The sequence below is a fragment of the Pinus tabuliformis genome, chromosome 6 (assembly GCF_031772625.1).
Source record: "Pinus tabuliformis cultivar Carrire ecotype Pingquan chromosome 6, CPIR1, whole genome shotgun sequence".
NCBI lineage: Eukaryota > Viridiplantae > Streptophyta > Pinopsida > Pinales > Pinaceae > Pinus > Pinus tabuliformis.
In genome coordinates, this window is record NC_142292.1 from 796,995,992 (window position 1) to 797,068,080 (window position 72,089).

General features: G+C 38.4%; 3 pseudogenes; all 3 read right to left on the bottom strand.

The window, feature by feature from the left end:
- Nucleotides 1-11,418: 11,418 nt before the first annotated feature.
- On the bottom strand, nucleotides 11,419-14,629 carry LOC149261208 (rab GTPase-activating protein 22-like; annotated as a pseudogene).
- A 1,958-nt stretch (nucleotides 14,630-16,587) lies between these two features.
- LOC149261209 (rab GTPase-activating protein 22-like) lies at nucleotides 16,588-18,333 on the bottom strand (annotated as a pseudogene).
- A 3,390-nt stretch (nucleotides 18,334-21,723) lies between these two features.
- LOC149261210 (uncharacterized) lies at nucleotides 21,724-23,040 on the bottom strand (annotated as a pseudogene).
- Between the last annotated feature and the right edge of the window lie 49,049 nt (nucleotides 23,041-72,089).

The following is a 72,089-nucleotide window of genomic DNA, read 5'->3' on the forward strand; positions in this document are numbered from 1 at the left end:
AAAAACATTGTATTTTATGAATTTATCAAAATATATGGAATGTATATTTTATTATCTTATTGTATACTCATTTCAAAAAATTATATTTTTTATTTTTCAAAATTACAAAATAATTAACCATGTTGTAAGTTGTAATTCTAAACAAATTTAGATTTGGATTTTATATAATTAAAAAAAACTATAAATATTTTTTATTAATGTTTAATTATCTAGTAATAATATTATGGGTTTCCATGTTATTTAAAGAAATGAGATTTGGTTTTATAATGATTAAGTCAAACTTTAAAGCTAAAAATTAACTTTTAACAATGCAATCTTTTATAACCAAATTGGATGTAGTTCATTGTTATGGCAGTAAAAAATGAATCTCATAAGTCAATTTGGTTGTAGTTCATTGTGATGGTAGTAAAAAATGAATCTCATGAGCCTGGTCCCACCCACACATTGGTATAGTTCCATCCAAGGAACCATTGATCTTTCTCCATGAATCGGTAATTTTGTACCAAGAAGCACCATAAGGTATGGCATTTCTATTTCCCACAATTGAAAAAGCACCATAAATCCTTCTACATGAGCATTTCGCTTTCGTATTGTTGAACTAAACATGGCAAGACTTTCCTGTGGCAACAAGAATTTCCGAAACCCTCATCCCCCCATCACAATATATCTTAGAATCTGTCATGTTGGAGTGTAGTATCCCTAGTAAGCATATAGGAGTGTAGGAGAACACAACCTCAAAGTCAATGGGAAGCCAAGGGGAAAGTTTTGTGAATCTAAGAGGGATACCTCGATTACATAGATGTGGTTTTATAAGCTTTTTCATTAATCAAATGTATATTTGAGGGGGAATTCAGCCATAAAAAAATGCTTCACTGAACTTTCATACACAAGGGTTGATTCTACTTCAAATTTTGATACTTTGTGTTTACTCACTTTAATTTGATTACATATAACTAATAATTTGCAAGTCCTTGTCTCGTTTGATCTCATTTTATTTCAATTGTGAAGTGACTAAACCCTAAACCCCAAATCCTCATAGCTAAGATTTACAAAGTATGCATTGCCTCATTTCCTCTTAGTTTACTTCAGTTAAATGGAGCAACCATTCCTTAGCCCCAAACCCACACAACTAAGCTTTGCACACTACATAATCCTCTCTCTCCCTAGTATTGCACTTGGTTTAGATATACTTTTTTTAGAAGAGAAGCAATGTCTCACTAAATACCTTACATGTTAACTTATCATCTGATCCCATTACATTTTCCAAGCATTGAGGACATTAATAAAATTTCAAAATTCAATTTCACACTCATTTGATGTAATCACCATGTTCCATCAATTTCAGGTAAACTCTACAAATAAATGTAAGTAATCATTTTGTTTTTTTCGTTGATTCTAAATTAGCAAGTGATAAAACTGCAGATGCATCTTTATTTTCAAAGTACAATCATCCAAAAAAACTCATCAAAGACTAAAGATAGGTTAAAACCTTTGTGGAGTGAAAAATATTGTTGGTATCCTCCATAATAACACTACTTTCAGAAGCTGGGTTCATATTTTACCACAAATGCAAGAACCAAAGTGAAAAGCTTATTTTAAAGTTTTTATAACATGATATATTATTAAAAAATTTGAAGAAGCACACAATTCAAAAAAGTTTTGTATCTAGGATCATTCTAGATAGAGAAAAGTACTCGTTAGGCTGTCTATGACATGAGTAAGAATTTCTACCCACCTACTTTCAAAATCATCATGGACATTTAAATATTAAAAAATGAATTGATTAGGCTACCTATGACTAAATAAGAGTTATTCCCCACCTTTCCAAACTATCATGTACATTTAAGATATCATATTTTATCAACATCCTTTCTATGATGCAACATGTTACAACTTTCCATTATATTTATGAATTATATGAGTTGATGTACTTGTAAGGTGCATAAATTCCAAAATAATTGTACAAGTACCCATGTTTCCACTAAATTAATTGTTTAAGTAAGAGACACATTTTATTGTAGGAAGCATGCATCAATCAAACACTGCTTTACTCATAGTTTACAAACCCAACCAATTTTTCATACACAAACACATTCAAGACTAATCCACAATAACAAGCAATTCTCAAAACAATATTCTTCATCAAACATCTACCAATGCATAAACAATGAGGAGACAAGAGACACATATAATATGCGATCAACCAGGGCCAAAACCTCTCCAACATGAGAGGAAAACCCAAATGAGATCTTCTTCTTATATAGACTTCAATTGACGAATACCAAGACCATGGCCTAGACCCTTGATTCAATGACCTCTCCAAGACCAAGTCACAAGCCTCCTTGATTCAACTTCCTTATTTTTCCTTGAGTCAACAATGATCAAGCTTCTTCCTTCAATAACTCGACTATCCTCCAAATTCCAGTTCCATGGATCAGATTTGTAGTTCTTGGCCCTCTTGCATAAACCCTAGAATGTGTGGTTGACCAACCTTTTGAACCTTGATCTTCTTTGCTTGGATGGTATGAAATCTTATCATAATTCGACATGTAACCTTGCTTATCTTCTTCCTTTATTTGACTTCTTGGACAACAACAAAATCTTCGACCTTTTCTGTAGTAGATAGTTCTTCCTTCCTTCACACGTGTGGATCTATTAGCCCTAAAACAGACCCATAAACAACACCAAAATCTTCTCTCTTTGTTTACTTATCTTGGTTGGAGGATGAGTTTCCCTATATATAGTGTTTTGTCCATCAAAAACACGTGCTAGGAAGTGTTAAGGAGTGCTAGGGGAACACAAGGGAGTAATAGGTGAAAATAATGCATGCAAATGAACGATTAATATTTTGTGATAGGAAGTGTTAGTGAGTTCTAGGTGTGTTAAGGAGGGAGTGATAAGGTATGCTAGGTAGTGTTAAGGCATATTAGAAGCAAGGGAAACATGCCAAGATGTGTCAGGTGCTAGGGTGTGCCAATGCATGCCGCGGAGTGTTATGGAGTGCCAGAGAAACATAAGGGAGCACTAGTTTCAAATGCATGGAAATGAATGACTAAGAGTGTGTGACAAGGAGTGTCAGTGGGTTCTAGGTGTGCTAAGGAGGGGATGACAAGCTATGTTAGGTGGTGCCAAGAAATTCTAAAGTATTAGGGTGACATGCTAGGGTATGCCAATGCGTGTCAGGGTGTGCCAATCCATGTCAGGATGTGCCAATGCATGTTAGGGAGTGTTAAGGAGTGCAACATAAACACAAAGGAAAACTAGTTCAAAATGCATGGAAATGAACGAATAAGAGTGTATGATAGGGAGTGTCAGTGAATTCTAAGTGTGCTCAGGAGGGAGTGACAAATATATATGCTAGGTAGTTCCAAGGCATGCAAGAGTTCCATGACATGTCAAGGAGTGGTACGGTATGATAGGGAGTGCTAAAGCATGCCATGGCATGCAGGGAATGCCAAAATGTGCCACATAGTGCCAAGGGATTGTTAGACATGCCAGGTGCTATGACATGTCAAGATGTAAACTATGTTGCGTAGTTGTTTTATGGCCATGGTTAGATGTGAGCCTTGACTTGGTAGCTTCTTAAGTGAGATGAGCTAAGATTGGCATGAGTATCCTAAGATGAGTTATAGGCCATTCTTAGGTGAACAAGGGATAGTATAGTTGTAGTAACTGTAACTTGGTCAAGATGTTGTAGTCGAGGTAGGACTTGGTTGGTTCCCAAGTCTTAAAACCAATAAGGGTAGTTATGAGGGCATGATAGCTAAGGAGTGTCAGGGCATGCCAAGGAATGAAAAGTTGTGATAACACATGCTAGACAATGTCAATGCATTTCAAGGAGTGTTGGGGAGTGTGAGGGCATCACAAGGGAGAACTAGGTCAAAGTGCATGGAAACAAACGAATAAGAGTGTCTTCTAGGTGTCCCAAGGACGAAGTGTATTAGGATAATTTCATAATAAGACTTGCAATTGGTAAGCCTACGATTACGATAAGGAGATGGAAAAATCAATTTTAGACAAAGGGAAACTTTTGTCTAGGGACAACACTATTTTTTCAATGACTTGGTTGGGTTCCAAAGTCACAAAAAACGTAAGGCTATCTGTGAGGGCATGACAACTAGGGTGTGCCAAGGTGTGCAAGGAATGCCAAGAAGTGATAACACATGCTAGAAAATTCCAAGGCATGTTAGTCATTCCAAGACATGCCATGTGCTAAGACATGCCAAGAGGTGTCAGGTGCTAGGTTGTGGTGGCAACGCATGCTAGGGAGACATAAGGGAGGACTAGTTTTAATTGCATGTAAATGAATGAATAAGAGTGTGTAATAGGGAGTGTTAGCAAGTTCTGGGTGTGCGAAGGAGGCATTGATAAGGTATGTTAGATAGTGTCAAGGAAACACAAGGAAGGACTAGTTTCAATTGCATGGAAATGAATGAATAATAGTGTATGATAGGGAGTGTTAACAAGTTCTAGGTGTGATAAGGAGGCATCTCTAGACAAATTTTGGGAGGGTTTTGAGAAAATTTTGTGTTTTGGTGCAAACTTGCAATTTTTTGGCAATTTTTTCTCGAGCAACACAACAAGCTCATGCTTTACTTCTTCCTCAAAGCTCCAAATGATGTAAAATCAGCATTTTTGGAAAGATTATGACCCCATATCAAACCCAATTTTCCCACTTTCCTAATCTGGGGCTCATGTTTTTAGAAATTTTCAAAAACGAGGCCAAAAATCACCTTTCTGCCCCTCTTTCCATTTCATTGCACATCTGGAGACACCTTGGGAGAATGGCCATATCTCAGCCAAAAATTGGTCATTTTGAGTGTAACAATACTCTAAAGTCATCTACACTCTCCCAGATTTCCAAAAAAATCTTTCGATATAGATTTGGACTTCAGAAAGACACTAAAAAATGGCCTCCAACAGCTCACTCTACACCTAGAAAATTCTGAGATTTTTGTAAAATTTTCACTGTGCAATTTTTTGTAATTCCTAGTTTGACTCGAGTAAAAGTCAAAAGGGTGAAGTAGATGAATGTGAAGGGTAAAAGTAAATGTAAATAATGGGTATTTAGTATTTATAAGTTGTTTTGATGTAAATTTGAGAGCATTTATAAGAGAGGTTGGAGTCAAAGTTAATTGTAGAATTCGTTTTTAACTTTCCTAGACATTAGGGTTTGGTTAGAACACCTCATGGAACAATTCCTAGAGTCATTGATTCAAACCCTAAGAGTGGGGAGATGTTTTTTTGGTATTTATGTTTCATTTTCTCAGTGATAGAATGGGTTGGATTTTAGAGGAGAAACTATTGTAGCTTGTACTTGGACATTTTCTAGAAATCAAAGGAGACAATTTGCAACTATTATCTAGGAATTCATGCGCAGTAAGTTTGTGATATTATTTTTTCTTTGGTATATCTTTATATGAAAGATATTAATCTTCTCTTTCCATTCATCAATTATTAAATGGTTTTCCTTACATTTGATAAACAAAATTCTTTGCATAAAGCTCTATTTTGATGGAAAAATCATTATGTGTTACTTTATTTCTTGTTTAATGAATTCATGTTTCATGCTCATTAATACCTTTCGCTTCTTCTAAACCATACATTACACTGAAAAAAACCTAAGATCGATCACCAAAGTAATGCCACCTTTCTCTTTTTTGTATTTTTGTTGTAACCCTTTGATCCTCTGACCTAGCTACCTTTTTTTTCTCCCTTATCCAACAACAAAACCTTAAATTTTCCAAAGCCCACTTGAACCTAGCTATCTAGCCTAAAATACTTTACATTCCAGTCATCTCTCTGTTGTGATTTCATAGAGAGAGCCCTCTTTGGTTTGGTAGGGCTAGCTACCAAACTAAAATCTTGGTCTGTGATTACCTCCATTGATCTCCTCATCGGCCTGGGACATTATGGAGGATAACATAGGGCATGAAAACTAGGGAGTGCCAAGGTGTTCTAGTGAATGTAATGTTCCCAAGTCATGGAAAAATGTAATGCTAGTTGTAAGGTCATGGCTGCCAAGGTGTGTTAGGGAATGCTAGGGCATGATAACATGTGCCAGATAGTATGAAGACATGTCAAACAAGATAAGACATGCCAAGTGCAAAGGCATGCCAAGATGTACAAGGTTGTGACAATGCATGCCAGGTTTTTCAAGGGAACAAAAGGGAGGAACAAGTTAAACTACAAGTAAATGAGCACATAATAGGGTTAATAAGTCATCAATTTACCTTTTCCATGAGGGTCATGCTAGGAAAACCAACACTAGGTGCCAATAGGTGCCAAGTGCCAAGTGTCAATGCATTCTGAGTGCTAAATCTTCCTCCATTTCTTCTCATCTAGTTTCCAATAATTGATCTCAAATAACTTTAATATTAAACCATGCCAAATCATACCAAGTCATCTCAACGCATGCCAGACATTGTAATACTTGCCAAGTGCCAATGTGCGTCAAGCAGTGTGATGCATGCTATGAAGTGGAATAGCATATCGAAGAGTGCTAAGGTGTGCTAGAGAGTGCCAATGCATGTTGAGGAGTGTTAGGGAGTACTAGGACAACACAAGGGAGGGCTAGGTCAAAATGCATGGAAGTGAATGAATATAAGGGTGCGTCGGGGAGTGTTAATGAGTGCTAGCTGTCATGCCAAGGAGGAGTGACAAGGTATGCTAAGCACGGGTAAGGCATGCCAGGTAATATTAGAAAATTTCAAGAAGTGCTAGAGTGTGATAGGTATTTTTGGGGTGTGCTAGCATGTGCCAAATAGTGCCAAGGCATTCCAGGTGCTAAGACATCTAAGATGTGCATTGTGCCATAGTATGCCAATATGTGTCAAGGAGTTTCAAGACAACAAAAGGAATAAAAAAGCTAAAATGCAAGGAAATGAACACATAAGAGGGTTAATAAGTCGGGACTTTATCTTTTTCAAAAGGGGCATGCTAGGCACACTTATAATATGTTCCAATATATGCCAAGTGCCAATGTGTGCCAAGTTCTAATGTTTTTCAATGCAATATTTTGCCAAGGTGTTCCAGGGCATGTGAACACATGATAGGGGAGTGCTATGCTATGCTAGGGCATGCCAACACATGATAGGGGAGTGCTATGCTATGCTACGACATGCCAACATGTGCTTGGGCATCCTACTCATGGCAATATGTTCTAGGTACAAAGATGTTCCAAGACATGTGAGGTGTCAAGGAATGTTAGTGTACTATTCTAAAGCATGTTAAGGTGTGCCATGATTGTTGAAGAGTGCTACGTCTCTCTCATTGATAGAATTGATAGAGATTGATTATGTATTAAATAATAGAGTTCCTACACACACTATTGGAACTTTATTTAAAGGAAATTTTCTAGATATTAAACCTAATAGAGATGAATCATGTGTTGACTCATAGGAAAACTATATTCTTATGACTTGAGGGAAATGATACACACTAATTAATTCTTAACAAATTGACTAACTATTATAACCACTATGACCTTGGACATATAATAAAAAAGACTCCACAACAATGGTCTTAAATCGTTATCTTTTGACACAAAATATAGTAACAAGTACATAGCTTCATCAAAAACTTATTAGAATGATCAATGATGATGAACATTTTTTTACTGTCACCAAAAGTAACCAAAAGATCATTGGTGAGGGTCAATAAAATATCGTCACTAGAAGTGTCACCAAAAAGAGAATTAGTGATGGGCCTTTAACGACCCTCACCAAAAGTGTCACCAAAGAGAAAATTAGTGATGGGCCTTTAATGACCCTCACCAAAAGTGTCATTGAAAATGGATTTGGTGACAAACCTTAAAGGACCATCACTATATACACTTACAACAACGATTTTTTAAAGACTGTCACCATATGCGACATTGGTGACGGACCTTAAAGGTTTGTCATAGGCATGAAGTGTCATAAAAAACTCATTGGAATGATCAATGATGACGAACATTTATTGACTATCACCAAAAGTAACCAAAAAGATCATTGGTGACGGTCAATAAAAAATCGTCACTAGAAGTGTCACCAAAGAGAGAATTAGTGATGGGCATTTAACAACCCTCACCAAAAGTGTCACCTAAGAGAGAATTAGCGACAAGCCTTTAACGACCCTCACCAAAAGTGTCATTGAAAATGGCTTTGGTGACAAACCTTAAAGGACCATCACTATATACACTTACAACAACGTTTTTTTAAAGACCATCACCATATGTGACATTGGTGACGGACCTTAAAGGTCCATCACAGGCATGACCCTCACCAATGACCTTTTTTCTTGTAGTGATTGCAGCCCCTTTCCTTGTTTTGCAATTGATTTCTAATGATATATTCTCATTCATTTCATTTCTGCATTTCCATACTTCGTAGAAGATGATCTTGATTTGTTTATTTCGCTTTGCAATTATTCCCCTTTTGATTAGAAAGATCGCTTGATTTAACTGAAATCTAGAGCATCAGTTCTAGTGCCATCATTCGGATCAAAACACTAATGGTAGCCTACTGCAATATTTTCAACATCTAAACATATTGATGCCATAATAGAAGCCTCTGAATTTGCAACTTTATTTTGTTCTAGTATCATGGATTTCATGGAAGAATGATTTTTAGGGTTTCAATAAGCATAGAGCCATCTCGCCAAAATCTTTTAAGAGTACCCATGTCTTCCTCACAACCATGTGCTCTGCAAATGGATTACTTGCATAAAGGACCCCAATGAAAAGATCTATTGGACCCTCTGGCAAAGGGGGAGCTTTTCATTTATTTGACATGTGAAGTATTCTTTGAATTGAAAAGCTTGGGAGAGATGTAGGTAAGGATGACAACAAACACTGAATGAACATCTATAAATCTTCAAGTAATTCCTCTCTAGAACCATGAGACCAACAACTGTAAACTTTTCACCAGCAATATCCCTGTCAACAATGTACAATGCCCTCTACACAAGATATCTCTTTCAATCAAAGAAGAGAAACGAGCTTGCCATATGTTGAGATGAGGATAAGCATGGTACTAGGCCTTAAAATGCTATGTTCTCTCATTTTCTATCACAGTCCAACCATTGACATCTACTAGTTTCCTTTGGATCATTAAACACATAAACAACTACACAGGGAGATCTTTGAGTTAATCATTATTTTGATCATATCTTCTTATCAGGGAGCCGGTTTTTGGAGTGTGATATACCATTTGATATCTCTTTCTGAGCTGATTCTCATGGACACACTTGTGACATGTTTTGTGTTGAAGATCATGTGCAAAACATCTAACAAAATAGTCATAATAAGAGGCCCATTTTGATCACTTAAGGAAGGCCAAAGGACAGACTCTAACAGTGGCGCCATCTGGGATGGTAGCTCCTTGGAGGTGCCAAGAACCGTAGATCTCTGGGAACATGTAGATTAGTGCCTCATCTATTGGGAAATATGGTCAAATAGCTGCAAACCCAAAACAACTTATACCAATCCATAAAACATACACATACTGCAACTTGTACATAGGCAAATACCGAAAAATGAATTGTTTCCTTGGGAAGCTTATTTATTTACAAATCTACCCTACTCTGATACAAAATCAATAGATCAAGTGATGTTGTAATGCCATATCAACCAATCAAGTAATTGTGACAAGGATGCTGTTTGGAAGTGCTTGAACTAGGACACAACTGGAAATGCTGACAGACATACATGCACAAAAGGAGTCTGGCTGTATAAAAGGCATTCTGGTTTTTCATTCAAACTGAAAAAATTTCCCATGTATGCTTCAATAAGATCATAGAAACTAGACTCTATTTTCTGCCCTAACTCCTCAACACAAACCTCCAACTGCAAACTGTCAATGAAAACATCCACGAGTAGCCCTATTGTTTCTTGTTTTGAAGGAGGGAGAGTTTCCAAGAACTTTTTGGGATCTTGGAATTCATGTGATTTAATTTGAACATCCAATAGTTCAATTTCATTTTCTAATCTTTCAACAACTAAACCAAGAAAACAATATTTATTTTTAGGTGTGAGTCGGCTGGATTTCAAACAAAGAAATATTGATGTTGAGAAATTATGATCAATCTAAAATTTTGCTAACTCATCCCTTAAAGTCAATAACATTTCACTAGATAACGGATTTGCCACATACCCTGTCATTGGTGATTACCATCAACGTTCTAAAATATGGATTCTAGATTCGTTGGCAGTGAAGTCACTTTGAAACTTTGAAGCTTGGGATCTTGAACAATGGAGTCATCATGTGGATGATTTCAACCTTCATATGTGCCTGACTGTTGTCCACCATCAGCAATCGGATCTGCAACTTGAACGATCTTTCCCGAAGAAGATCTGTCACCTCGTCCTCGGCAATGGCGCCAAAATGATAGCACTAAGAATGAACCTCAAGGCTAAGAAGAGGCAATTTTGAGGTAACCACAGACCAAGCTTTCGATCTAGCATCTAGCCCTACCAGACCAGAGAAGGCTCTCTCTTTGCCAACAAAATGTGGTTGTGATAACTGATTCTTACGATAGCTATGGAGTGCGAGGATTTGTTTGAAACTTTTTGGGTCGAAAACAACAAGAGAAAGGACAATTTGGGCTATGGAGTCAATGCTATTTTCTACCGGCAAACTAGGGGAAAAGTAAGTGAAATGCTCATCCAGATCAAAGATTGCAAATGTAAGAAGAATAGGGGAGAAATCCTGATGCCCTGTAGTCATCAAATAGGGGATGGATTTGCAGCAACAACTTTAGATGAAAGAGAAGCACAGGGTTACTCAACAGAGCATCTATTAGGGGATGGATTCTAAGAAGATAAACACACATTTAACATCATAATCATTATGAAAGGAGCATCATGGCATTGATGGATTCCAAACATTTCACTTAGAGAATGCTGTAACGCAAAATAGCAGAAAAGACATAATGTGTAAATGAATTTATGATAAAAACATATTGGACATTTAAGCACTGTGATGGGTCCCAAGCGTAAAGGGCAAAAACTACTTTATTAAAATAATATTCAAAGAAATTTTACATAGTCCAAATGCCCCTTCCTTTCGCAAAAATCAAACCTCTATCTTTTAAAAATAATCCTATATATACTAAATTACAAATCTATTTTTATTTCCTCAACATAGGAAAAAAAAAAAAAAAATCCTATCATAAAACACTATTATAAACTAATTTGCAAATAAAATCCCAAACTATCTCGAGAACCATGAGAAGTAGTTTTTGAAAACCCAAATTATGTGAAGGTTTGCCAAGTGGATTGATATTACCATATCTGCTTCTTCAGGTGTGGAACCATATTCCACAAAATCTTCCTTTTGACTGCCACCTTGCACCTGCCTGCACGAATTTTGGAGTTGTTTGATTGACCTGCTATCGTGTTTATTTCCCAGGTGTAAGCGTTGCGTGTAGGGACACACTCTAGAAGCGCAGCACCATAGTTAGATTGGCCCAAATGACCTCCCACAGACAGAGAGTCTACTCAAACGTGAGCTCTCTCATAAAAAGCACCACCACCATCCTATATACAAAGAAGCAATCTTCAGCCTGGAGTTTCTGTAAATGTATATATAATTGTGGATCATTTGCTTTAATAATTTTGGCAACAATCTCCAGTTGTCTGTGGATACCTGTTTCATCTTATCTGAAATTATCACGTGCAATGCGCATAAAGTGGACAAAGAACCAAAATGCTTCATAGTCATCATCCATCAATGCAACAAAAGGGGACAGAAGATCACTCATTCCTTGGCAATATCCAATCTCAGAATCATAGAGGGAATAAGTCTCGAGCATTGAAACTAATCTTGTAGCATGATGCTTATGGCATGGTTCTAAGTGCTCATCACTTTTTAATCCAACATGACAAACTAACACCAATGCCTCTTCCTCTGAAACATTTTCTTGGGAAGGAGAATATGGGATCCATTCTGTGTTCATGCGTACTGCATAAAGACGAATTATCCTCTGCCATGTATTGAAATCTTCCAATGCCTTAGGACCCCTTTCCTTCAGGCTCTTTATCCTGTCAAAATTTACTTCAACGTCTGAATATTTTCCATTTTGTGTGTGCCCATCATTAACATTAACAGAAGACTTGACTAGAATGAGATTATATTCATCCATGGATTCACCTTCCAAATGGTCCTCATTTTCTCTGTGGCTATCCTCGTCACTAAGGTCATACTTGACCATCACAGAATCATCTTCAATAATGGATTCACAGTCTGACGATGCCTCATCTGTTCTCTGTGAATTGTTACCAGTAGACAAAGGGTCTAGGAGCTTAGAACCCTTTTTATCTATGCTTTCTGATTCTATGAAAACATATCCACTGGATCTTCCCATGTCTTTAGCAGATGCAACAATTGAATTATCTTGTTTAGATCCAAGTTTCTTTTCTTCTACACTGCAATCAATTACCTCGCCATTTGTCTCATCACTATCTTGTTCAGTTTGCAAAAAATCACACTGTCGTCTCAACTTTTCATACTCAACTCTCATGCGAATTCTTTCAAGATCCGTTTCTCTCTTGGAACTCATCAAGTCATATAATCCAAGAAGAAATGGCCAAAATTCTACTCTTATTCTTGAGTTGATGCCAACTGCATGACAGCTTCAAACCCCTCACTTCCCTTCTAAAGGATGCAATTCAATTTCTGTATTCTTTCCATCATGAATAAAGCCCCACTGCGAACTATTTTCAAAGACCTTTAGTCCACCACCAACAAGCTGCCCATTAGATGAAAATGCACATGACCATTGTTGTTGTGAAAGAGGACGATGCTTCCTTCTCCATGCCTATGGAGATCTCCTGGAGTAAATCAGAGCTCCGTCGATCACAGCCACCACTGCCAAGCTAGCTATGGCTGTGACCACCACATGGTTCCGGTCACATTGTTCTTCCGGTTCATGCTGCTGAAGCTGCCAAATGAAGAGGAAGATGCCTCCATCAACTTCTGAGAATTGAAACTTCGAGACGCAAATCCAAGAATGGATCTTGCCTACTGGAGTATCCTTGAAATGTCATATTTGATCTTCAAACATGGGAGTTTCGAAAGTGTGTTGAGTCCTACACACAGTGCCAAAGGGCTATGCGCAGCCCCATAGTCCAAAAGTGCAATGCCATAGCCAGGAGTGCAACGCCACACTCCAGATTGGCTTGGATTTTGAGTTTTTGACTTGGCTTCAATGTTTTGACTTGTGTGTGTTGTGGATGCAGGGGCGCTGAGATTTGGAGCTGAGCTGGGCCTTCGGTTCTCAATTTTTGATGCAGGGCATATGGAAACAGAGAAATGCCATCCCAATTAAATGCTTGAATGGTCTGAAGTCCAACTCACAGCTCATAGAAATCCCAAAAGTGTGTGGAGCCTTTAAATCTTTGACTTTTCTTTCAAAAATGGTGTACCGATTATCCAACTTTCCAGATTATTCTATGCAAGAAAACTTCAAGGCATATCGTAAATATATGGAATGCACAATGCTATCGATTAATCTCATCTAATATTGTAGCCCCTTTCCTTGTTTTGCAATTGATTTCTAACGATATATTCTGAGTCATTTCATTTTCTGCATTTCCATATTTCGTAGAAGATGATCTTAATTGGTTTATTTCGCGATGCAATTATTACCCTTTTGTTTAGAAACATCACCTAATTTAATTGAAATCTAGAGCATCAGTTCTAGTGCCATCATTTGGATCAAAACACTAATGGTAGCTTGCTGCAATATTTTCAACATTTGAACATACTTATGCCATAATAGAAGCCTCTGAATTTGCAACTTTATTTTGTTCTAGTATCATGGATTTCATGGAAGAATGATTTTTAGGGTTTCAATAAGCATAGAGCCATATCGCCAAAAGCTTTTAAAAGTACCCATGTCTTCCTCACAACCATGCGCTCTGCAAAGGGATTACTTGCATAAAGGACCGCAATGAAAAGATCTATTGGACCCTCTGGCAAAGGGGGCGCTTTTCATTTATATGACATGTGAAGTATTCTTTGAGTTGAAAAGCTTGGGAGAGATGTAGGTAAGGATGAGAGCAAGCACTGAATGAACATCTATAAATCTTCAAGTAATTCCTCTCTAGAACCATGAGACCAACAGCTGTAAACTTTTCACCAGCAATATCCCTGTAAACAATGTACAATGCCCTCTACACAGGATATCTCTTTCAATCAAAGCAGAGAAACGAGCTCACCATACGTTGAGATGAGGATTAGCAGCATGGTACTAGGCCTTCAAATTCTATGTTCTCTCCCTTTCTATCACAGTCCAGCCACTGACATCTCCTAGTTTCCTCTGGATCATTAAACACATAAATAGCTACATGAGGAGATCTTTGAGTTAATCATTCTTTTGATCATATCTTCTGATTTGGGAGCCGGTTTTTGGAGTGTGATATATCGTTGAAAAGCTCTTTCCGAGCTACTTCTGATGGACACACTTGTGAAATGTTTTGTGATAAATATAATGTGCAAAACATATAGAAATAGACATAATAAGAGGCCCATTTTGATCACTGAACGAAGGCCAAAGGACTGACAGTGGCGCCATTTAGGATGGTAGCTCCTTGGAGGTGCCAAGAACCGTAGATCTCTGGGAACATGTAGATTAGTGCCTCATCCATTGGGTAATATGGTGAAACAGCTGCAAACCCAAAACAACTTATACCAATCCATAAAACATACACATACTGCAACCTGTACATAGACAAATATCAGAAACTGAAATGCTGCCTTGGGAAGCTTATTTATTTACAAATCTACCCTACTCTCATGCAAAATCAATAGATCAAGTGATGTTGTAATGCCAGATCAACCAATCATGTCATTGTGACAAGGATGCTAATTGGAAGTGCTTTAACCAAGACACAACTGGCAATGCTGACATCCTTCCATGCACAAAAGGAGTCTGGTTGTATAAAAGTCATTTTGGTTTTTCATTCAAACTAAAAAAATTTCCCATGTACGCTTCAACAGGATCATAGAAACCAGACTCTGTTTGCTACCCTAACTCCTCAACACAAGCCTCCAACTACAAACTGTCAACGAAAACATCCACGAGCAGCCCTATTGTTTCTTGTTTTGAAGGAGGGAGAGTTTCCAAGAACTTTTTGGGATCTCAGAATTCATGTGATTTAATTTGAACATCCAATAGTTCAATTTCATTTTCTAATATTTCAGCAACTAAGCCAAGAAAACAATATTTATTTTCAGGTGTGAGTCAGTTGGATTTCAAACAAATAAATACTGATGTTGAGAAATTTTGATCAATCTGAAAATTTTGCTAACTCATCCCTTAAAGTCAATAACATTTCACTAGATAACAGATTTGCCACATACCCTATCATCGGTGATTACCATCAACATCTTGAAATCTGGATTCTGGATTCGTTGGCAGTGAAGTCCCTTTGAAACTTTGAAGCTTTGGATCTTGAACAATGGAGTCATCAAGTGGATGATTTCAACCTTCATATGTGCCTGACTGTTGTTCACCATCAGCAATCAAATCTGCAACTTGAACGATCTTTCCTAGAGAAGATCTGTCACCTCATCCCTGGCAATGGCGCCAAAATGATAGCACTCAGAATGAACCTCAAGGCTGAGAAGAGGCAATTCTGAGGTAACCATAGACCAAGCTTTCTATCTGGCATCTAGCCTTGCTAGACCAGAGAGGGCTCTCTCTTTGCCAAAAAAATGTGGCTGTGATAATTGATTCTTAGGCTAGCTACGAAGTGCGAGGATTTGTTTGAAATTTTTTGAGTCGAAAACAACAAGAGAAAGGACCATTTGGACTATGGAGTCGATGCGAGTTTCTGCTGGAAAACTAGGGGCAAAGTAAGTGCAATTCTCAACCAGATCAAAGATTGCGAATGTAAGAAGAATAGGGGAGAAAGCCCGCTACCCTATAGGCATCAAACAGGGGATGGATCTGCAGCAACAACTTTAGACGAAAGAGAAGCACAGGGTTACTCAACAGAGCATCTATTAGGGGATGTATTCTAAAAAGAAAAACACTTATTTAACAACATAATCATTATGAAAGGAGCATCATGGCGTTGATGGATTCCAAACATTTCACTTAGAGAATGATGTAACACAAAATAGCTGAAAAGACGTAAAGTGTAAATGAATTTATGAGAAAAACATACTGGACATTTAAGCACCGTGATGGATCCTATGCTTAAAGGAAAAAAGTTGCTTTATTAAAATAATATTCAACGAAATTTTACACAATCCAAATGCCTCTTCCTTTTGCAAAAATCGAAAATCTATCTTTTAAAAATATTCCTATATATAATAAATTGCAAATCTATTTTTATTTCCTCAACATAGGAAATAAAAAGTTAAAAATAAAATCCTATCATAAAATTCTATTATAAACTAATTTGCAACTAAAATCCCAAACTATCTCGAGAACCATGAGAAGTAGTTTTTGAAAAGCCAAATTATGTGAAGGTTTTCCAAGTGGATTGATATTACTATATCTACTCCTTCAGGTTTGGAACCATATTCCATAAAATCTTCCTTTTGACTGCCACCTTGCACATGCCTGCATGAATTTTGGAGTTGTTTGACCGACCTGCTATCTTGTCTGCTTCCCAGGTGTAAGTGCTGCGTGTAGGGCCACACTCCAGAAGTGCAACATCACAGCTAGATTGGCACAAATGACCTCCCACAGACAGAGAGTCTGCTCAAACATGAGTTCTCTCCTAAAAAACACCACCACCATCCTATATACAAAGAAGCAATCTTCAGCCTAGAGTTTCTGTAAAGGTTTATAGAATTATGGATCCTTTGATTTAATAATTTTGGCAACAATCTCCAATTGTCTTCGGATAATTGTTTCATCTTATCTGAAATTATCACGTGAAATGCACATTTAATGGACAAAGCACCAAAATAATTCATAGCCATCATCCATCAATGCAACAAAAATGGACAGAATATCACTCATTCCTTGGCAATATCCAATCTCAAAATCATAGAGAGAATAAGTCTCAAGGATTGTAACTAATCTTGCAACATGATGCTTACATCATGGTTCTAAGTGCTCATCATTTTTAATCCATCATGACAACCTAACAGGAATGCCTCTTCCTCTGAAACATTTGCCGGGAAGGAGAAAATGGGATCCATTCTGTGTTCATGCGTACTGTATCAAGATGAATTATCCTCTTCCATGTACTGAAATCTTCCAACGCCTTAGGAACCCTTTCCTTCAGGCTCTTTATCCTGTCAAACTTTACTTCAACATCTGAAGATTTTCCATCTTGTGTGTGCCCATCATTAACATTAATAGACAACTTCACTGGAATGAGATTATATTCATCCGTGGATTCGCCATCCATATGGTCCTCATTTTCTCTATGGCTATCCTCATCACTAAGGTCATACTTGACCATCACGGAATCATCTTCAATAATGGATTCACAGTCTAGCGATGCCTCATCTGTTCTCTACAAATTGTTACCAGTACACAAAGGGTCTAGGAGCTTAGAACCATTTTTATCTATGCTTTATGATTCTATGAAAACAGATCTGCTAGATCTTCCCACACCTTCAGCAGATGCAGCAACAACATTATCTTGTTCAGATCCAAGTTTCTTTTCTTCTACACTGCAATCAATTACCTTGCCATTTGTCTCATTATTGTCCTGTTCACTTTGCAAAAACTCACACTGTCGTCTCAAATTTTCATACTCGGCTCTCATGTGAATTCTTTCAAGATCCCTTTCTTTATTGGAACTGATCAAGTCATGTAGTCCAAGAAGAAATGGCCAAACTTCTGCTCTTATTCTTGAGTCGATGCCAACTGCATGACAACTTCAAACCCCTCACTTCCCTTCCAAAGGATGCAATTCAATTTCCGTGTTCTTTCAGCATGAATAAACCCCCACTATGAACTATTTTCAAAGACCTTTAGTCCACCATCAACAAGCCACCCATCAGATGAAAATGCACATGACCATTGCTGTCATGAAAGAGGACGACACTTCCTTCTCCAAGCCTATGGAGATCTCCTGGAGTAAACTAGAGCTCCACCGATCGCAACCGCCACTGCCAATCCAGCTATGGCTATGATCACCACCATGGTTCCGATCACATTGTTCTTCGAGTTCATGCTGCTGAAGCTACCAAATGAAGAGGAAGATGCCTCCATCAACTTCTGAGAATTGAAACTTCGGGATGCAAATCCAAGAATGGATCTTGCCTGCTGGAGTATCCTTGCAATTCCATATTTGATCTTCGAACATGGGAGTTTCGAAAGTGTGCTGAGTCCTACGCGCAACGCCAAAGGGCTACGTGTAGCACCATAGTCTAGAAGCATAGTGCCACATCTAGGAGCGCAGCGCCATAGCCAGGAGCATAGCGCCAAACTCCAGATTGGTTTGGCTTTCGATTTTTTGACTTGGCTTCAATGTTCTGCCTTGTGTGTGTTGTGGATGAAGGGGCGCTGAGATTTGGAGCTGACCTGGGCCTTTGGTTCTCAATTTTTGATGCAGGGCATATGGAAATAGAGAAATACCATCCTAATCAAATGCTTGAATGGTCCGAAGTCCGACTCATAGTTCATAGAAATCCCAAAAGTGTGTGAAGCCTTTAAATATTTGACTTCGCTTTAAGAAATGGTGTACGAATTATCTAGAATTCCAGAATATTCTATGCAAGAAAACTTCAAGGAATATCATAAATATATCGAATGCACAATGCTATTGATTAATATCATATGATATTGCAACCCTTTCCTTGTTTTGCAATTGATTTCTAACGATATATTCTTAGTCATTTCATTTTCTGCATTTCCATATTTCGTAGAAGACGATCTTAATTTTTTTATTTCGCTTTGCAATTATTCTCCTTTTGATTAGAAAGGTCACCTGATTTAACTAAAATCCAAAGCATCAGTTCTAGTGCCATCATTTAGATCAAAACACTAATGGTAGCCTGCTGCAATATTTTCAACATCTGAACATACTGATGCCATAATAGAAGCCTCTGAATTTGCAACTTTATCTTGTTCTAGTATCATGGATTTCATGGAAGAATGATTTTTAGGGTTTCAATAATCATAGAGCCATCTCGCCAAAATATTTTAAAATTACCCATGTCTTCCTCACAGCCATGCACTTTGCAAAGGGATTACTTGTAGAAAGGATCCCAATGAAAAGATCTATTGGACCCTCTGGCAAAGGGGGAGCTTTTCATTTATTTGACATGTGAAGTATTCTGAGTTGAAAAGCTTGGGAGAGATGTAGGTAAGGATGAGAGCAAACACTGAATGAACATCTATAAATATTCAAGTAATTCCTCTCTAGAACCATGAGACCAGCAGCTGTAAACTTTTCACCAGCAATATCCCTGTCAACAATGTACAGTGCCCTCTACACAGGATATCTCTTTCAATCAAAGCAGAGAAACGAGCTCGCCATATGTTGAGATGAGGATTAGCAGCACGATAATAGGCCTTCAAATGCTATGTTCTCTCCTTTTCTATCACAGTCCAACCACTAACATCTCCTAGTTTCCTCTAGATCATTAAACACATAAACAACTGCATGGGGAGATCTTTGAGTTAATCATTCTTTTTATCATATCTTTTGATCTGGGAGCTGGTTTTTGGAGTGTGATATACCTTTGAAAATTTATTTCCAAGCTGCTTTTGATGGAAAAATTGTGACATGTTTTGTGTTGAAGATCATGTGCAAAACATCTAATAAAATAGACATAATAAGAGGCCCATTTTGATCACTGAAGGAAGACCAAAGGACTGACTCTAACAGTGGCACCATCTGGGATGGTAGCTCCTTCGAGGTGCCAAGAACCGTATATCTTTGGGAACATGTAGATTAGTGCCTCATCCATTGGGCAATATGGTCAAACAACTGCAAACCCAAAAGAACTTATATCAATCCATAAAACATACACATACTACAACCTGTACATAGACGAATACCAGAAACTGAAATGCTACCTTGGGTAGCTTATTTATTTACAAATATACCCTACTCTGATGCAAAATCAATAGATCAAGTGATGTTGTAATTCCAAATCCACCAATCAAGTAATTGTGACAAGGATTCTACTTGGAAGTGCTTGAACCAGGACACAACTGGAAATGCTAACAGCCATACATGCACAAAAGGAGTATGGCTGTATAAAAGGCATTCTAGTTTTTCATTCAAATTGAAAAAATTTCCCATGTATGCTTCAACAGGATCATAGAAACCAGACTCTGTTTGCTTCCCTAACTCCTCAACACAAGCCTCCAACTGCAAATTGTCAATGAAAACATCCACGAGTAGCCCTATTGTTTCTTGTTTTGAAGGAGGGAGAGTTTCCAAGAACTTTTTGGGATCTCGGAATTCATGTGATTTAATTTGAACATCCAATAGTTCAATTTCATTTTCTAATCTTTCAGCAACTAAGCCAAGAAAACAATATTTATTTTCAGGTGTGAGTCAGCTGGATTTCAAACAAAGAAATACTGATGTTGAGAAATTCTGATCAATCTAAAATTTTGCTAACTCATCCCTTAAAGTCAATAACATTTCACTAGATAACGGATTTGCCACATACCCTGTCATCGATGATTACCATCAACGTTCTGAAATCTGGATTGGTAGTGAAGTCGCTTTGAAACTTTGAAGCTTGGGATCTTGAACAATGGAGTCATCAGGTGGATGACTTCAGCCTTCATATGTGCATGACTGTTGTCCACCATTAGCAATCGGATCTGCAGCTTGAACGATCTTTCCTGGAGAAGATCAGTCACCTTGTCCCCCGCAACGGCACAAAAATGATAGCACTCAGAATGAACCTCAAGGCTGAGAAGAGGAAATTCTGAGGTAACCACAGACCAAGCTTTTGATCTGGCATCTAGCCTTGCGAGACCAGAGAGAGCTCTCTCTTTGCCAACAAAATGTGGCTGTGATAACTGATTCTTAGGCTAGCTATGGAGTGTGGGGTTTTGTTTGAAAGTTTTTGGGTCAAAAACAACAAGAGAAAGGACCATTTTGGCTATGGAGTCGATACCAGTTTCTGCCGGCAAACTAGGGGCAAAGTAAGTGCAATGTTCAACTAGATCGAAGATTTCGAATGTAAGAAGGATAGGGGAGAAAGCCCGCTGCCCTGCAGGCATAAAGCAGGGGATGGATCTACAACAAATCTTTAGACGAAAGAGAAGCACAAGGTTACTCTACAGAGCATCTATCAGGGGATGGATTCTAAAAGGATAAACAAACATTTAACAACATAATCATTATGAAAGGAGCATCATGGCATTGATGGATTCCAAACATTTCACTTAAATAATGTTGTAACACAAAATAGCAGAAAAGACATAATGTGTAAATGAATTTATGAGAAAAACATACTAGACATTTAAGCACCGTGATGGATCCCAGGCTTAGAGGGTGAAAACTACTTTATTAAAATAATATTCAAAGAAATTTTACACAGTCCAAATGCCTCTTCCTTTTGCAAAAATAGAACCTCTATATTTTAAAAATAATCCTATATATACTAAATTACAAATCTATTTTTATTTCATCAACATAGGAAATAAAAAATAAAAAATAAAATCCTATCATAAAACTCTATTATAAACTAATTTGCAACTAAAATCCCAAACTATCTCGAGAACCATGAGAAGTAGTTTTTGAAACCCCATATTATGTGAAGGTTTGACAACTGGATTGATATTACTATATCTGCTCCTTCAGGTGTGGAACCATATTCCATAAAATCTTCCTTTTGACTGCCACCTTGCACCTGCTTGCATGAATTTTGGAGTTGTTTGATTGACTTGCTGTCCTGTTTGTTTCCTAGGTGTAAGAATTGCACATAGTGCCACACTCCAAAAGTGCAGTGCCATAGCTAGATTGGCCCAAATGACCTCCCACAGACAGAGAGTCTACTCAAACGTGAGCTCTCTCATAAAAAGCACCACCACCATCCTATATACAAAGAAGCAATCTCAGCCTGGAGATTTTGTAAATGTTTATATAAGTGTGGATCCTTTGCTTTAATAATTTTGGCAACAATCTCCATTTTTCTGCGAATACCTGTTTCATCTTATCTAAAATTATCACGTGCAATGTGCATAAAGTGGAAAAAGAACCAAAATGCTTCATAGTCATCATCCATCAATGCAACAAAAAGGGACAGAAGATCACTCATTCCTTGGCAATATCCAATCTCAGAATCATAGAGAGCATAAGTCTCGAGGATTGCAACTAATCTTGCAGCATGATACTTACGGAATGGTTCTAAGTGCTCATCATTTTTTAATCCAACATGGCAGCCTAACACCAATTCCTCTTCCTCTGAAACATTTGCCTGGGAAGGAGAATATGGGATCCATTCTGCATTCATGCGTACCACATCAAATGAATTATCCTCTACCATGTATTGAAATCTTCCAATGCCTTAGAACCCCTTTCCTTCAAGCTTATCTTGTCAAACTTTATTTCAACGTCTCAAGATTTTCCATCTTGTGTGTGCCCATCATTAACATTAACAGAAGACTTGACTAGAATGAGATTATATTCATCCATGGATTCACCATCCAAATGGTCCTCATTTTCTCTGTGGCTATCCTCATCACTAAGGTCATACTTGACCATCACGGAATCATCTTCAATAATGGATTCACAGTTTGAAGATGCCTCATTTGTTCTCTGCGAATTGTTACCAGTAGACAAAGGGTTTAGGAGCTTAGAACCCTTTTTATCTATGCTTTCTGATTCTATGAAAATAGATCCGCTGGATCTTCCCACGTCTTTAGCAGATGCAGCAACTGTATTATCTTGTTTAGATCCAAGTTTCTTTTCTTCTACACTGTAATCAATTACCTCGTTGTTTGTCTCATCAGTGTCCTATTCACTTTGCAGAAACTCACATTGTTGTCTGAACTTTTCATACTCAGCTCTCATGCGAATTCTTTCAAGATCCCTTTCTCTCTTGGAACTCATCAAGTCATATACTCCAAGAAGAAATGGCCAAACTTCTGCTCTTATTCTTGAGTCGATGCCAACTACATGACATCTTCAAACCCCTCACTTCCCTTCCAAAGCAGTAGTTCAATTTATGTGTTCTTTGCAACATGAATAAACCCCCACTGCGAACTATTTTCAAAGACCTTTAGTCCACCATCAACAAGTCACCCATTAGATGAAAATGCACATGACCATTGCTATCATGAAAGAGGATGATGTTTCCTTATCCAAGCCTATGGAGATCTCCTAGAGTAAACCAGAGCTCCACCGATCGCAGCCGCCACTGCCAAAAAGGCTATGGCTGTGATCACCACCGTGGTTCCAGTCACATAGTTCTTCCGATTCATGCTGCTGAAGCTCCCAAATGAAGAGGAAGATGTCTCCATCAACTTCTGAGAATTGAAACTTCGGGACGCAAATCCAAGAATGGATCTTGCCTGCTAGAGTATCCTTGCAATTCCATATTTGGTCTTCGAACATGGGAGTTTAGAAAGTGTGGTGAGTCCTATGCGCAGCGCCAAAGGGCTATGCGCAACACCATAGTCCAGAAGCGCAGCGCCATAGCCAGGAGCATAGCACCACAGCCAGGAGTGCAGTGCCACAGCCAGGAGAGCAGTGCTATAGCCAGGAGCGCAGCACCACACTCCAGATTGCCTTGGCTTTTGAGTATTTGACTTGGCTTCAATGTTTTGACTTGTGTGTGTTGTGGATGCAAGGGCGCTGAGTTTTGGAGCTGAGCTGGTCCTTCGGTTCTCAATTTTTAATTAAGGGCATATGGAAACAGAGCAATGTCATCCCAATCAAACGCTTGAATGGTCTGAAGTCCAACTTACAACTCATAGAAATCCCAAAAGTGTGTGGAGCCTTTAAATCTTTGACTTTACTTTCAAAAATGGTGTAACGATTATCCAACTTTCCAGATTATTCTATGCAAGAAAACTTCAAGGAATATCGTAAATATATGGAATGCACAATGCTATTGATTAATCTCATATGATATTGTTGCCCATTTCCTTGTTTTGCAATTGATTTCTAATGTTATATTCTGAGTCATTTCATTTTCTGCATTTCCATATTTCATAGAAGACGATCTTAATTTGTTTATTTCGTGCTGCAATTATTCCCCTTTTGATTAGAAAAATCGCCTGATTTAACTGGAATACATAGAATCAGTTCTAGTGCCATCATTTAGATCAAAATGAGCGAAGGCACTGCGATTTTCCCAGAAGTGACCAAAAACCTCCAAATCTTCCAGCAGACATCAAATTTTCTTGGCTCTTCATGATTGCAAGTAAGTACATGTTCTTAGCCTTGGTTTTAGGTTGCTAAATTTGGTTTATAAACATCATTGGTCATGTAACCTTGAAACCCTAATTTCTCCCTAATTCTACCTAAACCCTAGCTCCTTCCTACTCCTCTTAAAACCCAGCCCTAAGTCATAAAATCACCCTATCCCTTTTCCCTTTTTCCCATTCTCTTTCACATTTTCTCCCCAAGAGCTCAAGACACAAAACCTCATTCCTCACTTCCATTCATTTCCTAGTTGTAAGCCTATTTTCCCCATTCCCTCATTCCTCAGTTCCATACACTTTAATCTTGCCAACATGGATCGGGAAGACCTTGATAATGAGGAGGAAAGAGACTTTGAGCTAGCAGAGCATGATGAGCCGGAGCAGCATTATACTCATCATGGAGTGGAGATTATTGATTTAGAAAACCAAGATGAGGCTACAGTCCAAAACATGCTTATGATGGAAAAGGATGCACACATCCAAATGTTGATGGACAATTTGGCAAGGGATAAATTTTTCATCACCTACTTGAAACAAGAAAATAAGTAATTGAGTGATAAACAAGTCCTCATGGAGCTAGAAATGCTCAAGATGAAACAACAAAGTGGAAAAGAGACACAAGTTACTTTGACCCCTATTGAGGAGGAGATTGAAAATGATAGGGAGATTTGTCATGAGAGAGTAAATCTACACCTTGAGAAGCTGCTACAGAAGGCCAACAGAGACAATTAGATGATAAGGCACATGGACTATCATTATAGGACTCGTAATAAGATTTTCAACACAAGAATCAAGAAGCTGAAAGCTAGGTTAAGGTGGGCCTTGAATGGCAAGAAAGAGGAGGATAGACTTAGAATGTTGGTTGAGGCTTCCTTGGCTCATCAAATCACATGATGGTGGTGCTTCACACAAATTTTGGGCAAATTTTGTCATTTGAAAATTTTGAATTTTAATACACAGGAACACTGCCCAAAAGCGTAGCGCCACCGGCGCTGCGCTTTTCCTAGGAGAATCCAATGGTGGAATGGCTTACATTTTTGGATTTAGGGTAGTGAATAAATGCACCTTGGCAAGTTTCAAAAGTTTTGAAGCAGAACTGGTCCACCAAAAGGTCCAAAAACACCATAAAAATGACCTTTCTGCCACTTTTTGGACACACAAAAGTAGTCTTGGGAGAATCACGTTTTGAGGGGTCAAATGAGCTCCAAATGCATAAATTCGAGGTGCCCTAGAAAATAGACTTGAGTACCTTTCCACTGAGCTATCCTGGGCTCAATTTAGATGTCAGGAAGGCCTCTAAAAGGGACCTTGAAGTGGAACTATGCATTGAGCCAGTGGTGCTGCGCGTAGAGCAAATTTTGCTCAAGATGCCTAGTTTTCTAGTTTTTAACTATGATCACGGATTCTCTCTCATGGTGGATAATTTACTATTGTAAATGATGTCATGTCTTGTAGATATGATGGTTAAAAAGTTGTGGAGGGTATATTCATTGCTTTAGGAGTTAGTTTGAAGTCAAATGAATCAGTTTTTCACTTTTGGAGGCAAGTTGTTGATAATGCCTATATTCTTGTTCCTTGTTTAGTATCAGTTAGATTAGCTCCTCTTCTCATGGATTCGACCCTTGAGGCTAGGGTGAGTTGTTTTGATGCCTATATCACGTGTTTTCTTAGTCATTTTTGGGGGTTGGACTCACTTGGATGCTCAGAGCTTGATTGTACATCATTGTAAGCAGTTTGGCAAGGAGATTAATAGGATTTGCAGCTATTTTTATGGGATCCCTATGGTATGGAGTTTTAGCACAGTTTCTTCTTTTGTAATCATTTGTTTACATTTTTTATGTATTCCATCATCCATTTCATTGCTTCTTATTGAATGTTATCAAGTTAGATAGGTAGAATCCATTGTAACAGTGCTCTGCCTTGGGAAATCATTCAATATTTCATGTTTTCTACTGTTTGAGAAGGATCCATGATTGTTACATGAACTCCTAAGCTCCTCATTAGTTTAAACACTTCACACCATGAAGCCTAAAGCGCTAAATGACTATGCCTACCTTGCCCCATAGAACACCCTGCATTTTTGACCTAATTTCCCAGCTCCATCTAATCCAGCAAAACACCAACAAATTCAATCAAAACCTTTTGAGCTACTATACCTAGCCTAAAATCCTTTACCTGATCTAGTCATCTCGACTGAGATTCTAAAGGAGAGAGCCCTCTCCCGGCCTTATAGGGCTAGCTACAAGGTTAATCTTGGTTTGTGGTTACCCTGGCTTGCCTCTCTTCAGCCTGAGGTTCAATCTAGGTGATAACAGAATATATTGGATTTTTTTTTTTTTTTGGGGGGGGGGGGGGGGGGTGAATCAATAATTGAGACTTCTTATATTTTAATTTGAATTAAGTTTCCACTTTAAATGGTTTTCTTTTGCAACTAATGACTTATGTATATATTTAGCTCTTAATTGTTTCTTTTGTACTTACTAGAAATACATTTTCATATGCGAACATAATTCAAAATCATTCACACAAGTAAGACAGATGACATTCAACACATGAACACACTAGATATAAGTGGAAACCCATAAAGGAGAAAACCACAAATTTATGGTTGAAGTGATGTGAAGGAAAGCTCATATTCCCCATTGCATTATATTTTCTATAGGATCCTATTGATGATGCTGGACCCACCAACATTCAAGGGGTCTCCTAGATATGTGCTCCCAATTAGACCTCACACCATTTGGGATAGGAGCCCCATCCGGAATATGGCCTAGTTTTCGGTTTCCTAAATATTTTACTTGGCTCTAACTATCAACAAGAGAGAGGAATGGAAATGCGCCTTCAAAAATAAAGTGAGTGTGCCTGGTGGATGTTCGGATGTAAGTGTGTCAACTTTCTTCTACTGTGGAGGGAGAAAAGAAAGTGAGCCTCTAAGAAAGAGGTAATAGTACCACCTTAGTAGATACACACATAACCAAGAAGGATTCGTCTAACATGTAGTGGAATAGTCCACAGAGATGTGAAAGTCAATACAATCAATCAACAAGAGATATTTGTCTGATATCCAGCGGAATAGTCCATAAGTATGTGACAAAATAACAACCATTACAACACATTCTTAATATGATAAGTACTAAAATAGTTCAACTACTCTAGCACAGATGAAAGAAAAAATGAATTGTAAACATCCACATAATAGACTTACAAATATTCATAATCCATGCATGAAGAATGTGCTAGCCATGGGGATTATTATATTAAGTAAAAGTTCCAAGACACATGTATACAATGAACACCACTAGCTCCAATAAAGGAGCATTGGAGCCACTCCTTGCTCCTCAAAACAACTAATTTGTCTCTCTAAAGCTATGCGGGAGGAGACAAGGTGAAAGTCCTTTCCTCATATAATGAGGGTGTATATATAACCAATGAGGTGATGCTTCACCTTCCTTGTGACTCTTTGACTACCGTCGTGACACTTTGAATTCCTATGAATTTTCGACTTTACATGACTCTTCATATTCAGAATATGTCTTGTGGACTTCTCTTTTCAATACATTTCAAATAGATAATTCAAATCATCCAAAATATGGCATGACATGTGGCAACTCATGACATGACACTACTGACATGGAATTCTTGATGATATGTGAATGTCAAGCCAATCCTGCTGCTCCTTTTTATGTGTCTTCTTGAGAGTGTTCTTTTATCCACCTTTGTATCGCTTTATAGTAAGGAGTCTTCAATGATCTCAAGTCTTGAGTTGTGATCACAAACTAGTGCCCCTTTGCTTTCTCTTGGTTGATTAGCTTGCATACTTAGCTATAGAGAGGTATTTCAACATGTTACCCTTTGATCCAGGTGGATATTGGTGGCCACTAGTCTATTCCACCTATACCTCCATTTGGTTTCATCTGTTTCCTTTTTTATTCTAGCATTTACTATTTTTAGAAGTTTTTTGGGTCCTGAACTTCCGGAGTAGTTTTGACCCCCTAAAAGGCATTTTTTGAGGTGCCGCAAATCCTATAGTACTTAGAGAGATATTTCCAACAAGGTATTGAATGTGCCAAACGAAGATAATATGACCAAGTTATGACCCCGAGAAGTTGGCTACCCAACTAACCCCAACTGGGCCCACAAAATCTTGGTGTTCCATCTCCTGGGGTTAAGGATTTGGTTGTTTAGGGTTTTCCTTGTTGTTCAATAATAAATAGGACCTTGAGCCTCATTATAACACAGTTCAGAGGCATGTAGCTACCACATCTCTTCTCATAGATAAGCTACCATCACCCAAGCTAGTTTTATTTCCATTCTGTTTGTAAGCATATTTCAATTTTTGATATTTATGAAATGAAGTGTTATTTCTGTTGCATATTTGTATTTATGGTTATATCTATAATTTTTTCGTTCTTGTTTAAGTTCTGATCAGTGGTATCAAAGAGGTATGTTATTTCTTTGTTTTTCTTTGCATGTCCCCATCGAGGTTGGGATATAAGGAGTTAGGTCTCGAACTAGTCGAACCTTTACAAGACTAGCCTCACAAATCCCAACGACCTCCCATGGCAGAAGAAAAGAAAGACTAGGGAGCAGGAGATCCTTTCAAAATCTTGCGAATAAGCCCTCGAGAAAAAGAGGAATACGATGATGGACAACATTTTCCAGATCCTTCAATGACCACCCAAGGGTGATGCTCTGTGATTATTACTTTGGGAAATAAATTTTACAGGATGCCCAAGGTAGCGCCGCCTACTACCATCTCTTTGATCATTGCAAAGAAATGCAGTAATATCATTTCATAGACCAGGAAATTTGTTTTCCTTATGATTCGTCCTTAGGGAAAGAAGAATATTGTGGCCACAACTTCCAGACAGTGCTCCTCCACACAACATAAGTAGATGGAAAAGGTTGTGAAGGAGTACAAGGACATTTTATCCTCACCTGCGAGGTACCTCTGCACTGTTAGGTCAAGCACTCCATCCATATGACCCTGGGCAAACTACTACCTAATGGATTGATATATCGATGCTCTATTCTAGAGAATGATGAGATCAAGAGGCAGATTTAGGAGTTGTTGCAGAAATGGCACATCAGGCCAATCTCATCTCCCTTTAGGAGCCTGATTGTATTGGTGTATGTTAGTGTCGGTATCTTCATCCCTCCATCAGAGATCAAATCCTCTTGTTTCATTGCATATTAAGTGTCCCGCCCAGTCAACTACATTCCATTAGGAGCATGGATCATCTGACGGTAGTGGCTTCTCCTACATTTTCCCTCATGTCCTTTACCTGCTGGCCCATGTTTATTCATCAAAATCATATACAGTCACCTTTTTGTCTTTAAAGTTTGCAAGGGTCTTTTCTAGGGTTTCATTGTCATTAGGTCTAGGGTTTCATTAGGGTTTCATCAAATAGGTTTTCAAAATGTCCAATAACAGTCAGCAGGCACATGAGGAGGTTCCAGTATCAATAAATTTCATAATCAATTGCTCAGAAATGTATTTTTCCTCAAAACCCTGTTTTGAGGAAAAAGAGAGTATTTTATGTTTTTATGTATAAATTTGATGTAATTTCAGTTCTTTCATATGTAAACAACTTCAGTGGAAACCCTGGTCACCTTGCCAAGCTTTAGCATCTCCATCACCTGCAAGGCAAACAGAAAAATCAAGTCATTCAGTTCATCAGAAGGCTCAAAAAAGTGAAAAGCTCAAAAAACAGAGTTGACAAGTAAAGTCACATTGCAAACATTATAAAAGTCGGTTTTATGAAGGAAAAATCAAAAGCTCTTGTATATAAATCATCTTTACAATTCAAAAGCTCATTGGCACTCAAAGAAGAAAGATTGAGCAAAGTGAAGGTCATGTTGGAGAAAGGAAGCAAAATCGCAGCAAAGAGTTCCAGTTTTGGAGGCGCAGCACATTGGGTGAGAGGCGCGGCACATACAAGTGGCGTAGCACATTGGGTCGCCCTCCACAGTGTTAAATTTATACTGGCGTAGTGCATACAAGAGGCATGGTGTGTTTGGTTTGAGGTGTGGCGCATAGATTTGCCAAGCCCGATTTGCTTAAAATTTCCCTCAAATTGCCAAAATCACTCAAGTCTTCTAGTTTGCAAGTAAGTTAAGCCTCTTCCTTGCTAGTGAAGGAGTTTTTCATACAATTTATGGTGGTTATGTAAAAGAAAAATCAAACCCTACATTCTTGCCATTTCTCAAGAAACTGTTGCCTAGGGTTTGCATTGGTTATTTTGGCTGCCAAGTCCATTCTCCCATTCCCTCACCTTTTCACTCCTTCACTCATTTTCTCACTAAATTCCCCCATTCCCCAACTTCCATATTCAATCATACCTATCCCCAATTCCCATTTTTCCCAAATCCTAACTATAAATCCCCAAACCCTAATTGTTGTCCCAAGAGATTCATATCACCATTCAGCTGAGTGTACCATCATTCATAGGGTTCTCATCATCATGTCAGGTTCCAATGGGTCATTTTACACCTTGTTCATGCTTCAGTTGCGCCTAGGTAAGGTTCATTTCCCTCTCCTAGGGTTTTGAGGGTAATTTCTCTTGGATGAACAAATCATCAGAAAAACTTGTATCCTAATGTTCATACACCTTCCCCTATCCTTAGTGTATCTTATTAAACACTTCCCATCACTGAGATCCCCCAAATTCCTCATTTTCGCAGAAACCCTAGTTTCTTGCTACAACTTGACAATTTTCTAGACTAGGCCCGTGTTTTTCCCTTTTGGACCCCTTCCTCTCACTTAATATTTGAAATTCTACTTTCCTCTATTTCCTAACATCCCTGCCTACTTCCCAAAATTTCCTCAAGAATTTAGGAGCCCCTTATCTCCTTCCTTTCCCTTCATTTAGACAAATCCCCTGTTCCACACATCGGGGTAGGTTTTACTCCAATGATGTTTATGAGCAAGAAAAGATGAATTTGGAAAAACTGAGAGAGCTTTTGTCCAAAATAGGCCAAGGAAGAAAATAATCCTTCAATTTTTACATAGGTGTCATGTTTTTAGAGAAACATCAAAAATACAGTTACCTCAGAAGAATTGATGCACCTCTGAAGTGACCTAGGGAAAATCAGTTTTCTCCTATTTTGGTTGGCCAAATGACTTTTTTGATAAGTCAAATGATAACTAGAAACAAATATCTTTCCAATGAGCTATCCTGAGCTCAATTTTGGGTTGAGAAAGACCTTCAAAAGTTGACTGCAACAGCACTCTGCCTTTAGGCAGCCTCATTTTGCACATTTTGACCAGTCTTGGTATATTTGCCCTTTGACAAGGCAAATGAACTCCAAATTGAAAAAATTAAAGTTGGGTTGGAAATTAGACTCAATAATGTTTCAAAAAAGCTATTTTGCACCCAATTTGAACACCGGGAAGGCCTTCAAAACTCGTCTGAAATTTTTAACACAGGGTTTTCTGTTCTATGCGCCACGCCACGTGGCACTCGCTTTTGCTAGGAACCTCCAAATGAAAAAAACTCAGAATTTTTGGATTTTGCATGGAAAACTATGTTTTCCTACCAATGGCCAAGAAATTTGGACAGGTTTTTGAGGCCTCAAAAAGGTCAAAAACACTCACAAAATGACCTCACTACCCCTATTTTGACACAGAGGAAGCAGTGTTGGAAGAACTGAATTTTGGAGGGGAAATTGAGGCCAAATTGGAAAATTCCACTTGGGTTGAAAAGGAGACTGGTAGAACTTTCCAACAAGCACACGTGGAGTTAATTTGAAACCGGGAAGGCCTTCAAAAGTGGCTCCAAACAGGCGCAGCGCATAGAGAATCAGGCGCAGTGCATAGAGGAAATTTTGCCAGTTTGACCAAGTATTACTTTGTTTTTTCACCCAGCTTTGGCCAGTTGGACTTTTTCACTTTCTTAATAGAAAATTTGTGATGTAATTTAATGTACATTGATGGATCATGATGTAAATATGTCAAATTTTCACTTATGGAGGTAGATTCATCAGATTTAAAAGTTGTTGAAACTGAATGAATCAGTTCCCTTGTTTCTAGAGGCATGCTGTTCTGTTGCCTAATTTCTAGTTCTCAATTTAGAATTAGTTGAAATAGCTCCTAAACATGTGAGCTCGACCCCTAGAGGATATTATGAGCTATGGTTTGTCTATATTATGTAGTTTTTCAGTCATTAGCATGGTTGGACTCTTGAGAAAGCAAGGAGCTTCATTGTACATTCAAATCAACATTTTGGCTAAGGAATTGAGACCAGGGTTTGCAGCACTCTTTGGGATCCATGTGGCAATTTGTCTTGGTACAATGATTTCTTTTGTAATTGTGAATTTGTTTATGTGTTATGTATTCCATTCTCTATCTTGTTTCTTCTTAACTAAAGAAACTAGAGTGTAAGTAGAATCCATTGAAATCGCAGTGCTCTACTTGAGGTTTGCTTTAGTTTCTTGATGTTTTCAGCTGTTTGGAGAGGACCCGTGAATTTCCTTTCCCTCTTCAACTCCTCACTTGTCTAATCCCTCCATCTCATTCAATTTGAAGTGCCAAAATCAGTTTCCTACCTTGCCCTATTGAGACCTCTGCAAGGCTGAGCCTCATTCCCCACACCCAAAATCTACCTTTCCATTATAGCCAACAAAGACATCATTTTATCCAATCAAATTCTTTGCACATATACCTAGCCTAAGACCAGTATTTCTATCAGTCATATCAAGCCCTCATCGATCATAATTTGCTGAGATTGACCCGGAGAGAGCCCTCTCCCGACCTGGTAGGGCTAGCTACTAGGTTAAGCGTGGTTTGAATGTTGGCCCTGGATCCTACCTTTCTCAGCCTGAGGTAAATCTAGGCTCTAACATAGTGGTGACCATAATGGGGAAGAAATTGTTTTTTTTTTTGTGTTATTCATTTCATAAACTACAGAAGGAGCCTGAAGTTATGCCAGGTAGCCTTCGAAATGCTCTTGCTTTGCATTAACGAAAGTAGATAAATGCTGCTTCAGTCAATCTTCGGTCTAGTCTTATAAACAGAAACATCTGACTTGCAAATTTCCTCAGTAAAATGTAATCAAGTTCAGATTTGATTGTTGATGGTGGACAACGATCAAACATCAGAAGGCTGAAATCATTCACCTGGCGACTCAGTGTCGAAAATACCAAGGTTCAGGCTTTTTATGGTGACTCTACTCTTCAAGAACCAGTAGCCTGAAAGATTTCTTGCTCAATTCATTGTTATCAAAATGGTTTCGTTGGATCGAAGGTATGCTCCCATGAGCGAGATCACATTCCAGGTTTTCCAAATAAAATTCCAAAGGTAGATTGGCAAAGGAATTTGCCTACATTTAAAGATGATGATAGGAAGGATGCTGCTTTACATCTGGTTAGATTTCACATGCATATTCGCAAGTTGAAGGTTGATTTTCCTGAAGATTGCTTGATGAAGATATTCATGGCCACTTTGGAAGGTGAAGCCCAATCTTGGTATGAAAGTTTTCCGCTTGCTTGTATTTAATGTTTAAAGGATTTTCATTCCATGTTCTTTGAAAGGTATAAATAATCTTATCCATCATTAAATTTAGTTCAGAATTGTTGAAAACATGCTCATAGTTTTATTGAAAATCTTGAGAGAATTGATGAAAATGATAACTTCATGGATGATGAGGTCATGGAAGCCTTGCATGAAAATCCATTTCAGCAGCATAAAGAGGATATTTATCAAGATGCGTAGGAAAATTTGCAGCGAGATCAAGATCTTAGCACAATGGAAAATGATGAAGGAGAAGGTTTTATTTCAGATCTGTCCATAGAAGAAGACAGCATGCATGAAAGTCAAGTTTCAATTTCAGAATGTGATAAAATCAAGTCAGCTCTTTCAGATCTAGATTCAGATCGTGATGATCAAGACTACCTTGTTTTGAATCCCATGAAGGAGAGCTCTGCTGTTGAGATCATCTGGAATGAAGAAGACAGAGTTATTGACCCAAGTGTTCTCATTTCATTAGAACAAAGCCTTCATGAGGAGGTAATCCAGTCATTTGATGAAAAACAAGATGAAACCTTTGTTCAAGTAAGTGAAAAATCTTCTTTTGATAACTCAGTGGTAAATGATAATTTGGATAATTTGATTGCCATGTCATATGAAGATGATCAACAATTTTTTCAAATTTCCAAAGATCAGGGAAGGACTGTCATTCAGGTTTTTCATGTTTAGAAATGTTATTTCAAGAAGACAATACTTGCTTGAGCAAAAGGAAACAAAAAGTCTTATCTCCTCTATCTGAAGATGAGATAGATCAACTCCTAAAAGGTCATGTTACAGCTCAAGTTAATGCAGATCTGCAGTGTGCACATGGTCAAGACGGTGTTGCTGAAACTTCTTATTCTTTTGAAAATGATGACAGTCTTGGCATTAGCCTTATAGATTAGTGAATAGATAATATTCTCTTTCATGAAAATGATAAGGCTGTGATGTTTGATAATCTTGAAGATTGTTTTCTGTTTAAGAATGACCTAGACCATGAAATTGAGAAATATGAACCTGAGAGAGACAATATGCTAGAATTTCTCATGCTTGAGGAATTTACAACTGAAACTCAGATGGTAGAAGCTTAAACCTCTCTATGCCTTCCTATCACTTAGCAATCAATTGTTCTTTCAGATTAGAATAAAGGGACTACTTGTATTTTTACTACTAGATCTCAAGACAAGCTAGTGCTTCATGATTTTCAAGATCCCTTCGGTATTCTTTTGCAAGCATTAGAGAAGATAAATGTTACCTGGTTCGTTAGCATAAGCCTTGGTTTCAGTTGTTATTGTGAGTTGCCTACATGTACATCATTCTACCTGATTGGGGAAAATGAGAGCAGAATTGCAGTATGTAGCCATCTGCTGGATTGGTTACATTGGAAGGCTCACTACACATGATTGTACATATTTCATCAACAGGCAGGTGGTTGTCATGATGATTTGAAGCTCTCAAGTCTCGATGGTCTGCTGCCATTAAAAATCTTTGTAAGTTCTTGTTTCAGTTAAGTCTTGAGTCATATTTTGTTTTCGTCAGTTTTGAGTGTCTAGTTTCAGCTGCTGAATGTCTAGTTTCAGCTTTTGAGTATCTTGTTTCAGTTTGAGTTAGTCTTACTCATTTAAATTATGATTCTTGAGTCTTGAATCTTGAGTTTCGATGTTTTGTTTTCAATATATTGGTTTTGGTTTGTCGAAGTTATTGACTCCATATCCCAATGGACGAAGGCACTACCTGCTTTCCCAGAGATCTTTAGTTCTTGGCACCTCCAAGGAGCTACCATCCCCATTAGAGCCAATGTTAGTGTCGGTATCTTCATCCATCCGTCAGAGATCAAATCCTCTTGTTGCATTGCATATTAAATGTCCCACCCAGTCAGCTGCATCCCATTAGGAGCATGGATCATCTGACAGTAGTGGCTTCTCCTACATTTTCCCTCATGTCCTTTACCTGCTGGCCCATGCTTATTCATCAAAATCATATACAGTCACATTTTTGTCTTTAATGTTTGCAAGGGTCTTTTCTAGTGTTTCATTGTCCTTAGGTCTAGGATTTCATCAAACAGGTTTTCAAAATGTCCAATAACAGTCAGAAGGCACATGAGGAGGTTCTAGTATCAATAAATTTCATAATCAATTGCTAAGAAATGTATTTTTCTTTTGAAAAAAAGAGAGTATTTTATGTTTTTATGTATAAATTTGATGTAATTTCATTTCTTTCATATGTAAACAACTTTAGTGGCAACCTTGGTCACCTTGCCAAGCTCTAGCATCTCTATCACCTACAAGGCAAACAGAAAAATCAAGTCATTTAGTTCATCAGAAGGCTCAAAAAAGTGAAAAGCTAAAAAAACAGAGTTGGCAAGTAAAGTCACATTGAAAACATTATGAAAGTCGGTTTTATGAAGGAAAAATCAAAAGCTCTTGTATATAAATCATCTTTACAATTCAAAAGCTCATTGGCACTCAAAGAAGAAAGATTGAGCAAAGTGAAGGTCATGTTGGAGAAAGGAAGCAAAATCGTAGCAAAGAGTTCGAGTTTTGGAGGCGCGGTGCATTGGGTGAGAGGCACGGCACATACAAGTGGCACGGTGCATTGGACCGCCCTCCACAATGTTAAATTTATACTAGCGCAACGCATACAAGAGGTGTGGTGCGTTGGGTTTGAAGCATGGTGCATAGAGCTGCCAAGCCCGATTTGCTTAAAATTTCCCTCAAATTGCCAAAATCACTCAAGTCTTCTAGTTTGCAAGTAAGTTAAGCCTCTTCCTTGCTAGTGAAGGAGTTTTTCATACAATTTATGGTGGTTATGTAAAAGAAAAATCAAACCCTACATTCTTGCCATTTCTCAAGAAACTGTTGCCTAGGGTTTGCATTGGTTATTTTGGCTGCCAATTCCATTCTCCCATTCCCTCACCTTTTCACTCCTTCACTCATTTTCTCACCGTATTCCCCCATTCCCCAACTTCCATATTCAGTCATCCCTATCCCCAATTCCCATTTTTCCCAAATCCTAACTATAAATCCCCAAACCCTAATTGTTGTCCCAAGAGCTTCATATCACCATTCAGCTGAGTGTACCATCATTTAGAGGGTTTTCATCATCATGTCAGGTTCCAATGGGTCATTTTACACCTTGTTCATGCTTCAGTTGCGCCTAGGTAAGGTTCATTTCCCTCTCCTAGGGTTTTGAGGGTAATTTGTCTTGGATGATCAAATCATCAGCAAAACTTATATCCTAATGTTCATACACCTTCCCCTATCCTTAATGTACCTTATTAAACACTTACTATCACTGAGATCCCACAAATTCCTCATTTTCACAGAAACCCTAGTTTCTTGCTACAACTTGACAATTTTCTAGAATAGGCTTGTGTTTTGCCCTTTTGGACCCCTTTCCCCCACTCAATATTTGAAATTCCACTTTCCTCTATTTCCTATCATCCCTGCCTACTTCCCAAAATTTCCTCAAGAATTTAGGAGTCCCTTATCTCCTTCCTTTCCCTTCAATTCGACAAATCCCCTGTTCCACACATTGGGGTAGGTTTTACTCCAATGATGTTTCTGAGCAAGAAAAGATGAATTTGGAAAACCAGAGAGAGGTTTTTGTCCAAAATAGGCAAAGGAAGAAAAACCTCCTTCACGTTTTACACAGGTGTCATGGTTCTAGAGAAACATAAAAAATACAGCTGCCTCAGGAGAATTGATACACCTCTGAAGTGACCTTGGGAAAATCACGTTTTCTCCTAGTTTGGTTGGCCAAATGACTTTCTTGATGAATCAAATGATAATTAGACACAAATATATTTCCAATGAGCTATCATGAGCTCAATTTGGGGTTGAGTAAGACCTTAAAAAGCTGACTGCAACAACACTCTGCCTTTAGGTAACCTCATTTTGCACATTTTGACCAGTCTTGGTAAATTTGACTTTTGACAGGGAAAATGAACTCCAAATTGAAAAATTAAAGTTTGGTTGGAAAGTAGACTCAATATTCTTTCGAACGAGCTATTTTCAACCCACTTTAGACACCGGGAAGGCTCTCAAAACTGGTCTGCAAAAAGGCGCTATGCATAGCAATTTTTAACACAAGGTTTTCTGCTCTTTGCACCGCGCCACGTGGCACTCGCTTTTGCTAGGACCTTCCAGATGAAAAAAACTCAAAATTTTTGGATTTGGCATGGAAAACTATGTTCTCCTACCAATGGCCAAGAAATATGGATAGGTTTTGAGCCCTCAAAAAGGTCAAAAACATTAAAAAAATGACCTCATTGCCCCTATTTTGACACACAGGAAGCAGTGTTGGGCGAACTGAATTTTGGAGGGGCAAATGGAGGCCAAATTGGAAAGTTCCACTTGGATTGGAAAGTAGACAGGCAAACCATTTCGAAAAACACTTGGAGCAAATTTGGACACTGGGAAGGCCTTCAAAAGTGGCTCCAAACAAGCGCTACGCATAGAGAATCAGGCGCAGCGCATAGAGGAAATTTTGCCAATTTGACCAAGTATTACTCTGTTTTTCACCTAGATTTGGCCAGTTTGACTTTTCCGCTTTCTTAATGGAAAATTTTTTATCTAATTTAACGTAAATTGATGGATCATTATGTAAATATGTCAAATTTTCACTTATGGAGGTAGATTCATCAGTTTAAAAGTTGTTTGAAACTGAATGAATTAGTTCCCTTGTTTCTAGAGGCATGCTATTTTGTTGCCTGATTTCTGGTTCTCAATTTAGAATTAGTTGAAACAGCTCCTAAACATGTGAGCTCGACCCCTAGAGGATACGATGAGCTATGGTTTGTCTATATTATGTAGTTTTTCAGTCATTAGCATGGTTGGACTCTTGAGAAAGAAAGGAGCTTCATTGTACATTCAAATCAACATTTTGGCTAAGGAATTGAGACCAGGGTTTGTAGCACTCTTTGGGATCCATGTGGAAATTTGTCTTGGTAAAGTGCTTTCTTTTGTAATTGTGAATTTGTTTATGTGTTATGTATGCCATTCTCTATCTTGTTTCTTCTTAACTAAACAAACAAGAGTGTAAGTAGAATCCATTGAAATTGCAGTGTTGTACTTGAGGTTTGCTTTAGTTTCTTGATGTTTTCAGCTATTTGGAGAGGATCCATGACTTTGCTTGCCCTATTAAACTCCTCACCTATCTAATCCATCCATCTCATTCGATTTGAAGTGCCAAAATCAATTTCCTACCTTGCCCCATTAAGACCTCTGCAAGACTGAGCCTCATTCCCCACACCCAAATTCTGCCTTTCCATTAGAGCCAACAAACACATCATTTTATCCAATCAAATCCTTTGCACATATACCTAGCCTAAGATCAGTATTTCTATCAGTCATCTCAAGCCCTCATCAATCATAATTTGCTGAGATTGACCCGGAGAGATCCCGCTCCCGACTTGGTAGGTCTAGCTACCAAGTTAAGCGTGGTTTGAATGTTGGCCCTGGATCCTACCTTTCTCAGCCTGAGGTAAATCTAGGCTCTAATAGGATAGAAGAAGGATGGGAATTGGAGATTTTGTATTAACTATAGGGCATTGAACAAGATCACTGTACGAAATCAATACCCAATCACATGGATTAATGACCTTCTGGACCAGATCAGGGGGGGAAAATATTCCAAAAATATTGATTTTAAGTCTGGTTATCATCAGGTGCCTATCGAACCCTTGGATGTGTGGAAGACTACCTTCAAATCCAAGGAGGGCCTTTTCGAATGATTGGTCATGCCTTTCAGGTTAACGAATGCTCTTGTAACCTTCATGAGATTGATGGATGACATCTTGTGACCCTTCACCAATGTATTATTGGTGGTGTATTTAGATGACATCTTGATCTTCAATGAGGTTGGGAAGAGCACCTCCACCATAATCGACAGGTCCTCCAAACCCTGTGACAACACAAGCTATGTGCCAATTTGGAGAAATTCACTTTTTGCATGACCCAGGTTCAATATCTAGGGTACATCATTGATAAGTAGGGTGTGAATGTGGACCCAACCAAGATACAAGTAATTCAGGATTGGCCAGCCCCAACCACTCTAATAGAGATCTGCAACTCTCTAGGTCTTGTCCATTTCTACCCCAGGTTCGTGTTGGGGTTCACTCATATCACTTGGCCTTTAAGTCAAGTCACCAAGGGTGGAGAAAAAGTAAAGCTCTTTTGGTCTGAAACCTAACAGAAGTCATTTGCCAAGTTGAAGTATATCCTCTGCTTTGCACTGGTGCTCACATTACCAGACCTGCAACAACAATTTAAGATTGAGATAGATGCCTCTGACTATTGGTGTAGTTCTTACTCAGCAGTGGCATCCAGTGGCTTACCACAGTGAGACACTTTTAGACAGAGTTCAAAAGTATCCCGAACATGACAAAGAAATGCATTCCATTGTGTAGGCCTACAGTCAATGGAAGCATTACATTATGGGGAAGGAAACTATCATCCACATAGAATACCTACCCCTGCAGTTCATACAGACACAAGGGATGTTGCAAAATAATCACCATCATAAATGGTCCACATATCTGCAAAAGTTCCATTTGAACATTAAGTGTAAAAATGGAAACACTAATAATGTTGCAAACTACCTCATTTGACCACAAGTCATGGCACTGATCACTGTGCTCGACTCTTGTGGGCATGAGACTTCATGGTGGCCGCATCTTTAAAAGAATGATCCAGAATTCAAAAGCACATACCAGACACTCCTGGAAGGTAAGAAATTTCTAAATTTTCACCTCCAGGATTCACTATTTTTCCACCTGGGACATATCTGTGTTCCTTCAAGTGAGCGTCTCAAGATGATTTGGGAGGCACACTTCAAGTCGGGTCATTGGACATTTCAGAGTAGAGAAAATAGTGGAAGTACTACATAAGTATTTTTATTGGCCAAACCATCGTCAGGATGTTAGGAAGCACATTCGATCCTGCACTTCCTATGCCTTGGAAGACCAACCATTAAGAAGAAAGGCCTATATACTCCTCTGCCTACTCCTAGTCGACCTTGGGAATCCATCTCCATGGATCACATGTTGGGCCTTCCTTATACTAAGCACGACAATGACTATGTTTTCGTGGTTGTCGATATATTCTTTAAGATGGCCATTATGGTGGCCTACAAGAAGAGTATCACAGTAGAGGCCCCTGCTAAGCTCTTGTTTGAGTGAGTCTAGGTACACTTTGGGATCCCACAGTCCATTGTCTTAGATCAAGACAACAGATTCCTAGGTGCATTTCGGTCAAGTCTCTGATTGATGTTGGATACCAAACTTACTAATTCCACGACTTTCCACCCCAAACTTGATGGCCAAACAGAGGTTGTCAATAGGATGATCATGCACATTCTTCACATGTATGACTCAAAGCATCCACGCACATGGGATCAAAGCCTCCCTTATATCCAACACATCTACAACAAAACTCTCCATAGCTCAATAGGCCACAACCCCTTTTAGGTAGGGCTAGGATTTCAGCCATTATGCCCCATTAATGTGGCCATACCATTTGCAACCACTCAGATAGATTAGACTCATATCTAGTTTGAAGATGAAAGGGTTAAAAACTTCATTGAGCGCATTTAGCACATCTACCATTAGGTCCATGATATATTTGACAAATCCAATGCTAAGTACAAGAAGTGTCATGATCAACATTGGGTGCCATACAAGTTTCTAGGTGGGCGACAATGTTTGGCTACATTTGCAGAAGGAGTTCCTTGCTAGACCCCACCAAAAAATTCACCCACTCCGATATGGGCCATACACCATCACCAAGGCTGTAGGTGATAATTCCTTCGAACTCAACATTCCAGCCTTCCTTGGTATGCACCTAGTGTTCAATGTAGACTACCTTTGGCCATACTTTCCACCATTGTTGGACACATCTGACACTGTAGAACAACTCACACCAATAAAGTTAAATTGATACTTCATGGAACATGCCATAACTAATTAGATTATGGACACAAATATCAAGAATTCTCACCAACAGAGGATCCAACTATATCAATTTGTCAAAGCAGGCCAACTCCTTCACCAGGATAAGTGGTTCACTAGGGACCAAGTGCAATAGAAATTTCCTCACCTCATTGAGGCTCTTCACGCAATGGGGGCCATTACTTCCTAAGGAGGGGGGATTGTTCCAGGTGGATATTGGTGTCCACCCACCTATTCCACCTAGACTTCTAGTTGGTTTCATCTGTTTTCTTCTTTATTGCAACATTTACTATATTTAGTAGTTTTTTGGGTCTTGAACTTCCAAAGTAGTTTTGACCCCCTAAATGAAGTTTTTTTGAGGTCCACAACAAGCCCATAGCCATAAGTAGTTATGGGCCTCTCACAAATATTGTAGTGCTCATAGATATTTCCAGCAAGGTATCGTACGTGCCAAACAATATGACCAAGTTATGACCCCCAGAAGTTGGTTGCCCAACTAACCCTAACGGGGCCCACAAACTCTTGGTGTTTCATCTCCTAGGTTAAGGTTTTGGTTGTTTCGGGTTTTCCCTTATTGTTCAATCATAAATAAGCCCTTGAGCCTCATTGTAACACAGTTCAGAGGCATGTAGCCACCACATCTCTTCTCATAGATAGGCTGCCATCGCCTGAGCTAGTTTTATTTCCATTCTATTTGTAAGCATATTTTAGTATTTGATATTTATGAAATGAAGTGTTATTTATACTGCATATATGTTTTTATGGTTATATCTGTAATTTGTTTCATTCATGTTTAAGTTCAGATCACCCTTCTTCATCTACTTCTTCATCATCTTTCCATGGCATGATAAGATATCTACATCTGCAATTAACTCATGACGAGACGACATCAGTCCTATAAGAACCCCTAGTCTAATATAGTACATGTTGATCCATTGACTTAGCCGGAATCAGGTGACAAGCTGGAAGAGGGGATCAATGATTGTGAAATTGCACAGTTCAAGAAGTCAGGGGTGAACCTTGAGCCTTGAGACTACACAATGCATAGTGAAGGCTTGGATGAGGGAGAAAGCTATGCAATTTTGAAGGTCAATTCGATAGGCTGAGGGGATGGGCACTGAATCAGCCCATTGCACATTTCCAGGAGATAGAATATACTGGGCCATCGTGTAATTGTGAAACTTAGGGGCTCAAGGTTTGAGCTTGAGGCTAGGGATTATGCAATGCGCAGTTGATTCTAGGCTAGGAAGATGGATTATGCAATTTTAGGAGCCAGGGATCATGCTTGATCACTAGAACTGCACAGTGAAATAGTCCTAGGAGGTAGGAACTAAAATTTTCCACAGTTTTTATGGGAAAGGTCACAACTAGAGGTCTGAGACTATGCAATGCATAGTTCAAGAAGGACGGGTGAGGCCAGGTTGCTTGGTCAAAAAGTTTTTTCAGAAATTTACTAAGTGCGGGATCAGTGAAGCTGATGTGAACAATGATAAGACTTGAATATGGTCACACACTTATAATAATTGTTCATATAACAACATAGATCATCTAGGAAATTGTTGAAGCCCCGAAAATCGGGTCGACAACAAGGGGGATACTCACCCGGTCCGGACCTTGGTTGGCAGCTCCTTATCCGTTTGGTATAGCGGGTCCGACTGGGGATAATGGGACCAGTTTCCCAATCTAAGGGGTGTGTGTGTGTGTAGAGTTGGATGATGCTGATATAGGAGTGTTTTAAGCTAATTTAATTCAGACTTCTAAACTAACTCTATGCTATCTGTAATATAATGAGAAACAACACATCTAATCTACGCTAACCCGGGGTGTATTTCTTCTATTATGCGATCTAAAGAGATTTCGAACAATAACTGGTAATAAAGATCATTCAACTATCATAAGAATAGAAATCAATTAAGATAAACCATTCTGCATAAAAAGTTAAGCAAAACAATTGTGAACAGCATATCGCATAATAAGTTATTCATATATCAAGCACAAATAAATGACTCCATCGTACAGAAGTGCCAAATGGTAACCCAGACATTCATGCATTAACATATAAACAACTGAAAACTGCATATCACTTTAAGAATATAAGCATAAATTGGTCAAGAGATAAAAGTACCATTTATGACTGGTTCCACTCATAAGCTTCAAGAAATAACGATTTATCTCTACTTGTTCTAACATCTACTAAGAGTACAAAAGTGAAACAACAGTAGCAGACATTAAATGCAAACATTGATAAATCTCGATCCATCCATTCACCAAAAACCCCCTCCGAGGGTGCAAAAGTGCATGTTCTGAGGACAAGTTTTTTGACAAATTTCTGGACCCTTCTCCAAATGCCTAAGAAGGGTTTAAATACTACTAACTAATTAATCTTAATTACATAAATTTAGGACATGGTTTCAAATGACCGCCCTTCTACTAAAGCAAATTTATTTCTAAAAATTGAATCTAATTTCTAACCGTTTCTGTATTTGCTCCTTAGTGTCGTAAGCAATGCAACATTCGCCTGGGAAGAGTCGGCTGGTTGTCTTCTCCTTTCGTTTGAGTTACGAAAATAGAAATAACAAGAGCTGGCACCGCTTTCTGACAAACTGGAAGATATTTTCCTCTGGCTTGGTGTATTCACTGTGTGTATACTTGGTAATAACCCAAATTTCTCTCAAACTGATTGTGTTGTTGCTATTTCGGTTTCCGGCCTTGCGAATGACTGAATAAGTTAGGGACATTGCTCTCTGAACAATTTTCTATATTGAAAACTGATTCTGTTCTTTGTTCTAGGCTTTTCTGGTGCATTTTCCCTGTTTAGCGTTTTTCTTTTTGCTTTACCCAGTCTAAGCTTCAGGATCTTTTGTAAACATGCTGCTTTTGTGCACCTTTGACTCTGAGTTTTGGATGGCCTATTGACATCAGTATCTGTTGAGTGATACTCTGGAATCTGTGGTCCTGCTGCATGCGGCATTCGTTTGCGAAGGGATCTCTTCTCTGTTCTCCAAGTATTGACACTTTCCCCTTTTCCTTAGATGTTTCCTGCACATTGCTTTATGTTAGTTGCTGTCTTACAGTTTACGCAAAGGAAAAGAGTAATGATGAAAAGATTGACATGAAAGCTTTAAGCTCTAATGAATGCATAATCATGACACTCATAATGAACTGACTCTTCGAAAAACACAACACAATCCTTCTTGGATACTTTGGCGTACAATCATTAATTTCTTTTAAGGCGCGCGCCCAATTTTGGTCTATAGACAGCTTTCCTTGAACACTGTGTCGAGGAAATTTTGCGATGAGTGATTTTTGCGACTCGCATCGCAGTATCGAGGATTGCATCGTCAAGATGTGTCATCGCAGGAATTGATGGTCGCATTCATCGCAGATCGCAATATCGCAGATCGCACTTTAATCATCCAATCATTGTGTGCTGCTTATGCGATGTTGCAATATGCGACGTCGCATATCGGCCGTCGGCGATTCCTTAAGTTTTTCATTTAAGAGCGCTTCACAATATAAGCGATGCGATGAATTTCGCGTCGCTTCTTTGCAGCTTATTATGCACATAGGAAAACGTCTCACTCTCTTCTCGCGATGCGATATAGCTTTAGGGAGTTAAAATACAAAAATTTCGATAAAATGTTTTTTTTGGATTTTTTTGTTAAGGGCCCCCATTTGATTGGTGTTATTGCTAATACCAATCAAAGAGGGGGGTTGTTGGTGACTACAACAGAAATGTGAACAAAAAACTTCCCTGAATGTGACGACTTTATGACTACTTACAACAAGTGTGATAGTAAAGATACACTTTGCGGCGACCATGACGACACTTGTGTGATAGTGCTTAAAACTTTATAAATGAGTGCGATAGATGTTTAAAAGGTTAGAACAACTCATTTACATAAACATAACCCCTTGAAACCACCAAAACTGTCTTATACACTTTGTACGATAGCTAACATGTGAAAGGATGACATTTTTCCTATCTTGCAAAAGGGACCTAAATACTTCAAGAAAACACATGGAATGAGTTTCAATGTTTGCAATGACAATGTACAAGACCAAGTAAGGCTCCAAAATTGAGTGTAGGCCAAAATTTTGGAGGGCGTTGTAGTAGTGACAATGCTTGGTGACACACTAGTAGAATTCCAACTTCTTTTCCTTGGTTAAATCTTTCGTGCAAGGTCTTGGCTCTTTGGGGAGTATTAATTCATCAGGTAGATTATTTTAGTCTCCCCACTTACCCTATCAATAAACATGGTCCCATTTTACCTTTCTCAGTTGAATACAACATAATATTTAACAATATCATAATGTTTTTAGTTGGGAAGGGTGTCGAAGTTCGTAAGATTAAGATTTCTAGAGTATGGTTTTTCATCTCTGTGTTGCTCTGCTACTAGTAGGCCTGGACATTGAGTATGGTTTTTCATCTCTGGTGTTGCTCTGCTACTAGTAGGCTTGGACATTACCCTGATTAAGTCACTACAAGAACACAAACATTGCTTCATTTCCAGTGAGCCTAGTCAGTACCCTGATAAAGTTGCTTGCTTCACTTCCCTATGTAAGAAGCCTTTCTCTTCTTTTTCCTTTATTTATTTATTTTATAGGACTGTGCATCAAAACTTATTCATTTTATGGGCATAAAAAGGATCCATATTTATTGACAGTAGGAGAGGTTGTTCCTTTAGATAAGCATATATATACCTTTGATTTAGGTTTGCTCGTTTATATATTTTTCCCTTCCCCTCTTCTACTAATTGGATAAACGTGAAACACGGAGCATAAGAACCGAGTGTGGGCATAAGGTTTCCTGAATAGACACAAGTTCATGGTTTAACCAAAACTCTCCTCACGGACGGATTGTATTTTCCATCGAAACTTTATCGACCAAAAGATATAACCAACACAAGGAAGATGGACCAAAGATTAACCAAATTTTGAAGTGTCAGAAGACTCTCTTTTAATTCAGCCACACACAAAGAAGTAGGAAAACATGTGGACATGCAACATTTATTTACATGAAAAAACATAGAGAACAATCAAGCAATCAAGAAAAGACTATGTACATAGTGTAGGGCATGGCCCCAGATCATCATTGAAAATAATGTTTTAAATTTTGCCCATTTATAGGGAGGGAGTCAATCTTCCCGTCTAGCGATTGCAGATGAAATGTGGGTTGGACAAGATTTTTGTGAATAGTGAATGGTCCAATCCATGGGAATTAAAAATTGGTGTGTTTCCCTTTGTCCTCATGGGCTTTGCTCCGCTTTAAGACTAATTTTCCCACACTAAAGCTATTCTTCTCTGCAGACTTCTTGTTGAATCACCTATTGATACAATTTTGGTGAAAGGGAAAATTTTCTTTTGCTTTCAGCCTTTATTCTTATAGCTTGTGAAGGGTGTCCATCCTACACTAAACTAATAAATGAGGCTTGCCTTTGGATTCTTGTAAAAGTTGGGGAGAAGGAAAGTAAATTTTAGGGGAAGGATGACTTCTTTTCCATGCACTAGGAAGTAAGGGGATGTGTTTTGAGAAGGTTTTGGCATGACTTGGCCAACCAATTGTTGGCTACTTGAATTGTTTATTGATTAAACAGTCGAGTACCACATTAATTTGTCAACCCGGGAAAGCCCTTTTATTTCAAAGGTGACCTCGTACTGTATGTACTTAATTCTAAATGCATTAAAAGCTATAGTATACACAATTCTATCTTCTGTCAAACTCCTTACTCTATGTTATAGCAGTTAAAATATATTGCAGAAATGAAAGCAGTTAACTAAGAATACAATTCTGTAAAGAAAAATAATGGCTGCTCTGTTAGCAGAGGATCAGGACCCTATCCTCCGGGTAAGGATGTTCAACACCTACCCCTGTAACCAGGTTGCTAATACACTGCAATTCCTAATCACCGGTGAAGTATTCTTTTACAATATCAAGCAATTAACAAAACAAAGTATCGGCAAAAGGAGATTATCAGAGGTAATGCTACAGAATCCAAACAGAGTACCAGCGAAAGGAAATTATCAAACACACTCACACGCTAACAGAAAATAAATGGGTGAATCTTGTGAAGAAGGTGGGCCTTGTCCCTCTCACAAGATTCCCCAGAACACAGCTGCCAAATTAGATGCTCAGAACAACCTTTTATTCACCTGCCAAAATGTCCAGTTACAATGAAAATTCAGACTTGCTTTTGTTTTTCAAAATTCCCCTACAACTTGTTTCCTTTTCTCCTCCATTTTCTAATGTAGATTTCTCCTCTTTATAGAGGATACATCTATTACAATAGACCACCATGGTTCATTCAGTTTAACCTCTTTGTCAAAAATAAGAAATCCATCCTTGTTAAAGGATGTCGTTACAACAGTGTGACGGTGTATTCTTTCTTGGGTCTCTTACTGTTACACAGCTGGTAAACAAACCTCAACCGTCTTCTTGGAATCCTCGTACTATCCTTTGCCGCTTCACCATTGTTGCTGATTTAGTAAACTCATGTTGTTCCTGGTGTTTCAGCAACTGTAACTTTGTTTTACCCTTTCTGGACAGTTGTTGATCGTGTTGTGTCAGCATGGAACTCTGCTGATGTTCTGATAGTTGTTGTTTGTCATTTCCAGTATTCCAGTTGTTGCAAAATAACGTTTTCCCTGCTTTATATAGTTGCTGTTGCTGGTGTTGCAGCAACTACGTAGTTGTTTTTTTTGGTGTTGCAGCAGCTACGTAGTTGCTATTTCTAGTGTTGCAGCAACTACAAACTATAATTTCTGCAGACTTTAGACAGTTCAACGGTTACTTAGCAACTTGGTTAACTTCTCCAAAGATTAATTATAAAGATAACATGAATATGTAATGAATGATTAAACATATAGTAATGAGGAGAGTTGCTTCATACCTTGGAATGATTAGGTCATTATATAATCAAAATCTTTCAACTTATGGACTGAAGAGGGTAATATTATAGCAAAAATACAAGGTCAAAAGTGGTCAATTTGGAGTCCTAACATCCCCCCCAACTGAAAGGGTTGCATGTCCTCATGCAATTCTTACTCTGAATCTGAGTCGGAGTACTGGGATGAACAGTGTAAATTACTGATACAGTAGTTATGGAAAGTGTTATCAAACCTGTCTCTGAACCCACAAATAGTATCTAGTTGCCTCCATGCTGCCACCTCTTCCTTTTTGGATGATCCAAACTGACCCTTGTATTGCTGACCAGATAACCATAAGAGGGGAAATTTAAATCTGTAGCCAATCCATTTTTCAGCACATTGTTCCATACATCTAACATAGTAAGGTACCCTTGAAATTGCTGCCTGTGGATTAGGGGAATTGTAGCGATGATACTCCTGTCTTTCCTTGGGACAGTTTTCCGAGAATAGGTTGTTGGATTTAATAGCCAAAGGTGCCTTTGTTTTCACATAGTGTTGGAAATCTCGCAAGACCATTGCTTGTAGTTTCCTAATGTGATTAGTCATTCCAGGTTCACTTAACATTCTTTGGTGCTGTGCAATGAAAGTAGCTGCATTTTGAGGTTCAGCCCTAATCCAAAGGAGGTAGTTTTGTTCATTGTGTTGTGCTAAGATGAAAGCATTTTGCCAAGTGAGTTGGTTGGCTAGAAAGGAAATGAAAGCTCTGAGTTGTATGTCACCAACAAGAGGGAGTATATTCATTTTTCTGTCTTCAGACATAGCTTCGTTGTGGAGATAAAGCTCACACAACAAATTCTGATCATTCTTGGGTGCTTCTGCAAAGGTTTCAATAAATTGTTCTGATGTAATCACCTGATGAGGTCTACCATCTCTAACTGCCTTTATCTGTAAGAATTTTAGTTGTTCCCTCAAAAATGTTGCATAGTTGAAAGAGGGTTTTCTTGTAGCAAGTATTCTTTGAACCAAATCAAAAATCTAGGACAGTCTAGCTTTTAGTTCCTTAATTTATTTGTACTGAGCTCTAGACTGCTCAAGTGCTTCCCAATTCTTATATGCTTAATTGAACCAGATTCCTTTTTGCTGTTGGAATGCTTTCCCTTGTGACAGCTCATATTCTCTCCACCATATTCCCTTTAATTCCTAAAAACTAGCAGTCTCTATGCATGCATCACTGACAGAGGGAGATTCAGTTTGTGTAAAGTCATCAACAAGAATTTTCTGTTCTATGATAATTGGAGTAGGCTGGGGTGATTTGATGTCTTCTTTTCCATTTCCTGTTGATTCCTGTGTAACAGCCAATGCTTCTTCTTCTTGTTCCATAATAGTTTGGGTAGGCTGGGGTGATTTTATGTCTTCTTCTCCATTTCCTGCTGATTCCTGTGTAACAGCGAATGCTTCTTCTTGTTGTTCCATAATAGTTTGGGTAGACCGGGGTGATTTTATGTCTTGTTCTCCATTTCTTGTTGATTCCTGTGTAACAGCCAATGCTTCTTCTTCTTGTTCCATAACTTTTGAGGAGCCTGCTGGTTCTTGAGTTACAACAAGTTCTTCTACTTCTTTCTTTACACTTTTCGGAGATCCTGCTGGTTCTTGTGTTACAGCAGGTTGCTCTGTTTCCACCTGTACAGTTTTTGGAGAACTTGTTGGTTCTTGTGTTACAGCAAGTTGCTCTGTTTCCTCCTGCACTGTTTTTGGAGAGCCTGCTGGTTCTTGTGTTGCAGCAGGTTGCTATGTTTCCTTCTGCACAGTTTTTGGAGAGCCTGCTGGTTCTTGTGTTGCAGCAGGTTGCTCTGTTTGCTCTTGCACCGTTTTTGGAGAGCCTACTGGTTCTTGTGTTGCAGCAGGTTGCTCTATATCAGCAGAGGGTTGTGGTGGTTCTGTTTTTGCTTCTGCAATTTGTGTAACAACAGGTTCTTTCATTTCAACTACAACAGCATAAGGTTCTGGAATGACTCTAGTCACTGGTACTGCAAATATCTTGTATCCTGCTTGAGTGTATAGCTCACCACACTTGGCGCACATATATTCACTCTCTTTACTCTTCTCCGCTGCAGATGCTACCTGTGCTAAAATGTGCAGGTTGCGCTCATTTTGATAAGCTTCTTTGACCCTTATTATTTCCTCGTGATAATGCTGAATTTGGGATTTCAGAAATTCAATTTCTTCCTGCAGGGCAGATATGGTAGGTTGAGCTTGTGGAACTGCAGGTTCTAGTGGAGGTAGAGGTTGTGTTTCAACATTCATTTGAACATTTATACCCCCAACAAGTGGTTCTTGTGTGTCACCTGGTGGGGTAGTGGTTGTTTCTTGTGTTGCAGCCACTTGGCCAATATTACCTTGGGTGTCGGCAGCTGGTTCTTGTGTGACAGCTGCCTCAAAAGATAATGTCACGACACTGTGAACACTCTGCATCTCAGCCCCAGAGGGTGAGGAAGAGGGGTTTCCAGGGCTGGTGGGAGTACGGGTTCTTAACATGATGGGTGGAGAGCTGGGGAGAGTGGGGCTAGGGGGTTCAGCTGTTACAGACGACCAAGTCCTTTGCTTGGGTAGAGAAGTAGGGAATTCAGATATTTTTCTTTTTTGGTTAGCTTTCTTTAAAATAGGGGCAGTGGCGGAAATAACAGTTGCCTTGACCGAAGCCCTAGTTCTTCTTCTTTTCAGTGGGGTTTCATTTTTCTGCTGCTTCTTTCGTTTGAGAATGGTAATAGGGATGTTATCATCAGGGTTGTCGGTAGAAATACCAAGTATGGGAGTGGATGGGTTGGTTTTATTGGGGGATGGGGTTGTTTGCATTGGTATTTCTACTGCTGATTGTACATTTTCAGCAACTTGTGGGGGAGTTTGTTGGGGAATTTCTTGGGGTATTTGCTCTGAAATATCCTCTGTTTGCTGAGGAATTTATTCGGGTATTTGCTCTGAAATATCCTCTGTTTGCTGAGGGATTTCTTCATCCTGATGAGGTATGTCCTCAACTTGGTGAGGAATTTCCTCTTCCTGATGAGGAATTTCCTGCTCTGGCTAAGGGATTTCTTCCTCTTGGTGGGGATTAATGAGGGGAGGGGGGTTATTTAAGGCAAGGCCTTTATTTATCAATAATTGAGCTAGACGGTGGTGTTTCAAGGAATGGAGCGGATGCTTTGCGTTGACAGTGTAACGTGACATATTTGTAAGACATCCCAATAGATAATATGGCATATTTATCAACTGACCATGCCTCAAGTGATTCAACAAGACGAAATCGTGCTGGTAAATTACCTGGTACCAGCCTTCGAACGTCAGGTATTGCTTTACAAACTCAGCAACTTTCGGCCATGGTTGAGGTAGTGATTGAAGTGCTACGCCTCTGCCCTTGGGTTCCACCTGCTCACCTGGTTGAAGAAAATCCTGCTGCGCGTTGAGTATCAGATGCTTCCTACTGAACCAGCGCGTGCCATTAGCTAGTAGCCCGGTAACTTGGGCTATGACTTCCTCTGTGACTGGAATTTGTACTCCCTGAACGATGGAAAACCCCTCTGTTAAATTGCATGCAAACTCAAGGACTTGTTGTGCGTCGAAATCTGGAAGTCTCCTAAAATAATCTAGCCATCCCGCTTGCAGGAAGATTTGGTAGGCCTCGGGATAGAGCTCAAGAAGTGTTGTTGTGCCAGGTTCGTATGTGATGAGATTTCCTCCCATAGCTGCTGTTTCAGTGAAAATTCTCAGTACAGAGCCGAGTTTCCGAGTTCAGTCCAGAGTAAACCGTTGCAAATGGTAACATGACACGATGAGGTGACTTTTACATATTACCGGGAGAGTTAAGGGCGGTGGCAGTTGGCGTGCTATACAATTATGACAGTGCTTTGGTAATCCCCCCCAAAAGCTACAACTAAGTGATATGATTGGAAGTACAATTATTCGGTAGTCCTATCAATGTCTCCACATTAACTATTATTTAATATCCATGCATAATCATGCGTACCTTTATATTTTACCTTTTTAGTTGCTGCGTCGAAAAGTCTTGTCTTGTCTTTTGCTGGATTAATAATGATTAAAGCGGGTCTAAAAGTATGAGAATACCGGCGGTTTTTATTACTGATGGGAAGTAATAGTGGAGGATTGTAATCATCATAGTGTATGGCTGGTTCTTTTGGTAGGAAATGGTATGTTTTATGCAAATAATAATTCATTTCTTGGGAACTGAAGTGGAGAAATTGGTATAAATGAGAGAAATACTGAAAAAGGCATTACGACATCGGTAAGTGGTGTTGCAGCAACGGGAGTTGGTGTTGCAGCAATGGGAGTTGGTGTTGCAGCAACAGGAGATGGTGTTGCAGCAACGGGAGTTGGTGTTGCAGCAACGGGAGTTGGTGTTGCAGCAACGGGAGTTGGTTGCAACCATAGGAAATGGTGTTGCAGCAACAAGAGTTGGTGTTGCAGCAACGGGAAATGGTGTTGCAACAACAGGGAATGGTGTTGCAGCAACAAGAAATGGTGTTGCAACAACAGTGAATGGTGTTGCAGCAACGGGAAATGGTGTCGAAACAACAGGAAATGGTGTTGCAGCAACGGGAAATGGTGTTGCAGCAACAGGGAATGGTGTTGCAGCAACGGGAAATGATGAAATACTGATTTATGGTCCAAAAAACGTTCCCAAGTCTGCAAAGTGATTCTTTTGAAGTTTTTGTTCTCAGCCATTTTCCAAAACTAAGATCTGCAAAATAATGAATTGTAATATGGCAACCCTTGGCAGGGATTATTAGTTGAAAAGAATATCTAATCTAAAAAAAATACATAAATGAACAGAAATTTAAGTGCCTTGAGGGACAACAAGTTCCCCCAGGAAAGCATAGTGTATATCTGCCATGCAAGTAGCTTTAAAATCTTCTTTAGAAATAGGTCGCTGATACAAACGGAGTCTATACCCATTCACTAGTAGTGGTGTTCTGTTATCATCAATCGTTAAAAGTCTGACTGTCCCATTTGGAAAAACAACATCTACTTCATAAGGCCCTAACCACCTTGTTCTTAACTTACCTTGGAAATTCTCAAAACGAGAGTCATAGAGTAGAGCCCAGTTACCTTTCTGGAACTGCTTTTTCTTGATGGTTCTGTCATGCCACCTACTTCTTTGTTGCTGTATCACGGTTGTTTTATGGATGGCATCCAGTCTCTTCTCGTCCAATTCCTAAAGCTGCTGCAACTTGGCTGTCTATGAATCAGTCAAGTCAAGGTTAACAGCTAAAGAAGTTATTAAAATTTTGATTTCAAACTCTATAGGGAAAGCAACATTTTTTCCAAAAACTAATTCATAAGGTGGAAAGCCCGTAGTATTCCTCCAAGTAGTTTTATAGGCCCATAATGCCTCAGGCTCCTTTGAAACCAGTCCCTTCTATTCTCCTTTATTGTTTTTGTCAAGATGGCTTCTATGACTTTATTGGTGCTTTCTACTTGCCCATTTTCCTGGGGGTGATAAGGTGTAGTCATTATGTGCTTAATATGATATTCCTGAATTGTATCCTTGAAGCCATGAGAGTTGAAAGGAGGTCCTCCATCTGTGACTAGTTCTCTAGGCAATCCAAACCTAACAAAGATCTCTTCAAATAAAAATGTTAGTACTGATTCTTCATTAGCTTTAAGGAGTGCCTTAGCTTCTACCCATTTAGTCATATAATCTGTGCACACTAATATGTACACTCTTTGATTGGATGGGGGATTAATGGGACCTATAAAATCTAATGCCCATCTCTCAAAAGGTTCGAGAATTACCTGGGGTTTGAGTGGCATTTCATCCCTGTGATTAGGCTGGCCCATTCTTTGACAGCTATCACAGGCCTTCACATATTTCCTTGCATCTTTGAAGAGTGAGGGCCAATAATAACCCATTCTGAGTACCTTGTGTGTTGTTCTTTTATCTGTAAAATGCCCTCCACAAGGGCCATCGTGACAAGATTTTAACACATCATAAATTTCATCTTCACCAATGCATCTCCGGATTTCCTAATCGAGTCCTGTATGGAAAAGACACCCGCTTATCCAGCTGTACCTAGCACTTTGCTGAATGATCTTTCTTTTTTCCCTGTGTGATAGGTGTGATGGTAATTTTCTTGCAACTAAATAGTTGGCAATGTCTGCATACCAAGGTGAGTGAGCAGATACTGCAAATAAATATTCATCAGGAAAAGAATCATCTACGGGAATATTTTCATCAGTTTTTAATCGAGAAAGGAAATCAGCAACTACATTTTCTTTTTCTGGCCTATCTACAATTGTGATGTCAAATTCTTGTAATAATAATAACCATCTGGTAACTCGAGCATTTGTAACTGATTTATTCATTAGATATTTAATGGCCGAGTGATCAGTATGCACGAAAGTAATGTAGCCAGTAATATAATGTCGAAACTTATTGATAGCATAAATGACTGCTAGGAATTCCTTCTTAGTGACTGTATAATTCAGTTCAGCTAGTGTCATATTCTTACTGATAAAATAAATAGCATAGGGAAGACTATTTTCTTCTTGGCCCAAGACAGCTCCAATTGCAGTATCTGAGGCATCAGAGGATATATGAAAGTATAGTGCCCAATCAGGTCCTCTCAAAATGGGAGCTGTAGACACTTGATGTTTAAGTTCATTAAATGCTTTTTCACAATCATCAATCCACTTAAATTCATCATTTTTTGTTAATAACACAAATAGAGGAGAAGCTATTTTGGAAAAATTCTTGATAAATCTTCTATAGTATCCAGCATGTCCTAAAAAGCTTCTTACATTAGTTTGTGTTTTGGGGATAGGGAGGGTCTGAATTACCTGTATTTTGGCTGGATCGACTTGAATTCCTAGGAATGAGATGAGGTGACCCAATACAATACCTTGATTCATCATCATATGACATTTTTCAGTGCTTAAGGCAAGGTGTGCTTCTACACATCGCTTAAGTACTTTTTCAAGGTTCTGCAGTGCATCCTCAAAAGTCACTCCATAAGGAGTAAAGTCATCCATAAATATTTCTAAGGAATCATTTAGCATATCAGAAAAAATCCCTATCACTGCTCTTTGAAATGTTGCTGGAGCATTACATAGCCCAAATGGAAGAACCCTGTAAGCAAAGGTCCCCCATGGGCTAGTAAACGTGGTCTTGTCCTGGTCTTGGGGTGCAATCTTAATCTGATTGTATCCACTAAATCCGTCCAAAAATGAAAAGAATTTCTTACCTGCCAAATTATCTAATACCCGATCAATGAATGGTAAAGGGAAATGGTCTTTCTGGGTGGCTTTATTTAAGGCTCTGTAATCCACATACTCTCCATTTGCCATTTTTCGTGGGTACAATTACAAGTGGGGAACCCACTTACTATCAGATATAGGGTATATAAATCCTGCATTCAACAATTTTTGAAGTTCTTCCTTCACAATTTCCCTTAAATTGGGATTCATCCGTCGCTGGGGTTGACAGACTGGGTGGGATCCTTCTTTAATATAAATGCGGTGGCTACATAGCTCAAGAGAAATCCCCTTCATGTCTATATAATCCCATGCAAATGCTTCTTTATTTTCCCAGGGTAACTTTATTAACTGTTGTTTTTCATTATCAGTTAAGTTAGGATTTATATTTAATGTTTTGCCAGGCTCAATTCTATTGTTGTACTTTTGGAGGAGCTGCCTACTATTGTCTGAGATAAATTTTTAGTTTTTAGGTTCTGCTGAGATTCAGATTCCAAGATTGCAGTGAAGTGATTATACATTTCTGGGCTGACCGAAGAAGGTTCAGAAATGAAGCTACTGATTAATTCATCTTCGGTAGAATCTTTGAAAGTTAAAGCTTGTCCGATATTCAAGATAGGTTGGGTTTCTTCATCCTCATAATCTACCCATACAGAGTTATCATTATTAATCATGGGTGTAGCATGAGGATAAAGGGTAAGTTGTTTGGTTTCCTGCCCATTAGAGATGGTCATTGATCCTGATCTACAGCTGATGAAAGCATCTGCTGTAGCTAGCCAAGGTCTTCCTAGAATCAGTGGATGACCCCCCAACTTTGTTTTAGTTTGTAACACCACAAAATTAGTTGGGTAATTCCAGGATTCTACAGAAATTATTAGGTCTTCAATGACTCCTTCAGGTTTAATTGTAGAGCGATCAGCCAGCTCTAGAATGGTTGGAGTTTCCCTAATAAAGTTTTTTAACTGCAGCAATTGTGTTGTTTCAAGCATCATAATGTTTATTGCAGCACCTAAATCTACTAGAACTTTAGAGACAAAAGTTTTTCCAACCTGAACTGTTACTGTAGGGTGACCAAGGTCACAATATTTCATAGGAGGATCTTTTTCTGTCATTAAAGCAGTCAGTTCTCCCATCACATGAACTGTGAGGGGGTCCTTAGCTTTTCTTCCAGGTTTTTTTGTACAAATATCTCTAACAGTCTTAGCATAAATGGGAACATCTCTTAGCACTTGCAACAATGGAATTTTAACATATAAATTATGCAGTTCGCCTAAAAGGTTAAAAGCAGGTTGCTCAAGCGTTTTGGTGAGAGCCAGACGTTCAAGGAATGGTGGATCTGCTGTTTGAGCATTGTTGTTAGATGCTGATTCAACTGTTTCAGCATTATTGTTAGCTGGTTTTTCTTTTCCAAATTCCTCTTTATCAGAGTCAGTAATGTCATCAATGATGGGTTCAACAATTCTCCCTGAACGAAGATGGATATCGTTACATTGCATGGGGGAGACATGCTGATTTTGAATAACAATTACTTGCAGAGCTTTATTGTTATTTGGGTTGGGGTTGGGTTGCACAGGCAGCTGTGGTCTAATTGCTTGGTTATTCGGAGGAGTATTGGATGGTAAGGAAAGAGATTGTTGATGCTGAGGAAATGGCATTTGCTGGGCTACCTAGTTCGGATTCCATTGATTAAAATACGATTGCTGGGGAGCCCAAGGATTCCACATGGTAGGATCAGGAAAAGGAAGACTTGGTTGCTGCATGGGTAGAAAATTCATTGTATTAAAGGGTGGGTACTGCATTTGGTTCATGGGTGGGTAATTCGTTTGAAAAGGAGAATGATTATTCCAACGACTAAATGCTATGTTAGAATTCATACCTTGTCTTTGTGGCCATTGCCTCCTCTGTGTCATCAAGTACACTGCTTCAGCCTCTTCTTCAGTTGACTGCAGTGCTGCTTTTATTCCGGGCAGAGAGGGGCATTGCTGGGTCTCATGGTCCTTTTCACAGATCATGCAGACTGGTACCTTATCTAGTGGGCATTCCCTGAGTGGGTGTTTTTCTCTGCATTTAGAACAAAAAATAGCTAGGCAGCTTCTACTTCTGCATGTTTCTTTTTTACCTGCAGAGCATCAATTTGTGAAGCAAAAGAGCTTAACATTTCAGTTTTAAATTCTTCCAACAAATTACCTATTTCAGCCCTTGTTGCTCCTCCACTTGCTGACTTCTGGACTCTTGAGTATACGTTGTCCCTGCTTTTTGGTCTGCTTACTGCTCCTCTTGAACATCTCATACAGAGGTTGATAATTTCATCAAATGGTTCCTTGGAAATATCCCCTTTTCCAAGCATATTTAACATGTCCAAACAGTCATCTCGTACCCCTTTCAACAGTATTGTTTTCAGAATACCTTTACTCATGGTAGGGTGGTCAGACCGCTGCAGATTATACTGTAGTCTTTCCACAAAGTCCTCTAGATTCTCGTCCTCCTTCTGAAACATTTTAAAGAACTCTTCCTTCCTCTCTCTTGTTCGGCAGTAATCCTGATATTTGACCAGAAAACTTTCTTTCATCTGATCCCAGGTAGTGATTGCCTGATCTCCTAAGCTCATAAACCACCTTAACGCATTCCCTTTCAGTGTTGCTGGAAACAGTTTTAGTTTTTGATTAGGGCTCACATAATCATAACTCCTACATAGTATATCAAATTCAAAGAGGAATTCATCCGGGTCTTCAGAGGATAACCCATGAAAGTTGGGTAATGCTGAAAGTAGAATGTTCTTCATAGGGGTTGCCCCTCTTGGGAGCTCCCCAATAGGGAACTCCAGGGTAGAGAGTGAGTTTTCCCCCCTTCCTTCTGCTTTGTTATCCTCCATTGGTATTTTTCCTGAATCGCTTGCTCTATCTTCAGTATCTTTTGTCTCTTCAGGTTCTTCTACCGGTTCCTCAGTGTGCTCTGGTACTTCCAGCTTCCTTTTAGGTCATAGTACTTCCTCCGTCTGTCGATCTGTTTGTGAGGAATACTGGATCAGAGGTCTCTGGGAACTTGTCCTTTGTGATGTCTCGGCCTTTGAAATAATTTCGTCAATGAAGGTCTTTCTTCCTCCCCCACCTTTGCCGCCTGTGAAATTAGGTTTCCCGCGTCCTCTCATGCACCTGTTATTATTAAAAATAAAATCATTAATGCTTTTAAAATCTCTAGTCGCCTTCCCCGGAAACGGCGCCAAAATGTTGGCTACTTGAATTGTTTATTGATTAAACAGTCGAGTACCACATTAATTTGTCAACCCGGGAAAGTCCTTTTATTTCAAAGGTGACCTCGTACTGTATGTACTTAATTCTAAAATCATTAAAAGTTGTAGTATACACAATTCTATCTTCTATCAAACTCCTTACTCTATGTTATAGCAGTTAAAATATATTGCAGAAATGAAAGCAGTTAACTAAGAATACAATTCTGCAAAGAAAAATAATGGCTTCTATGTTAGCAGAGGATCAAGACCCTATCCTCATGGTAAGGATGTTCAGCACCTGCCCCTGTAACCAGGTTGCTAATACACACTGCAATTCCTAATCACCAGTGAAGTATTCTTTTACAATATCAAGCAATTAACAAAACAGAGTATCAGCAAAAGGAGATTATCAGAGGTAATGCTACAAAATCCAAACAGAGTACTAGCAAAAGGAAATTATCAAACACACTCACACACTAACAGAAAATAAATGGGTGAATCTTGTGAAGAAGGTGGGCCCTGTCCCTCTCACAATATTCCCCAGAACACAGTTGCCAAATTAGATGCTCAGAAAAACCTTTTATTCATCTGCCAAAATGTCCAGTTACAATGAAAATTCAGACTTGCTTTTGTTTTTCAAAATTCCCCTACAACTTGTTTCCTTTTCTCCTCCCTTTTCTAATGTAGATGTCTCCTCTTTATAGAGGAGACATCTATTACAATAGACCGCCATGGTTCATTCAGTTTAACCTCTTTGTCAAAAATAAGAAATCCATCCTTGTTACAGGATGCCGTTACAACAGTGTGATGATGTATTCTTTCTTGGGTCTCTTACTGTTACACAACTGGTAAACAAACCTCAACCGTCTTCTTGCAATCCTCGTACTATCCTTTGCCGCTTCACCATTGTTGCTGATTTAGTAAACTCATGCTGTTCCTAGTGTTTCAGCAACTGTAACTATGTTTTACCCTTTCTGGACAGTTGCTGATCGTGCTGTGTCAGCATGGAACTCTGCCGATCTTTACATAGTTGCGGTTTTTCATTTCCGGTATTCCAGTTGTTGCAAAATAACGTTTTCCCTGCTTTAGATAGTTGTTGTTGCTGGTGTTGCAGCAACTGCGTAGTTGCTATTTCTGGTGTTGCAGCAACTACGTAGTTGCTGTTTCTGGTGTTGCAGCAACTACGAACTATAATTTCTGCAGACTTTAGACAGTTCAACGGTTACTTAGCAACTTGGTGAACTTCTCCAAAGATTGATTATAAAGATAACATGAATATGTAATGAATGATTAAACATATAGTAATGAGGAGATTTGCTTCATACCTTGGAATGATTAGGTCATTATATAATCAAAAGCTTTCAACTTATGGACTGAAGAGGGTAATATTATAGCAAAAATACAAGGTCAAAAGTGGTCAATTTTGAGTCCTAACACCCATAAATCATTCACCAAAGCGGAGTGCCAGTTTCTTTGTTCAGAGAAGATGGTATTCTTGATGATGTGGATAAGGTTCATGTTTGTAGACTCATCAAGACCATTTCCCTGCAGATATTAGTTTGATGAATGTTTCAATACAATTACATTTTCCAATGCAAAGTCATAATTTTAACTATGAGAAATACGTTGCATTGTAAAAAACAAGTGAAGTTGGAATGCCAAACCTAGAAATGATGTTATGCTCAAGGAAGATGATGATTTCCTGAGCATTCACATATTTGAGCGGAATTTCTTCTATGCATCGCATAAAGTAATATGTGGCAATGAGAATGTAGCAGTGTTGCTTTGATGAGTGCAGAAAAATTTCACTGATCACATCTAAGCCCCATTGTTGAAATGGTTCTTCCACTGCAATAAGATGTAATGGGGTGGCTAACTTCCTATTTCAGCTGGCACACATTTGATAGACCAAAAGTTTGTGGGAATAGGCGTGAGCATCTTTAAATAAATTGGGCCAATAGCAACTGGCTAGCATGACTTTATGTATAGTTTTCTTACAAACGAAGTGTCATTCAACTAGTCTGTCATGGAGATAACGCAATACTTTCTCTAAATCATACACTTCTAGGCAACTGAGCAACACTCCATTGTGGTGCTTCTTGAAAAGCACCCCATGTACCAACTAATAAGATAATTCTTTAATGAGTGCCCTCTTTTTTTGTGTGGATAAATGGGAGGAAAAGGTGCCATGATCAAGGTATTGGTGCACATCTGTGTACCAAGAGTTCATAATGGTAGTGGGGGGACCTCGCTCGACCTTGTACATTTCGATTTCATGATCTCAGCTAGGCAGATCTTCTTTTTTCACATATATTGATTTTGTTGTTAACTAACAAAGATCATGGCCCTTGATTTTATGAACTGGTTTGAACTCCAGATTGTACTCTTGTAAACCGGTCATCCAATTTTCTCTTCTCTCACCCAGCTCTTGTTGAATGAATAATGATCTGACTCTTGGGTGTAGAACAAAGATGATGTAATGATTTTTCAAGACATAGGGCTAGAAATGTTTCATCTCCTTATAAACTACGTACTATTGCTTGTCAATGGAAGGATAGTTAAGTTCTAGTTCCTGAAGGCCGACACTCATGAAAGATATCAACCGCTCATTATTCTAGCTATCCTTTTGAGTAAGAAATGCGGCAAGAGAAGTATCAGAAGCAAAGGTGTAGAGAAAAAAATCTTTGTTGAAATATGGGCTATACAAAGCGGGTGATTCTGTAATAGATTTCTTAATATGTTGGAACACCTCCTTTTTTCCCTTTTATCCAATTTGTGTATCGTATCTTATTAACCATCTCCTATATGGATTTAACAAAATGAGCATAATCGAATATAAAATTGTGGAGGAAAATGATTTTCCCAGCTAGGAAGGACTGCATGTGTTTCTAGTTCAATGGGAAGTGAATCTGTGTGATGGATTTGACCCTTTCCAGGTCCAATTTAATCCCACTCTTTGCGATAATATGGCCCAAGAGATTACCCTCAGACACTATGAAAATTCTCTTTTTGGGATTAAGGGATATCTCGTATTTACGACATCACTCAAAAATTTTCTTTAGGTGGCGTATGTGGTCGGATCTCTTCTTGGAAAATACCATGACATCATCAAGATAGACCACTGCACTCTGTCTGATCATTCCATGGATTACGATTTCCATGGCATGTTGAAATGTTGCACCGATGTTGATAAATTCAAATGGCATTCTTTTAAATGCGAACATACCCCACTTTGTGTGGAATGTTTTCTTTATTTTTTCAGGCTCTGAGACTAGAACCTGGTTGTAACTAGAATATACATCCAACAATGAAAACATATCTCACCCTCATACTATTCGTAGTATTTGTTCCATAGATGGCATGGGGTAATTATCCTTGTCCAAGGTGTGGTTCAGGTTTTGGAAATCAACATGCAAGTGGATTTCCCCAAACTTTTTTCTCATTGGGACCAAGTTTGATACCCAGGTAGAATGTTGCACTTTATATACGATCTGAGCAACCAAAATTTCCTCAAATCCTTTTGAATTAGATGCTCAAGCGTTGAATGTACCTTCCACAACTTTTGTTGAAATGACTTGGCCTCTTATTTGATTGAAACCACATGTTAGATTATTCATGAGTCATAAGTTTTTAGCTCATCATATTTCCATGCGAATACATCTTGATATTGCTTGAATAGGTGGCTGAAAGCTGGTCACTCCTGTGGTGTGCATAAAGTACTAAGATTAACAAAATTCAGATCTTTTTCTGTCCCAAGATTTATTTTCTCATGTGATAGCATCTAACTATGGTTTTTTGCATTGAATGGCCCTTGGAAGTGGTTCTACAAGTCATACAAATTTTCGAGTGATACCACACCTTTCAGAATGTGGTTCTCTTTGCTTGCACGAGTTTCATCCTGCAACACTTTATCGTGCTCATCTTCGTCGATAGTTGTGTCCATGAATACATTAGCATTTTCCATGAAGTGCACTATCTTCTGGTCATCATTGAAAATTCCTAAGTTAGTGATTTTGTCAAGGACGGATGGTTTATAATAAATCTCTACAAAAAAACTGTCCCTAAGCGGTGACAACCTAGCAGTAGCATTTGCTAAAGCATCTTGTGCTATGTTGCGTAATCTAGGAACATAAATAATATTGAACGCTTGTAAATGTGAAATAAAATGCCATACCTCTTCTTAGTAACTCTTCAAATGAGGCAACACACAATGTATAGTATCACGTAGCTGTCGTACAACAATTTTTGAGTCACATATTGCTTTGAGAATTGCAACATTGAGGTCAATGGATCTTTGCAAACCCAAGACAAGTGCTTCCTATTCTGCGGTGTTGTTTGTGCACTTGAATTCCAAGTGGTTGGAGATCATATGTTTCCTCTGTCACGGGTCTACTAAAAAACAACCCGCTCTAGAGCCCTCTTGTGTTTTGGAACCATCAAAATACAATGTCCAAACATCATATTTACAAGGACTATGTGCTGCATTAGTACTATTATTACTACTATTACTAACTATACAAATGTCATTTTTACTAGTTTGACTAGTTAGGAGCTTCAACTGTGTGTCAAGTGGTATTGGGGAGGGATGAGCAAGATAGCACCCCAGATTAGTTTCAAGAAAGCAATTCCCAAAGATAATATTAGGGAAGTCCATTAGCTCATTTTCAACTTCTAAGGGAGTTACCTTGTGTTTCATGTACCGATCCGAGTTTACTCGGATCTGATTGTTTCTTCCCTTGTAACGAATCCACAAGTGTGACCAATCTGTCGTAAAATATCCCTATAACTTGTTGGACCGATATCTGCTCAACAATACACCGTACAGTTCTAGAATGTCCATAATTACTATGATTATACATTAGTTAACTTGTTGGTCTGATGATAAGTGTATTAGCACATTTTTGAGTTCACCAATCGTATGGACAAGAGTCCTGGCCAACTAAATAATCTGTGCATCTATTTTATCCCGTTTTCATTGATTTTCTTTGCTACTGATAGAGGAATTACATTTACAGACACCAGAATCAACTAATAAATTGTGCACATTATAATTGAAAATTTTGAACGTTAACAAAAATGGAGGGAAGAGTGTTTTTGCATCTAAGATTAAAGCATTAAGTACATATTCGAGAGAACTAGAGGACATACCAGATCCCTTCTGTGAAGAAACATCGTTACGTGAGGTGGACTGTTCAAGTGCATGGGAATGCAGTTCCCACTGGTTCATGATCTTAGTTAGTTCAAAAAGTGATATATTCGCACAAGATTTCTTCATATCTTCAACTATGTTATAATCCGGTAAAGGAGACATTGCCAAAGTGTCTAGTGGAGTTTGATTATCTGCTACTTCTAGAGTGATTGGCTTACTTTTAATGTTTGTGGAAGTACCTTTTGTTGTTGCCGCATTGTTAGACTTTCTCTGAGTGGTCTGAGACAAGTTGATGGGTTGTGTGATATTTCTTACCAAGTGCTCTTTCAAATTCTTCCTTGTCAACTCTTGAGTAGAAGCCAACCCTTGGCCTCTCAATTTGTATCGAGTGTTTTGTTGTTGGGTTGGGCCACTGCTCAGTGGATTCTCTTCGAAAATGCTCCTTTTAGGTGCGAGTGCACAGCTGAATGTGTTCATTACATGCCCCATACTTGGATTTTCTTCAGTTGTAGCAGTTTCTTCCTATCCTTCCACAAGCTTGGTCTGCTCATCAGAAAGTACTGTGTCAATAAAATGTGCAACAAGAGCGTTCATGATGTGGTTCCATTGTGGGCATGTTTTTTTATGAATGATATTCTTGGTGAAATGAATAATATTGGTCCGAGCCCATACTTTCAAAGTTTAGCACAATGTTCAAGTTTTGTGCAGACTTGGCCAGCTAGTTCTTTCTACTGCCGGAGTTAGCAATCCTTCTCAGAAAACTAAATTTAGTAGGCTTGTTTCTCATGACAGTCTCACTTGACCTTTGTTTCATCTCTGCCAATTCATTGGATAGAGACTTGATTGTGTGGGTCAAGCTGTCAAGGTCAGTTTCTTTTTTCTCCTTGCCCTTACTTGTGCAGGCATGAGACCTTTTACCCATGTCTTTGGAGTCCTTTATTGGTTCATCATCTGTGATGACTCCAATCACACACAAGTCCTTCTCAACTGTGATTGCTTCTTCAAAATTTTCATCTAGTGTTGGCTTCACAGTTCTTTTCACGAACTGTGCAATGCTTGTTGGTAAGGAAACTGTGTAGTAATCAATGGTGATGGAGTCATGAGGTTTTATGTCAGCCATAAATCTATTCAAGATATGATTGAACCTCTTATTGAAATTTTTGACTTTTTCTTTCTACTCCATCTTGATACTACCCAACTCTCTTAAAAGCATGGTGGGGGTTTTATCATTAGCAAATTTATTAAGAAACGGTTTCTTACAACCCCTCTAATTCTAGATCAAGTTTAAAGGAAGGTTGTGATACCATACAACTGCTCTTCCATATAAGGCACACAGAAAAAGTCTACATATGACATCATCATAATGTACCTCAAGAATTTGTAGATGCAGGTAAAATTGGCCCAGGTGATCCTCCACCTTCATTGCTTTGTCAGGGTCATACTTCGTTAACCACTTCTCTTGGTGCCTCGACATCTTGTGTAACACACCTGATAATGCAAGTGGGCCCTGAGTCATCTAGTTGAGATCTTGGTCCACCATGTCTTTGTCACTATTTCCCCCCTCTTCATAAGAATATGATTGGTCTTCTTCTTATTCATTGCCTAACCCACAGAAAGTATCACCTGAGAGTACCACGTTATCATTGTCACCACTGTTGAAGGATGGAGGTTGCTTTGGTTTTTTCTGCATTCTATTCAGAGTCTGCTAACTCTTCAAGGGTGGCGAGAAGAAAATATTCGACTGTTGAAACTACTATCCCAATGGGGGTGGTTGGGTTCCTCTTTAGAAAGTATGGAAGATTATGTACTCTGGGTATCAATCCAATATCTCTTGCAAATTTATGGGTGATAGGGTCGATGGCTTGGATTTGGTTGTAAGAGATCTCACGAGTTTTTATAGTCTTGGGCTAAGAGGTAATATCGACTTCAGGAATATGCATAGGAGAAGTGTTGGGGATATTACTTCCTTGACTAGAGGAATTAAGATTTGGGTGGGTGAGGTTATAACCCATAAAAATATGGCTATCCTCATTCTAGCACCAGAAATGTTAACGGAGCTGGACCCACCAACATTCAAGGGGTCTCTCCGATATGTGCTCCCAATTAGACCTCACACCATTTGGGATAGGAGCCCCATACGAAATATGGTCCGATTGACATTTTCTTAATGATTTTGCTTCGCTTTAACTATCAGCAAGAGAGAGGAATACAAATGTTCATTCGAAAAGCAAGTGAGTGTGCCTAGTGGATGTTCCGATGTAAGTGTGTCAAAGTTCTTCTACTAAAGAGGGAGAAAATAAAGTGAGCCTCTAAGAAAGAGGTAATAATACCACCCTAGTAGAGACACATGTAACCAAGAAGGATCCATCTAACATCCAATGGAATAGTCCACAAAGATGGGATGATCAATACAAACAACCAACAAGAGAGATCTATATAATATCCAATGGACTATTCCACAAGGATGTGACAACAATAGTAACCGTTATAGCACATTGTCAATATGATAAGTACTAAAATAACCGAAATGTTTCAACTACTCTAGCACAAATTAAAGCATATATGAATTACAAATATCCATATAATAGTATTACAAATATTCATAATTCATGCATGAAGAACATGTTGGCCTTGAGGCTTCTTATATTAAGTAAAATTTCTAAAACACATGTATACAATGAACACCACTAGCTCTAATAGTGAAGCATTGGAGCTACTCCTTGCTCCTCAAAAGAACTAGTTTGTCTCTCTAACGCTATGCGGGAGCAGCCAAGCTGAAAAGTCCTTTCCTCATATAATGAGGATGTATATATAATCAATGAGGTGATGCTTCACCTTCCTTGTGACCCTTTGACTACCCTCATGACTCTTTGACTTCCTATGACTTTTCAACTTTACATGACTCTTCATATTCTGAATGTGTCTTTTGGACTTCCACTTTTCAATACATTTCAAATAGATAATTTACATAATCCATAATATGGTGTGGCATGTGACAACTCATGACATGACATGACATGACATTGCTGACATGGAATTCTTGACGATATTGTAATGTCAATCCACTCATGGTGCTTCTTGTTATGTGTTTGCTTGAGAGTGTCATTTTATCCACCTCCATATGACTTGATATTAAGGAGTCTTCAATGATCTCAAGTCCTGAGTTGTGGTCGCAAACTAGTGCCCCTTTTCTTTCTCTCGGTTGATCAACTTGCATTCTCAGTTAAAAAGAGCTATTTCAACATGTTTCCCTTATTCATCTCCTTCTTCATCATCTTTCCATGGCATGATAAGATACATGCATCTATAATTCACCCATGACGAGCTAAGTTTAGTCTGACAAAAACCCATAGTCTAAGAAAGCACATGTTGATCCATTGACTGAGCTAGAACTGGGTGACAAACTAGGAGAGGGGCTCAATGACTATGAAATTTCATAGTTCAAGCATTCAGGGGTGAGCCTTGAGGCTTGAGACTACGTAATGCACAACACAAGGTAGGCTGAGGGAGAAAACTACATAATTTTGAAGGTCATTGTGACAAGATGAGGGGATGGGTACTGAATCAACCCATCACATAGTTCTGAGAGACATAGGAAATTGGGCCATTGCATAATTGCGCATCTTAGGGGCTCAAGGGTTGATCTTGAGGTTAGGGATTATACAATGCACAGTTGAGGCTAGGCTAGGAAGATGGATTGTGAAAATATGGGAGCTAAGGCTCGGGCTTGAGCACTGGAACTGCACAATGCAATAGTCCTACGAGGCAGGAACTATGCATTGCATATTTTCAAGGGGAAAGGTTACAACTAGATGGATGAGACTGCATAATGCATAGTTTAGGAAGGTCGGATGAGTCTGGTTTTCTTGGTCAGAAAGTTTTTCAGAAATTTACTAAGTGCGGGATCAATGAGGCTAATGTGAAAAGTGATAAGACTTGACTATGATCACATACTTAGAATACTTGATGACACAACAACATAGATCATCTAGGACACGTGAAAAACAAACTTCCCTTAGTGCGATGACTTTACGACCACTTACGACAATTGTGACACTAAAGATACACTTTGTGATGACTGTGATGACACTTTTGTGACAATGCTTAAAACTTTAGAAATGAGTGTGACAAATGTTTACAAGGTTATATCAACTCATTTATACAAATGTGTCCCCTTGAAACCACCAAAATAATCTTAACACATATGAAAATACAACATTTTTCCTTTCTTGCAAAAGGGACCGAAATACTTCAAGAAAAAACATCAAATGAGTTTCATGTTTGCAATGACAATATACAAGACCAAGTAAGGCTCTGAAATTGAGCATAGGCAAAAAAAAATTTAGCGTTTTGCAGCAGCCAAAATAGATCCAACCTATAGGAGGTTGCTACCTCAATTTCTTCTACAAGTTACAACTTGCAAGGGAGCTCCAACTCTTCAACCTAATATTTTAAAGGAGACTACAATTACCTAATCAAATTACAAATTCGATTTGTTGGTTACATGGTCTTTGTATTTTTTCTGAAATAATTTTCTATCATCTTTTCTGCTACTTCTCCTCTCTGCTTCTCTTCTTCAAATATGCTCCTCTTTTTCTATTCTTTCCCTCCTCCCATTATCAGGATGTTCATAAACTCTCTCATACAAATACTCAATATAGAAAAATTCTATTTCATTCAAAATGACATCTTTTATATACAAAGAGTTGTTGATTGTTTGTATTCCATGCAGAAATTCAAATTGAAGAGTTATCACCTAGTTTTCTAGAGATGTTCACAATCTGCCTCTTTATTTCCAAATCTGAAATTTAGTTTATGAATTTTGTAACATTAAGAAGATTTAAAATAATGTAAGCCAATAATAATGATTTCACTATATGGATTTTAAATGTAAATTCAACATATAATATTCAATGAAAATATCAAGTTCTCTAAACATTGTTCTTCAGCTCTCATGTGCCATGTATTTAATTTGTTTATAAAATATATATTGTAACATTGGATCAACCTTCATTTTATTAGCCCTACACACCATTGTACATCACATCACTTAGTCAACCTTTGCACTTCACATCACTTTAATCAACCTTTTCACCTCAAGAAATCAACAATAGCTATCAACATTGCAACATCAAGCAACCTTAACATTAACATTACTCATCAACATATCTCATTACCATTTGAGATCAATGTCAACATTACCAAAATTCTCCCCCTTTGGAGTTGGTGACAACACTGTCTCCTTCCCCTCTTTGTCCTTTTTTCTAAAAATTATCCTTTTTATATCTCCACATCTCCATACCTCTGTGTACCTCCCCCTTTCACATCAATGGAAAGGGGGTCTCAGAAGTAACATTATTAAGTCTTCAAAAAAAAAATTCTCATCCACAATTCACTGAAAAAACAATTATTAAATTTATTGAGCTTCTAAATTACTATCAAAGAACTTTCACCATCAAAAATTTCATCTTTTATATACAAGGAACTAGCCTTGGCTATCTCACACTCCCGATCATAGTTCGCTGATCATGCCAATTTGTCAATCCTTCTTTCAATGGTAATTGCACACCACTCAGAGCTATTGATGAAGTTGAAATTGAATTTAGATCTTGAGGATTAACTTTAAAAGTTGATTGTTGTCAACCATTCACAAAGTTAAATATGTTTGATCCCCGAATGTTTTTCATGTTGCAATTTCAGTTTCAGAGAATTCAACTACACTAAGATGGAAATTTTACGGTCTTCAAATCATGTGCTTCGTTAGCTATGCAAGTCAAATACTTTACAAGTGGCTTTGCCAACATGATTGATTAACATAAGTCGTTTAGACAATTCCAAAGAATATATCATAAGACCATGTGTATGTTACATCACATGAATACGGACCATTGATGTGCCCATATGAAATTTTTGAAATAGTTAGCTTTTGGCCTCCAATGATAACAAAATAGCTAAACTGGTATGTGCACCAATTCCTTGTGCGCTGCACTTTTTCAGAAGGATCGCAATTCTCTTATCTAGGAATACCCTATCTTAAAACAAAGATCAGTATCAATCAATTTACTGATGAGAAGGCCAACCTGGAACAACGTTATAAAAAGGATAATGCAATTAGGGAATTTTTATTACTCTGGTTGTAAACTTGCGCATACCAAGATGAACCCATGTGACATGAACTTGTTGAACGTAACCAAAATACAAAGCTAATGGCAGATCTTTACTCGGTGCAATTCTAACTTGTTGCCTCCATTCACATTTAGTGGTGCATTATAATTTACTAATTTGAAGTGAAATGATCTCATAGATTTGTATATTTGATATATATTTTAACATATATATGTAACCGATATATGTTAAAATACATGTTAATGAGATGGACCATGTAATAATATGAATATGATGCAACAGTAATAAAATTATTCTAAATTTGAATTATGGCATAAAACCCTAATTTCCATGTGCATACTTATTGTGAACCTAATCTTCAACACTCATTGATCTCTGCATATGTATTTACATTTTCATTGGAGTTTATTCATATGTCATTATCTTCTACGTATTCTTTTTACCTTTAACACAAAGGAATGGCTTTGAAAGTTCATTCCAAAGATTTACTTCTTTAAATATTTAAATTGAATTATGAAATTCTTCTGCATTTCACCTGAGCTCCACTGGAACCCGTCACGTTAGAGCCAAGTCTGAAGCTTGGAGTTGAGCTTTTCTCCATCGAAACTGTTCATTGAATATTCTTTTTTCTACTCCCACCCAAGTCATCAAACGACTCCTCTATTACTCATTATAGATCCTTCTTGAGTTCATGATTATGAATATACTTCTTTGTTGATATTTTCTCTACAAAACCTGTGATTAACAAAACTTCTTGTCCACAAACCAATCCTTATAATCGCTCTTGTGAAATTGGTGGCGTATTGGCTATAATAAGGTTGGGAGATTCAAGCATTTAGTGGAGTGTGTTTTATCATTTATAGAATTTTATCATTCGTCTCTATGTATAGTCTTTATCTCGTCTTTTTGCACCCAACTCTCCTTGACAAAATAAGCTTGATGTAGAGTCATGTATGAGCTCATCACTCGGCCTATATGCATAATGCTGGTAGGTCCCTTTCCATGCAAAATAAATATTCGTGGGCATACAATATTAATGAATAATATAGGGCATACATATGCATAAATACCACCTCAAGATATGCAACCTCTCTTGGAGTTTTAGCTGGTGTTCTTCCTATCGTTCTATTCAATATTTGATTTAGTACCTGACTCTTCATTTTGCGCATAAAAAGGCCACTTCTCTTTATCATATCCAATATGGACAAGAAGATTACTTGCTTTAGCTACTCCATTATATAAAAAAATCTTTTAAGCTCCCTCATCCCTACAAGTAAATGAGATACTTTTCTTGTTCAATGACATTAGTTCCATGTCATTTTCTCGTCTTACATCAACTTTTATGGTCAAAATTATTGTTGGGGTTATACCATGAGTCAAACTTAATGACCTTGTGCAGTTACTTAGCCTCACTTTGGTATTGGGGCCACATCAACCCTTGTGATTTTCATCCAGCATGCCTATTAACCCCCTTTCTACTTGTCTAAGAAATCAGAGTAGATATCTTTAGACTTATCTGTTCTAGAAATATAGTATGTGCTTAACTTCTGCATATATATGTATGAAGTCTCCAGCAGTAATGAAGTTATCAATGTAGCTTCAATACAATATGTTTTAGATGTCATTCACTTGATACTCCATGATGAAAGATTTTAGTGACTAGATATAAAAACGAAGGATATATATATTCTACTCCTCTTAGCTTGAA